The following is a 72,089-nucleotide window of genomic DNA, read 5'->3' as shown; positions in this document are numbered from 1 at the left end:
TTTTGGTGGCACCCCACGAAGACCAATAATCCTCCAGAGGGCATCCCGATTCACTGAATTGAATGCTTTACAGAGATCAACATAGGCTGTAAGCAGCCCCTGCCAAAACTCGTCTGCATTCGGTGAGGACCCGAAGGGCAAGAATACGGTCAATCGTTGACCTCTTTGGTGTGAAGCCTGACTGCTCTGGACGCTGGTGCTCAAGCAGATGGTGGTGAACCCTATCAAGAATTATCCAAGCAAAGACCTTGCCCGGCCCTAAGAGCAGCGTCACCCCTCGGTAGTTGTTGCAGTCTTGGCTATCGCCCTTCCCTTTCCAGAGGGGACAACAAAGCCCCTCTTCCAGTCAGTTGGGATGATGCCTGTGTTCCAGGCAGAGCACAGAACTACATGCAAAGACACGAATACAGCATTTCCACCAGCCTTGAGAAGTTCAGCATGGATGCCACAGATCCCAGGAGCTTTACCACATTTCAACCGGTTCACCGCTGCCTGTGATTCTGGTTCACTTAGTGCTATTCTGGTTCACAGATCCAGACCCAAGGAGACCAACATACAGTATGTCTCATAACCATCTCTATCAGTTCCAGTCGACGCATAGAAATCCTCCAAGACGAGAGGAGTATCTCGCCTGGGGTACTGATCAACCACAGACTCCAGCGTGGCATAGAAAGCATCCTTCACGGTGAGATCATTCACCTCATTCGGAGCATACAGGGAGACCAGGGATATGACACACAAGGAGTGAAGAATCCATAGTCTCAGAATATACTCATTGACCGGTGTTACCTCAATCATCATTGGAGTCATCTTATTAGACACAGCTACAACAACTCCTTGGGCATGGTAACCATTAGAGTGCCAAGAGCAATAGTAGGTGTCACCACCCACTATGACCTCGCCACTATACAGTCTCCAAACCTCAGAGAGGGCTGCAATACCGATGTTCAAATGCTTGAGCTCAGATGACAACAGAAACATGTGATCATCTTCTCTTCGGGATAGGACATTCCAGGCACCCACCTGAAGGGACCGCCTCAGGTTAATCCAAGGAGACGCCGTCTTGTGGACGACACCTCAGCACCACTCTGCCACACACCACCGCAAGCTGACCTTGGAAGTTTCCCCATGGTTTTTCTCCTATCAAGGAATTGGGGTCCCGAAGGCTTTGCCCCAATCCTGTCATCCGGTGAGCTGCCCTGCGGAGGGCAACTGCACAGGAGGTACTCACACGGAGTGGGTTTTCAGATTTCCTTACATCTGTGGTACGTTTTGTGGAATGAAGGGTTTTACGGTGGCCTGAGCGCAAATCCTGCCACCAAACTCCTAAAAAAAAAAAAAGTAATCCAACTGCAGACACAGCTGGGCACTACATATGGATGGTCGATTGGCAGGGAGCTCCTCTACCCTTTGACAGGTTTTATTTTTAATCCTGCTGGATGTCCATATGATACACCCTCCTCATCAGAAAACCTGGTGGGGGTAGATGGTTTAGTCGTCGACAACCCGACCATGAAACGGGTTCGTACAGGTTTACGTGGTACCTGGAGCAAGTCACAGATCTAATCTGGCCTGACCTGACAATAATAATGTCCATTGGAGTGAACTGATTGCTGAATTTTAGTATGATGTAAAATGAAATATATGATAACAATGAAATCTCATCAGGCTCAGTTATTGAAATTATAATTTTGTTCACGACTTCGAGTGAAATGTGATTCTTCCTTAAACTGCTCCATATAGGCCGTGGTCCCTGAGCAAGAAATGAGTCTTGAAATCGAATTTTGTGACTCATTCAGAGCCACGACCTGAAATCAGGCTTTTCTCATCTATTTCCACCTGCATAATGTGTACCTGCTTGTTGCCAAATCAATTTCTTGCACATTTGGGCCGTAAATGGCATCTTGGGGCAAAATCACGCATTTCATGAAATTGCTTCCTTGTCTGATGAAATTGTTAATAATGTTTGGAATACTGTCTCGAGAGCCACGATACTCGGCACTCATCAAGTCAAGATATGAATATTGTCAACAAAAAGGCACTCGTAACGGTGAAATGGGGATGTACGAGTTTCAACATTTTTTTTTGGAGAGCACTGCAAATTCCATGGTTTTTGGGTTTAAAAAAAAAAAAAAATGCACAAAATCGAGAAAAAAAAAACCACACCGGTCTGAAATTACTTTGACTTTGACAGGTTGCCAATGACAATGAGATATTTTTGTGAAAGTTTGGTAAGATTTGTAGTTCAGGCAAAATCCCTTTGAAAAAAAAATATATATATATATATATATATATATATATATATATATATATATATATATATATATATATATATATATATATCTGTGATATTCTTGCAGAATTTGTTTTTATCTCCATCAGTAAAGGTGGACGGAGCTTATATTTTTAACCCTGACTGTTTGTTTATTTGTTTGTACACCGCTCCTTCCTAATGCCATGTCGAGGTGATGCATGATGTCATCGCCAGGTGCTGAAGGAAGGTATTCAATTTTCACTCCGTTCTCCTGTTTTCTTGTTTGTTTGTTTGTCGGGGTGATATCTCACCCATCCTTTGAGCTAAAAAGATGAAATTTGGGGACAACAGTGAAGATTTGTTTTGGCAAAAAGGCTGTTTTTTAGCTTTTATTAATCAATTAATTGATTCATTACTTTATTATTATCGATTTATAAATTCCTTGTATATAATATTTCTCATCCTGGGAATATCTCAGGCATATTTTGAGTATACCTTGTGATGAAACTGTCCTACCTTGTGTGTGAAGGTCAGCTTGAATATGTTTGGCAGTTGATCGAGGTGCTTTCTCCATCATTCGAACAATCCTTCGCTGCAATCTTCGATCAAGTTTTCTCTTGCGGCCACGTCCAGGGAAGTTGGCTACAGTGCCATGGGCCTTAAACTTCCTGATAACATTGCGTACGGGGGACACAGGAACATCAAGGTCTCTGGAGATGGACTTGTAGCCTTGAGATTGTCCATGCTTGTCTACAATCTTGTGTCTGACTTCCTCAGACAATTCTGTGATTTTTCTCTCTTTTCTCCATGTTCATTGTGGTACACAGTGACACAAAACAGCAGAATGACTCCTTTTCTCTATTCAAACTGGTTGAATGAGTGATTTTTATATTTCAGGCACCTGCAACTCACCACGGGTGAGTTCAATTCCAAAGTAAAGGAGAATCACCTGCTTGAAATCCAATTATTTCGAACAACTTCTAAAAGGTGCCAACAATATTGTCCGGGCCGTTTCAAAATTTCTGTGTGGAACAAGCTGAGATTTAGTAAAATTTTCAGCTTATTTTTGTTTTATTCTCCTGCAAACCAAAGAAATACATTTGTGGATGCCAAAATATTATTTTTAATTTCAACAATTTTCTGGAAGAAATGGTGCATTATTAGAAAAAAAAATGAAAGGGTGTCAACACTTTTGGCCACGACAGTAGATTTGTACACATTCACCTCAACTCCACCACTTTCTCCCAATTCCGTCTCCCCGTGCTGCACGGAGACATTGCCGGGGCGCCAATGTTGCACCCTCGAGGATTTATTTATTTATTTATTTGCCATGGGCGATGTACTTTGAATGTACCGGTACTTGTTTTTGTTTGTTTTTTTTTGCATACCAAATCGAGATTTATGTGCGAGATAATACACAGAAACATATAACATGGCAGGGGACAAGAGGGGTGGGAGAGGGAAGCACAAAATAGTGGGGAACAAAGACAATAGTATATCTGTGGAAGGGAGAGGGATGGGGCAGGGTAGAAGGAGTAAACAAGATGGTACTACAGGGACTTTCAGGAAGGAAAACAGGGAATTTAAAGGAGGTTGGTTGGGGTGGATTAACGGGGCAAGTAAAGATCAAGATCTTGGATGGGGAAAGGTATGAGATGGTGGTGAACAGCTGTTTTGAAGACCTGGAGGGAACAGTGGGATTGAAGAGAGTGTGGCAGTTTATTCCAGTTCAGTTCAGATCAGGTCAGGTATGGGAGCATGCGCCCAAGCAGCGCGTCGCTGCGTCCACTTTCCATCGGTACTCCAGGGGCTTCCATCTGGCCATCCTCCAGACAGATGCCTGGCCCATCCCCATCTCCTTGAGATGCGGATCAAGCTGCTACAACCATGAGGCACGTGGTTAGCCCATTGACCTCCTCCACTCACGAGACTCCCTCGCTGAGAGAATCTGGGGATCTCTCACTGAGGATCAGTGAGGATCAGCATCAGGAAAACGAGCCACATGTTTATACAGCCACAGCTGACGCTCATGGTCTACGCAGGAAACAAATCTCATTTGAGTCACTTTCAGCAACCGCTTGTGAGACACAAAGTCCAACCAGCGATAGCCAAGGATTCTCCAAAGAGACCTGGTACCAAAGGAATAGAGTCTCCATCTCAGATCCCTGGTCAGAGTCCAAGTTTCACATCCATAGAGCAAGACTGTATGCACCAAGGACCTGAACACTCGGACTTTCGTCTTCCTGCACAGGTACCGACAGTGTCACACCCCATGATCCAGTGAATCCATGACTCCCCAGGCCCAATCCAGACATCTACTGACCTCTCGCTCACAGCCAGCAGAGACATGAATATCACTGCCAAGGTAAGTGAATCGCTCCGTGACCTCAACATCCTCACCACAAACAGGTACAGACAAGATAGCAGCATCCAAGATGTCATTGAAAGCCTGAATCTTCGTTTTGACCCAGGAAACCCGTAATCCCAGCGTCTCAGACTCCTCATTCAGCACCTCAAGGGCTCCCAAAAGGATATCTAGAGTCTCTGCAAAGATGACTGCATAATCTGCAAAATCAAGGTCAGAGATCTTGACATTCCCAAACGATGCACCGCAGCTTGATCTCTCCAACAACCTCCCCAGAATCCAGTCCATACAAGTGCTGAAAAGTATGGGGGCTAGTACACACCCCTGACAAACTCCAGTAACAACTGAAAATAAGTCGGAGATGGTAGCACCACATCTTATCGCACTCTCAGTGCCGGAGTACAGTTCAGACATCAGATTGATCAGTTTTGGTGGCACCCCACGAAGACCAATAATCCTCCAGATGGCATCCCAATTCACTGAATCAAATGCTTTGCAGAGATAAACATAGGCTGCAAGCAGCACCTGCTGAAACTCGTCTGCATTCGGTGCTGACCCGAAGAGCAAGGATAGGTCAATGGTTGACCTCTTTGTTCTGGAGATGTGAAAAAAAAGAAGAATTAAAGAATGAAGGTGAACAGTTATTCTTGATTTTGGCAGTTTCACCAGAAGGGGTTTTAGCAGACATTCAGCGCCATGAGGAAACAGGGGGAATAGATCACGGACAGAGCAGGAGGGTCAAGGCCAGAGAGATAGTGAGAGACCCAAAGATTCAGCTTCGTCACGGGAGATACCAATGATCCTAAAACGCCTCGGTTTCCACAGTGTGAAGTCAAGCTCAGTGTGAGGCAGGAGCACCACCCAAGAGGGGAGAGCGGTATTCCAGCCGACTGTGGATAAAAGCTTTCTTTGTAAGTGGTTAGAAGCTCCGGTGGGCCAAGGAAGGACTTTGCCCAATGTCGGGTGCCCAGTCAGCAACTGGCTTTGGAGGCCAGCTTGGAGATGTGGTTTTCCCAGGAAAGATCATGGCAGATCATGAGACCCAAAAGTTTGAATGAAAAGACTTTTAAGGGGATTGTTTAAAAAAAAAGTGGATGGGGGGTTTTCAGGATGGTCTTTTCAGAGAGACATGGTGGTATGAGATTTGTCAGGATTGAAAGGCATAAATTTTTGTCTCCGTCTGTCTGAGAATATGATATCTCAAAAACTTAGACGGATTTGGACAGAACTTGGTGGACAAGTTGGGTGTGTAACACGGACAGATTGATTCGATTTTCATGAAGATCCTCGTCTGGATTAGAGTATTTTAACATTTTTAGTGATTCTTCGCCATTGAGAGATTGGGCCAAAAAACAATCTATAGCATGATATCTCAAAAAGTTGTGGATGGATTATGACAAAACTTGGTGAATGAGTTGGTTCGGTGACAAAAACAAGTCGATTCGATTTTGCTTCAGGTCTTATCCAGATCCTGTCCATCAGTGGATATAAAATGGAAACTGTTCAACCTGGTGGAGCTATGCACTCTCCAGAGTGCTGTTCTAGTTACTTGGCAAAAAAAATAATTTTGACAAGTACGTTGATCGCCTCCATTTGTTTGTGTGTTTGTTTGGTTGTGTGTTTGTGTGTCCGCTCTCCTCCAGCCCAAACCGCTCAACTGGACGTTCTGAAATTTTCGGAGATTAATGCACTGACTCTGCGAGGTCCCGCATTGACGTTTCGTAAAATTTGGTCAACCGAAAAGGTCTACAAAGGCCAATTTGAGCCAAATTTTCTAAAATCCTCAAATTTCATCCGATTGACTTGAAACTTTAACAGGATTTGCATATCAGGTCAATCACTTCAACAACCTATTACTTTTGAGGTTAACGTAGGTCAAAATGTCAATATAGGCCGTAAGGTCAACCCAAATTAGGCCAAATTTTTTTAATTGTTTCGAAAATTGCCAATTTTCATCCAATTGACTTGAAATTTGAAGATAATTTGTATAGCAGGTTGCTCAATTCAACCAGCTATTCATTTTATGATCAACTTAGGCCAAAAGGTCAAATTTTCTAAAATCCTCAATTTTCATCCGATTGACTTGAAATTTGAAGAGCATTTTCATGTCAGATCGCTGAATTCAGCTACAAATTAATCTTAAGGTCAAAAGGTCAACAAAGGCCTAATTTCTAAAAATTAAGATAGGGCCAAAAACTAAATATATCACTATATCTCGAAAAGTTGTGGACGAGTAATGACAAAACAAGGTGGATGAGTTGGATAAGTTGACAAGAACAAGCAGATTGGATTTTGGTTTGGATCCAGCCCATCAGTGGTATACAAAATGTGAATTGTTCCACCTGGCAGAGGTACACACTTTACCAAGTGCCGTTATACTTTGTGCTGTTTTGTCAAGTTGCCACTCTACGAGTGATTTTTCATTCTTATTGTTACTTAGTTTGGGGAAGTACCTTCCAGTGAAGTTCGACAAATCTTTCTGCATTACAAAATAGTCATTCATTTTATTACCTCTCCCACTGAAGGTTCTGTTTACACACCGGTATGTTGGGTTGCCGAAATAGGTGACCCTTATTTTCAGTAATTCTGTCTGTTTGGATGTTTGTTCGTTTGTCATCAGCATAATTGGTCGTAAACGTGGGTGGATTTTGACCAAGCTCGGGTGGTAGGTACATCTTATGACCTAGTGCTTTGGAAATTGTGAGGTTGCTCGGGACGCTTTGGTTCCTTAGCAACAGCCGAAAAACCTTCAAAATAGGTACCGTTCATGCAAAATCAATTCCGAAAGCCATTATCCCACGTTGGCCTATGAAATTTGGCATGCATCATCTACAGGTGATGCTCTACCAAATATATTCTGGTTTTTGTGATATATGGAATAGTTTACCCGCAGCGCCCCCTACAAATGGGGTATGCCCGAAAATTGGTGAAAATTGAAGGCCCCCTAGCGACCAGGTGAGTGCATCGATCCGAATGAAACTCTGCAGGTTCATAGCAAGCAATGAGTACTACAACTTTGCCTCAGGACATATTGACCGATATTGCTTAGGTCAGGGGTCAAAGGGCAAAAATCTATAATATGCGAGAGCTGGAGGTGCCTTTGTGTCAAATGCTACTCCGAGGATTATGGTCAGATGGTCATGAAAATTCACACTAATCATCTGGAATACATTGTGCACAAACAATCGAGCCGGATTTTCGATTTAGATCTTTGTTCACCCACAGCACCCCCTCGAACTTTGGGAATTTCCGATATCAAACCGCATTTTCGGTACTTTTCATTCAAATTGATACCGAGTAGTTATCAGTAGATGGAACTCGATGAGATTTGGTATGCATAATCTTAAGGTGATTCTCTATCCGCTATATGACATCCATTTTTTTTCTATATCTTATAGTTTCCAAATGGTTACCCTCTCAACTTGGGTGTCCGAGGGCCATTGTGCATTCCCACTGAAAATTCAAAGTACACTAGCTCCAAGACGGTTGAACCAAATCGAATGAATCTTTACATGCTTATAGACCGTAATGAGTACTACAACTTTGCTTGTTTGCATAATGACCTATCTCGAGTAGGTCAGGGGTCAAAGGTCAATAAGTGCATTTTTCGGGCGAAATTACCATTCAAGGCACCCTTGCTCCTACATGGATTAACCGATGCGAATGAAAGTTCATAGGTACAGAGTACTCAATGGGTACTACAACTTTGCTTCAGGGCATATTGACCTATCTCGGCTAAGTCAGGGGTCAAAGGTCAAAGAGTGCATTTTTCGGTCAAAATGACCATTCAAAGCCCCCTTGCTCATACACGAGTTAACCGATTCGATTGCAATTTCGTAAGTACTTAGTACTAGATCAACTCAGATCAGGGGTCAAAGGTCATCGGATGCTCGGCGACCCATGGCCGCCTACCGGCTTGTCTGTCTGTCAGTCTGTCTGTCTGTCTGTTTGCAGGATATCTCAAAAAGTTGTGGATGGATCCGGATGAAATTTAGTGGGCAGGTTGGCTGTGTGACAAGGACGAATTGATTCGATTTTGGTGAAGATCCGGATCTGCATCCGACAACTACAATTTTTAAAGTGATTCTTCATCACCGAGAGATGGGGCCAAAAATGATATATCGCACGATATCTCAAAAAGTTGTGGACGAATTCAGAAGATACTTGGTGGACACGTTGGGTGTGTGGCCAAGACAAATCGATTTGATTTTAGTGAGGATCTGAATCCGGATCTAAATTACGATAATTATTTAATTTTAAAAGTGATTCTTCACCATTGAGAGATTGGGCCAAAACCGACATAGACTGTATAGCATGATCTTTCAAAAATGTATTGGGCCCATTACGCTCTCGTGAATCAGGCATTACGTGGCGGAGGTACGTGCTCTACCGAGTGCCCTTCTAGTATCTCATGTATCACTCAGAACTACCACAGGCCAATTATCTGATTTTGTAAACGCTTTGATTTTCATGATGAATGTCATCAATATGACATGAGATCCTCAACCTGACTACATATGGTATTCCAAAACCCGTAGAACACTTTCTTCTCAGCATTACGTTCATTTTGCAGGTAAAAAGAATGTGGAACATTTCCTTTGACAAAAGGAATACACTGACCCTCTTTGAATAATTTTAAATGTAGATTGAAGCATTTTCTGATTTCTGAATATGCAATATGATGCAACAGGTGGGTGGGAGGTATCAAAGGTTTCTCCCGTTAGCAGGTAAGTGAGACGTGAAAGAATGATTTGAATACGAGTTGAAAAAGAAATGAAAAAACAAAAACAAAAGGCGAATGCTCAACAAAGCGGTCTACATCGGGGCCATCTATTTATTACATGTGCCACATGGTGGAACTTTTACCATCTCACCGCACCCCCAACACTCAATCGATGCCCCTGAACACTTATCTTCTGCAAACTTCCTGGTATACTGCTCTCCACTCCTATACGGACTCAATCACCCATCCTTCCCATTTCTCTTTAAATTTTCTCACTCTGGATAAATATTACATAAATCGATTGCTCTGGAGATATGGAGCTATCTTAAATAAATAAATAATTAAAAGCTAAAATATCTGAGGTTGAAAGGTTACGAAACCGACAATGGATTGATTGGGAATAGGTGGACACATGATTGAGAATGGACAGACACCAAGGAATGGCCAAACATGAAAGGGCAGGAGAGTAAATGTATAGAAATGATAAATGTATGGACACGGTAAGGAAAAGACTGATAAAATGGGGAATAGACGGACACGATGGGGAGTAGATGGACATGATAGCCGAGGGAATAGCCGCACACAATAGGGAATAGCTGGACACGATGGGGAGTCGACAGACACGATCGGGAATAGCTGGACATGATAAGGAAGAGACAGACATGATGGGGAATAGCACAGGATGCAGAGAGTAAAACAGACTGCGAGTTGTTATGAGATCAACAAATGGAAATGAGTCAAAATTGTTGTGGACTCGAGGAAAAAGTGAAATCAGTCAGACACAGAGAGGTGATTCCATGTGCAGATAAAAAAGTGGCACAAAGAGTTTGTCAGCGAATGTAGCTTATGTATACTCTGGTCGTCATAAAAACAAGAGTGATGTCGACATATACCTTCATCCTCATATTCGCCGTGCCTGCACCTGCATGGAGCTTCACATTCCTCTCCCGCCGCACGTCCTGTGGGCAATGTGGCGTTTCATGTTCAGACAGCGCACACAATCTTACAGGATCCTGACAGCACCCTTCAGGAAACAATGACAAGGAAAACACAACTCAATAATCACTCATCTTAAGGAAAATTAAAGAAAGTCAGATATTAGAAGATGACAACACTGAGATACACCGTCAGAAGGAAATACCACGAGTATCACGAGCATGTAAAGTCTGAAGACGCGGCCTGCAACGCAAGGTCGTGGATGGTTTGTCCATTGCAGGAAAATCTGAACCCAAAGGCCCTTTCCTGCATCTTAGTTATGGCAAGTCGTGTAATTAAGCACAAGCTTCATGGAAGCAAGAAGCCGCATCCAAATTCACCAAGTCAGAATTGTGTCTCATCAAATGGATTATTTGATTTTAAAAATTAATTTTCCAAATGCGTCAATCATCTTCAGCAGTGTTTCTGCGGCATCGCCTGTTCACGTTGCATCATTTCTCCGAACGCTCTGCCTCCTCCGATAGCTTTGACACCGCACAGCGAGTTTCTGAAACTGCCTCGAGATGAAATGGAAACACGTTTTCCATCAAAGGCGGATGAGTGGTTCATTTGTCTCTAAACATTGCAATTGTCCACGCTAGGCAACCTAAGAGAGTAATCTCCACTCCATCTTGGCAAATGTGCCACAGCACGATTCTGGTCCTTCAAGCCACTCGGAATCAATTACTTGAGGCACGCTCTACCGAGTCCCCGGTGCTCATGAAAGGAGGAAATTTGCATTGTTCATTGGTCGGTCGCATTTCATCCACCAGGATCCATCGTGAGAGCTTTGCATTCTGACGATGTGGCAGTTTGTTTGTGTTTCGCTTTGGCCCAAGGGAGAATCAATGCTGCAGAAACTTTGATGCGATCAGACGTTGGCTTGAGGGAAACATGCAGTACGAGATGACATCGATTACGTTGTCATAGTTTCTGAGCATCGAGAGTTAGGCGATGCACATCTCGCATTCATCAAGCCGTGCCATGTTTCACACAGCAGCTGAACATACTCAGCAGAAACCATTGCCTGGTTCACTGTCCTTCCTGACTTTAAACAAATGGTGGTCTTTTACTGAAAAAAAAACCCCAAACATCAAACCAGAATGGCACTCGTAGAGCGCATCGTCTCGCCTCGCGCGATTATTCTGAACAAAAACACCATCATTAACTGAAAATATATTTGTGGGGTTTTCATGTTTTGTTGCATTTTCATGGTTTTTCCGACCTGCTTCTGCATTGACAGTTTTTCACCAGCATATTTGCAAAAAAAAATTTTCATGGGATTTTTAATTTTCCCTGTGAATCACGAACAGCCGGGAACCTATCCCTATTTTTCCATTGAAATAATGTCCCGACATTCGCAGCATTTTTTTAGGAACGTACCCCCCGCATATGTCAGGGTCCGACAGTATAGATTGTTGCGGTTCTGCGAAGCGAGCGCTCCCCCTAGGCAATGGCACACAGCATGTAGCGGTCCTGAGACAGTTATTTCATTAGTATACATTTTAGATAGTCCTTCCCTTATGTCAAGTGGGTTTATGGGACAAAATGCTTTGTAAGGGCTTTTCTGCTTCGGAGTGTTGACCCGTCCAGGATTGTGTCCAATAACCGAGGAGACTGCTTCGGTAGCACCAATGCTCTGTACGGAGTATGGTCCCAATGGATGGATGGAGCGCTTTTCGGCAGGTCTTTTACTCCCATTCTTTATTCTTTTATCTATTTTATTTTCCTCCACATAAGCGTGCAGACAACAGCAACAGGCAGCTTATTTGCATACGCGCACCCTTTCACATTCAAACTTCACGCCATTACCCAACCGACCGGTATGCTGCACCATATTACCATTAAAGACCATCACCGCCTTTTCGGATTAGTGGGGATGAGGAGGCGCGTTCATGGTCGGGGCACACGATCGAGTACCTCGTCCCATGTTATTCGAGATCCATTGCGTGCCAGGCGCAGAACAAATGAGACCATTTCTGGTGCAAAATCCTCGCTGTGTGGAGCCAACGCCAGGGAAATGATCCGTACACTCGTGAGGCTAGGGTGGCTTCATGGTTAGGGTGGCGGGCTTGCGATCCTAGGGTCCTGAGTTCAAATCCCACTCGGCTGTTGAATTAATAACAGGTGAGGTTGACTCTGCTTGTCATCCTTCCGAGGTCGGCAAAATGAGTGCCAGCATGCTGATATACTGTGTTGGAGTGGCGACCCGTCCAGGATTGTGCGAGGGTGCGGGGAAACACCCATCACTCCATGTGTTCCACTCTCAAGCGCCGCCTCCAGAAATTACAAAAGAGAGCTCCGCTCTCCGGCCTGCCTGCTCTTCTCTCGCATCTGGCCCACCCTTTCTTCTTGTTCCTGGGGTCACGGTGTGGTAGAATGGAATGGGACGGCTGGAGAGCCAGGCACCCGACAGAGCACAGTTGATTACCTCCTCCACCGAAGGTTAAGGAGGTTATGTTTCACCCCTTTCTGTTTGTTTGTTTGTTTGTTTGTGTGCAGCATATCTCACAAAGTTTTGTACGGATTCAGATGTAACTTGGTGGATATGTTGGGTGCGTGACAAGGAAGAATTGATTCGATTTTGGTGAAGATCCAAATCCGGATCTGGATACGAGATTTATTTAATTTTTTAAGTAATTCTAAGTTGTATAGCATGATATTTCAACAATGTATTGGGCCTGAGATGTTCTCGTGGATCAGGCATTACGTGGTGGAGGTATGCGCTCCACCGAGTGCCCTTCTCGTTCCATTAGTAATGACACAAACAGACCTCTTACACTCACGATTAGGATGATCCTCTCACACCTCCTTTTCTCCATTTCAATATCCTCTGACCTACATCTTTACACCTCATTCGCCAATCATCGCTCATCGCACGTTGGTCCGTTGAGCGTGCAAGGTACCAAAGAGGTCGCAAACATCTCGCATTTTCTTTGCTTTCTAATTTCCTTGGGTATGTATCTGATAGCGCCTGTCATTTTTTATAAAAGACAAGGAAACAAAAAAAAATTTTCAAAGAAAAATGTAAAAACATAGATGGATGAAATCTCGAAAAAAAAATAAAATAACCAAACAAGGTAGGAATGACACCACAATAAGGCACCGCAGTCCTCTTATGGATTTCCATCATGACATCTTTCAATATTTTACTTTTGTTGTGAGATTGTGATGGATGAAGAAGAACAATGAAGAGGAATGAGAACAACAATGAAGAATGCTCCCATACCTGACCTGACCTGACCCCCTCAATCCACGATGTGGATTACCACTGAACTGAAAATAAATAAAATGCTCATTGTCATTCACAACACACAGAGCCTGGTGTAGCTGCCAGACACCATCTTGGTTAGCACTCGATGCTGGGTGAAGGCGATTTCTGTTATGCGCTTGGCATGTAATTTAGAGTGAAAAATAATCGCGTTTTTGTAACTTTTGCGTGATGGGAATACTAAATGGAGGCGGGGGGGGGACAAGAGGGAGGAAGAGAGGGGGGGAGAATGAACAGGTGGAGGGGAAAAGAGAGAGGAGGGAGGGGGAGTGAAGAGGATTGTGGGAGCGAGGACGGGTGGGAAGAGGGAAGACAGTGTGAGGTAAGAGGAAGGAAGGCAGACGTACGGAGGAGCATTAATTGCAATTCATAGTGTCTCATCAAAATGATTCTGCATCGAATAACAATGAAGATGGAAACAAAATAATGTCTGAAATCCATTTTCAACCGGTCATACTATAAATACGGCCCGGAAACAAACACTGCCCAGACACGTCCGGAGACAAAACCCACCGGACGCATCTGGAACCAAGCCATCCAGACATAAACACCGCCCGGACACGTCCAGAGATAACCAGCCAAACGCATCTAGAGCCAAGCTGTCCAGAGACAAACACCGTCCAGACACCTCTACTATAATGGAGCTTAGTGTTTATCTCCTCCGAGACGAAACCTTAACGGTCCACTAAATTCAGCTGTCTTATACTTGGTATACATGACTCGGGAACGCTATACTTTTTAGCTCGCAATCACAAGCGAATGAGCAAAAATTAGGAGTTAAAAAGTGAAGCCGAGGCCACCGAGTATTAGCTATGCAGCCTGAGGTACATGGCCGAACATGATTAGTCCAGTGCTATCACATGCCGACCACAGAAAAGACCAGTGATGGCAGGTTTTTACTATAATGGAGCTCAGTGTTTGTTATCTCCTCCAAGACAAAGTGTCAACAGCCCACAAAATCCAGCTATACTGTTTGTATTTTTGTATACCTTGTCGAGGCTCGTATGAGAGCTAACACATAGCGCACAGCAAGGGGGCATGAGACAAGAGGGGCGGGAGAGGGAAGGACAAACCAGTGGTGAACAGACACATGAGGAGATCTGTGGAAGGGAGAGGGATGGGACAGGGAACATTGGGAAGAGAAGATGGACATTACAGGGACTTTCAGGAAGGAAAGCAGGGGAATTGAAGGAAGTGGGCTTGGGTGGATTATCGGGGGTAGAAAAGATCGAGGATTTGGATGGGGGAAGATAAGAGGTGGTGGTGAACAGCTGTTTTGAAAGCCTGGAGGGAAGAATGGGAAAGAACAGAGTGAGGGAGTTTATTCCAAAGGCGAGAAAAAAAGAGGAATGAAAGAGTGAAGGCGAGCAGTGATTCGTGATTTTGGTAGTTTTACCAGAAGGGGGTTGTTGGTGGACCTTGAGCGCCCTTTGGAAATGTGGTGGGGACAAATCGCAGAGAGAGCAGGGGGGGGCAAGGCTGGACAGGAGAGGGTAGAAGACAGAAAGACCACCGACCAACCTGCGGTGATAGAGTGAGAGGCCCAAAGACTCGGCTTCATCGCGGGAGATGCCGATGATCCTAAATGCCCTGGTTTTGACAGCGTGAAGCCGAGAAAGGTGGGAGGCAGGAGCACCAGCCCAGAGGGGAGAGCAGTACTCCATCAGGCTACGGACAAAAGCTTTGTAAGTGGTCAGGAGCTCAAGAGGGCCGAGGAAGGACTGTGCACGATGGAGGATTCCCAGTCGGCGACTGGCTTTGGAGGCGAGGTTGGAAATGTGACTTTCCCAGGAAAGGTCATGGCAGATAGTGAGACCCAGAAGCTTGAAAGAAAGGACTTCTTCCAGAGGATTGTTGAGAAAGTGGATGGGGGGGGGGGAGTTTCTAAACGGTCCTTTCAAAGACACATAGTGAGAGTGTGAGATTTGTCTGGATTGAAAGACATGTTCCAGGTGTTGGACCAGTTTGTGATTTTATCCAGATCTGTAGTGAGCGAAGAAGCTGCTGCTTGCCGGTCTGAGGGATGACAGATGGTACGGCAGAGGGTGGAGTCATCAGCAAAGAGATATAGAGGATTTTCCAGAGTCGGAGAGATCATTGATGAAAACCAGAAAAAGAACAGGGCCCAGAACGATATCTTGAGGAACTCCAGCCTGGACAGGAAGAGGGGATGAAAGAACTCCATTTAGGGCCACACATTGACTGTGACAGGAGAGGAAGTCTGCGAGCCATGAGTGGAGATGGCCTTGGATACCATGAGAAGAGAGTTTGGTGAGTAGGGCAGGCTGCCAGACTGTGTCAAAAGCACGTGATATGTCCAGGGATACGGCTCGGATTTCCTGTCTGGCATTGAGGACCTCCATCCATTGATGGGAGAGCAGCAGCAGCATACCCAAGGTAGAGTGACCTGGTCTGAAACCAAATTGATGATCGGAAATCAAGCCATTGGAGAAGAGGAAGGATTTCATGTCTGAAGCGATGATGGATTCCATAACCATGCTGATGATTGGGAGAAGGCTGATTGGTCTGTGGATGCAGGGATCTGTTTTTGCACCTTTTTTATGCAGGGCAGTGATGTTTGCAGATTTCCAAGCAGATGGCAGATGACCTTGAGCAAATGAGAGGGTGAATATAACAGAGAGAGGGTGAGCAAGAGCAGAAGAGCAGGCTTTGAAGACACGTGGGCTGATGCCGTCTGGACCGGTTGCAGAATCTGAGTCGAGGTTTGAAAGCAAGCTCTCCACCTTGTTAGGAGAAAAGGACAGAGTCCAGGGACAGTTCAGTGCGACTGGGTAAGGTGGATAGAGAAAGTGATGGGTTTAGGACACAAGATTTAACTGCAAACACCGAGTTTAGGCATTAAGCTTTTTCACGTGTGGTATCAGCAGTGCGGCCATTTGAGGTAAGGGAGGGGATGGAGAGGGAACATGCACCAGAAACAGATTTGATTAAACACCACCAGGATTTTGAGGAGGGAGAGAGGTTTGAGAGTTCAGACTTGAGATGAGAAAGATGTTGTTTTCTGGCTCTCCTGAGGGTAGATACACACTTGTTCCGAGCTTTGTGGAAGGAACTGAGATTGCCCTCAGTTGGGTTTGCTTTCCATGAGGCAAAGGCAAGTTGTTTCAGGGCAACTGCCTCGCCACAAGCTTCAGTAAACCAATGGCAGGAGGAAGGGTAGGACAACTGAAGACGAGAGGGGATAAATCTGTGCATGAGGGAGAGCAAGTTTCTTTGAAAGAATTCCCAGGATGAGTTGATGTTTGAGAAAGTAGAGACAGGAGACCAGTCTATAAGTTTGATGGCTGCTTAGAGACCCTGCCAGTCGGCTTGAGTGAAATGCCAGACTCGACGGCGGTGAGATGGTTCTCTGATAACAGCCAGAGAGATGTCCACTTTGACAAGGACGTGGTCAGAAGAACCGATTGGAGCAAAGGAAGAGCAGCAGATATTGTCAGGGAAATTTGTCAAACTCAGATCCAGAAGAGATGGAGTACCATTGGTTGAGATCCGGGTCGGGAAGTTGACCGATTGAGTCAGTCCCAATGAGTTGCAAAAAGCTTTTGCTGAGGTGCCATGACAGGTGAGAGAGGTACCCACACCTAGCCAACTGGCATGATGACAATTGAAGTCACCACATAAGAGGAAGAGAGAGTTTGGATAATGATAGAAGATGGTCCATGTTTTCGGATAGTGAGGTGTCGATGGTGTCATCACTGTTTGGTGGACGGTACAGTACACATACGTACATGAGGTGGGAGTGGAGGGGAAGCCATAGCCAGAGGTATTCCTGGGGGTGTGGGGGAGTGAGGGCAGTGCATGGAGAGTGAGGAATAGAGTCTTTGATGAAGAGAGCAACACCTCCACCAGGACGAGGCTCAGGTCTGTCATACCGGAGGAGGGAGTAACCAGGGAGAGATACTTGGGAGTCAGACACGTCTTGGGAGAGGAAAGTTTCTGTTCGACAGATTATGTCTGGTTTGTCAGTGGCAACTGGTATGGAAAGATCTGAAAGGTTTGAGCGAAGGCCCCGGATATTTGAGGTCCACACTTTTAATGAAGAGGTAAGGGAGGAGGCTTTGGGTGCAGGGGTGGGGGGGAGGGGAGGGTAGGACAAGGGATGAGGGGGGAGGTAGGGAGGGTTGTAGAAAGTGTGGGGGATTGAAGAATAGCTAGGGGAGTGAGCCGGATGAGGAGGAGAAAAGGCTCTATGGTGCTGGGAGAGAGGGGGGACAAGAGAGAGGAAGTAGGCAGTTGAGGATTTGAGGAGGTGGAGTGAAGAGATGGAGGTGAGAGGGCATTGAAGGAGGCAGCTTCGTGGATGAGAGGGGGGGCAACTTTGAGAAGGATGAGTGAGGGGGTGAATGTTAGGAGAAGGGTGAGTGGGGAGAGTTGAGGGAGAAAGGTGAGGGGCAGTTTTTGAAAAAGGTGAGAGAGAGGCTTGGAGGGAGAAGAGTGGGATGGTTGCCTTGAGAGTGAGAGTGAGGGGTGAGGGGGGTGAGTTGGCACTGAAGTTGGAAAAAAAGAATGGTTGATGGAAAGCGAACATTCATGGCAAACTGGGGTTTTTTTAAGTTTTAGGTCAGAGATGCGATTTAACACAATTCTTGATGGATGCAATAAAGGAGAATTCAGAGAATGGAGAGAAGAAACGCTGTAACAGTTGGATTTTTTAGGCAAGGAATGAAGGGGAGGTCGAAATGGGAGCAGTCTGTTAAAATAGCAGAAGTCGTGCATTATGAAACAGTAAAGAGTACCACATGTGTGAAAGAGGAAGATGAAGCATTATAAGATCGTTTTTGTTATTATTAATGTTTGAGAGAGTTTTCAACAGATTAGGTCATGGAAGTGTTGTCGGGAAAAAAAAAAAATCGAGGAAGAAGGAGGATGAGGAAGAATAAGAGGAAGAAGAAGAAGCAGAATCGGGAGAAGGTTAGCGTATTGTTGTTGTTTTTTGTTTTTAAAGATAAGAAATAGAGAGATTAGTTGGGAAAATGGGGGACGTTAGGAAAGTGGGGAGGATATAAATTGAAGGTAATGGGGAGGATAGAAATTGAAGGTAATGGGGAGAAAAAAAGAAAAAAAAGACGATCAACACCGAGGGGAACCGGTAGGCCTCAAACACCCAATAAGAACGTTGACAAAAAAAACTCAGAAAATAGCACGATTTTTGAAACAAAACCGAACTCGGAACACACAGTAACATGTAGGTGAGAAAATTAAACAGTTAAAACGGGACAAATAACGACCGGAAACTTAACTGAGAATGTCAGCAGAGAGACCTTAAGGAGACCTCTCGACGCTCCAGAACCGGAACCAGAAGTCAACTGTACTGTACTTAATATACTTGACTGGATCACTACACATTTTAGCTCACAAGCGAAAATGTACATACTCGCTCATTAATCGCCTGTTCCTGTTCCACATTTTCAGAAAAATGCTGTGACAACATATTCGGTGTCTCCGTGTAACTATTTTCAATTACAACCTCATAAAAGCCACTCAAGAATCAACGCCTCATTCGGAACGAAATGGCACGTGAAAAAGGAACAAAATCACGACTGCAGATCTCCAAACCGCAAAGGACAACAAAATCACGTGACCACCACCACCTCTGCCACTCGTCCATGGGATGGGTAATCTACCAGTCGGACATAACCACCGTCCGGATATGTCCAGAGACAGAGAGAGTGAGAGAGTGAGGAGGGTGCCGCACTGTATTGGGAGGGGGTAGAGCAAGGATGGGACAAAGAGAGAGGGGTGGGGTAGGGGAGTTAGCAGAGAGAATAATGTTATGCTTTATGAACAACACACACGCACGCACGCACTCGTGCTTGGCCGACATCGGCAATTTCTCGGGTATCGGCAGGTTGGATTCAAGGTGGTTACTGACGACAGTACATACTGTATACAACCCAGAATCCTTGAATAGCTTTCACTGAAAAACTGTGGGGTTTTTTTGGGGTTTTTTTTGAAAAAAACAAAAGGTTTTTTTTTCACTGAAAAACAAACAAACATGTGGCTCGTTTTCCTGACGCTGATCCTGCTCACCAGATTCTCTCAGCGAGGGAGTCTCGTGAGTGGAGGAGGCCAGTGGGCCGACCACGTGCCTCGTAGTTGCAGCAGGTTGACCATCATCTCAAGGAGATGGGGATGAGCCTGGCATCTGCCTGGGGGATGGCCAGACGGAGGCCCCTGGAGTACCGGCGGAAAGTGGACGCAGCGGGTCTGGCACATGCTCCCATACCTGACCTGACGTGAAAAACAACGTTGCATTCATTTAGACATTTTAGGGACATATGTTCACAAACATTAATCTTTAATAACAGCTGCATGCAACAGGTGGAAAAAAAAATTTGGCCCGCTCATTGAGGAAACACGTTAATATGGCAAACAGCTTGGAAATCAGGTGTTATTGCATGAACCAGTCGCTCAGGATGACGGAGCACGGACCAGTCGCTCAGGATGACGGAGCACGGACCAGTCGCTCAGGATGACGGAGCACGGACCAGTCGCTCAGGATGACGGAGCACGGACCAGTCGCTCAGGATGACGGAGCACGGACCAGTCCCTCAGGATGACGGAGCACGGACCAGTCCCTCAGGATGACGGAGCACGGACCAGTCCCTCAGGATGACGGAGCACGGACCAGTCCCTCAGGATGACGGAGCACGGACCAGTCCCTCAGGATGACGGAGCACGGACCAGTCCCTCAGGATGACGGAGCACGGACCAGTCCCTCAGGATGACGGAGCACGGACCAGTCCCTCAGGATGACGGAGCACGGACCAGTCGCTCAGGATGACGGAGCACGGACCAGTCGCTCAGGATGACGGAGCACGGACCAGTCGCTCAGGATGACGGAGCACGGACCAGTCGCTCAGGATGACGGAGCACGGACCAGTCGCTCAGGATGACGGAGCACGGACCAGTCGCTCAGGATGACGGAGCACGGACCAGTCGCTCAGGATGACGGAGCACGGACTAGTCGCTCAGGATGACGGAGCACGGACCAGTCGCTCAGGATGACGGAGCACGGACCAGTCGCTCAGGATGACGGAGCACGGACCAGTCGCTCAGGATGACGGAGCACGGACCAGTCGCTCAGGATGACGGAGCACGGACCAGTCGCTCAGGATGACGGAGCACGGACCAGTCGCTCAGGATGACGGAGCACGGACCAGTCGCTCAGGATGACGGAGCACGGACCAGTCGCTCAGGATGACGGAGCACGGACCAGTCGCTCAGGATGACGGAGCACGGACCAGTCGCTCAGGATGACGGAGCACGGACCAGTCGCTCAGGATGACGGAGCACGGACCAGTCGCTCAGGATGACGGAGCACGGACCAGTCGCTCAGGATGACGGAGCACGGACCAGTCGCTCAGGATGACGGAGCACGGACCAGTCGCTCAGGATGACGGAGCACGGACCAGTCGCTCAGGATGACGGAGCACGGACCAGTCGCTCAGGATGACGGAGCACGGACCAGTCCCTCAGGATGACGGAGCACGGACCAGTCCCTCAGGATGACGGAGCACGGACCAGTCCCTCAGGATGACGGAGCACGGACCAGTCCCTCAGGATGACGGAGCACGGACCAGTCCCTCAGGATGACGGAGCACGGACCAGTCCCTCAGGATGACGGAGCACGGACCAGTCCCTCAGGATGACGGAGCACTGACCAGTCCCTCAGGATGACGGAGCACTGACCAGTCCCTCAGGATGACGGAGCACGGACCAGTCCCTCAGGATGACGGAGCACGGACCAGTCCCTCAGGATGACGGAGCACGGACCAGTCCCTCAGGATGACGGAGCACGGACCAGTCCCTCAGGATGACGGAGCACGGACCAGTCCCTCAGGATGACGGAGCACGGACCAGTCGCTCAGGATGACGGAGCACGGACCAGTCGCTCAGGATGTCGGAGCACGGACCAGTCGCTCAGGATGACGGAGCACGGACCAGTCGCTCAGGGTGACGGAGCACGGACCAGTCGCTCAGGATGACGGAGCACGGACCAGTCGCTCAGGATGACGGAGCACAAACCAGTCGCTCAGGATGACGGAGCACAAACCACTCGCTCTGAATGATGTGACGTGGCAAAAGCGTCCGCAGTGAGTGAACGACTTGCTCAGAATGATGTAGCATAGCACCAGTATCGACTATAAGGTGCTCGGCAAGTGGCTAAAGCACTCAAGCAAGCACTCCAATTAAATGGTTGATAAGGAACTGCTGGTTAAGCTGTGGTTGCATACCATATAGGTTCCCTTTAACTTTAAAGCTGGTTTTTCACTGTGCCCGTGGCAGTTGAAGAAATAGAAATTGATTCGTTGAAATAATGACTTTATCCACAAAAGACTTGCTGTTTAACAAAGAACAACCCTCGAGACATTGCAAAGTTTAATCTTCCATTAAATAAACATTACAGATAATCTGCCAGCTGGCCTGCTCGTCTGTGCACGTCATGTGGTACGTCGGTCCGGGGGTCCACGCAAATATTTTAACTTTATTTTGAAATGTCCGTTTTTTTTTAACCAGATTTGCTTTGATTTCCTGAAGAGCACCTGCGAAACCTCCGAAAATATAGACGTAGATCTGGCAGATGCTACGGATACGCAGTCCCTCTGGGGGACAGGGTGCAAGGTCCAGCAGTGAATGCATGAAATCATACAGCTCAATGAAAGTGGTTAATTTTGTTGCACTCCTAATTTTTTTTGTTCACTCATTATCATTCTCCAAACAGGAGAAAAAGATAGTTTAATGCTTTTGAAATTTCACATTTTCTTGTGTGTATCTGGAAGGGGGGGGGGGGGACATAGCCTTGTTTGCTGAAAGTAAATAGGTATTTCGGCTTAATTACAAGACTCGTTATTTCTTTAAATTATCAGATTTCACAACAGATTTCGACACTTATTTAGTCCGGACGATACCTGATGCTCAAAATCAAAATGATATTTTGATGATATACTTTAATTAATCCATCAGTGATTGTGGAAAAATTGTATTGTATAATGATAATAATGCATGAAGTCGCTCGAACCTCCTCATTTGAAAAATTTAGGACATACAAAAGCGATGCAAGCCTGGTGTTGGCTTAGTGGTTAAGGTGGTGGCTTGGGATCCCAGGGTCCTGAGTTCAAGCCCCGTTGGCTGCTGAATTAACACCAGGGGGTTGACTCAGCCTGTCATCCTTCCGAGGTCGTCAAAATGAGTACCAGTGTACTGGTCCCGGTGTATGCCCCGGTTAGAATAGGTGTACCATATCCCTGTGTGTCGTAAGAGGCGACCAGGGTTGGCGTCAGGAAGGGCATCCGGCCATAAAACATTGCCTCAAGAAAAAGCCCAACCCCTGCACAGCAGGGAAAAATGGCTGTAAAACTGGTCATTATATATACAAAAGCGATGCATAGAGTGATTCGTAACTATGATGAACAGGCATTTGATAATACGAGTGACGAAAGTGGGAAAAAAAATTATCGTTAAGAAATCGGTGTGGCCTGTTCCTCAAATCAAAATGATATTTTGATATCCTCAAAAATATCCTCAAAAATATCATGATATCCTCAAAAAAAAAAATCCTAGTCAAGGCTTGGTTGAGCAGGCCAAAAAAAACATGGCGGCTTCAGACCCCAGCGAGTTTTCCGAGAATACACCTTAAGACCCCATAGAGATCGATGACCAAGGATCGCCTGATGAAGGATATAATTAAATAAGACCGTTAATTATCTTCAAAAGGGGTGATGTAATTAACCCAAACACCCAATTTTCAGTCGTGCGCTTCTTTGGAGTTTTCTTAGTATGCATGCAAAGTTTCAGGATGCTACATTTCATGGTTTTGGAGTTATGGATGGACGGACGGACGGACGGACGGACGGACGGACGGACGGACGGACGGACAGACACACAGACGGATGCACGCAAGCACACGTTTTCCCTTTATATACGTAACCTGGGTTAATTTTACTTTCAGGAGCGATTGAGGTAGTGGTCCATTGCTTATACAATGCCCAAATAAAGGGAAAGGTCAGAAGAACGTGTTGTACACTTGGAACAAAACACTGATCTCTACACAAACTGGAGAGCCGGAAGCTCATATTTTGAAGCCATTTGTCTGCCATCTTTGCTCTCCCTAAACAAATGAATGAGACTGTTGGTGACGAAGGTGAATGCCACTTCCCGATGAAATGTGATTCCTCTTCTCCTTTAATCACGACCATCATGGATTTACAAACATAAGGAGCAGTACTCAACCAGAAGGAGCAGATATAATCCGAAGTAACCTGCTCCTCTGCTCTTGCTCACCCCCTCTCTGTTCTATTCACCCTCTCATTTGCTCAAACTCATCTGCCATCTGTCTGAAAATCAGCAAACATCACCGCTCTGCATAAGAAAGGTGCAAAAACAGATCCCTGCAACTACAGACCAATCAGCCTTCTCCAAATCATCAGCAAGGTTATGGAATCCATCATCGCTTCAGACATTAAATCCTTCCTCTTCTCCAATGGCTTGATTTTCGATCATCAATTTGGTTTCAGACCAGGTCACTCTACCTTGGGTATGCTGCTGCTGCTCTCCCAACAACGGATGGAGGTACTCAATGCCACACATAAAATCAGAGCCATATCCATAGACCTATCGCGTGCCTTCGATACGGTCTGGCACCCTGCCCTGCTCAACAAACTCTCTTCCTTTGGTATCCAAAGCAATCTCCACTCATGGCTCGCAGACCTCCCTCTCCTGTCGCAGCCAGCATGTGGCCCTAAATGGAATTCTCCCATCCCCTCTTCCTGTCCAGGCTGGAGTTCCTCAAGGTGGCGTTCTGGGCCTTGTTCTTTTTCTGGTTTTCATCAACGATCTCTCCGACTCTCTGGAATATCCTCTTCATCTCTTTGCTGATGACTCCACCCTCTGCCATACCATCTGTCATCCCTCAGACCGGCAAGCAGCAGCTTCTTCGCTCTCTGCAAATCTGGGTGAAATCACAAACTGGTCCAACACATGGAACATCAAATGTCTTTCAATCCTGACAAATCTCACACTGTCACTATGTTTCTCCGAAAGGACCATCTGGAACATCCTCCCCCCTCCCCCCATCTACTTTCTCAACAATCCTCTGGAAGAAGTCCTTTCGTTCAAGCTTCTGGGTCTCACTGTCTGCCATGATCTTTCCTGGGAAAGCCACATTTTCAACCAGGTTTCCAAAGCCAGTCGCTGACTGGGGATCCTCCGTCATGCAAAGTCCTTCCTCGGCCCACCTGAGCTCCTGACAACTTACAAAGCTTTTGTATGCAGCCTGATGGAGTACTGCTCTCCTCTCTGGGGTGGTGCTGCTGCCTCTCACCTTTCTCGTTTTCAAACTGTGGAAACCAAGGCGGTTTGGATCATTGGTACCTCCCGCGGTGAGGCTGAGTCCTTGAGCCTCTCACTCTCTCACCGCGGGCAGGTCGGTGGTCTTTCTGTCTTCTACCATCTGTCTCGCCCCCCTTGCTCTGTCTGCGATATGTCCCCCCCCCCTCCATATATTTCCGCAGGGCGCTCAAGGTCCGCCAGCAACCGCCTTCTGGTAAACTCCCAAAATCATGAACCACTGCTCACTTTCACTTTTCTTTCATTCCTCTGTTTTTCCTGCCTTTAGAATAAACTCCCACACTTTCTTCAATCCCATTCTTCCCTCCAGGTCTTCAAAGCAGCTGTTCACCACGATCCTTTATCTCCCCCCATCCAAAACGACGATCCTTCCCTCTCTGGCCCCTCTTGTTGTGTGTTCGCTCTCATATGAGCCGAGACAATGGATACAAAAAAAAAAAAAGCACACGATGGCATTTCATAAATGCTATATCAATGCTTTTTCAACCTGGGAATGGACTGAAATCAAGTGGGAAAGGAGAAATATTAAATAAGAAGGTAGAATTTTCGTAAGAAATTTGTATTGATTACAAACGGGATTTTCTGTGTTGTGGGAGAAGGAAGATGGTGGATGAAGTGCTTCTGGTGGATTCAGGACCACCAAACCAATTGACATTTGGCACCCTATCCAGTTAGGATAGAGATCAGTGGAACATTATTACCCCGAGGGTGGGTACTCTGCTTTGGTATTAATAATCATAAAGATAATAACATGACTCCTTGCTGGCTCTCGTAGGGAGCTGGTGCTTTTATTCAGAATAATAATACTAATCCACCCTCAATGCAACCAATCCACCACCAGCCCCGTCACTCCACCGCCAGACCCGTCACTCCACCGCCAGACCAGTCACTCCACCGCCAGACCCGTCACTCCACCGCCAGACCCGTCACTCCACCGCCAGACCCGTCACTCCACCGCCAGACCCGCCACTCCACCGCCAGACCCGCCACTCCACCTCCAGACCCGCCACTCCACCTCCAGACCCGCCACTCCACCGGTTAATTTGAGGTTCACAGTGCTGGCGATACCATGTCACTCCACCACCAGCCCCAACACTCCATGTTTTCCGCAACATATTTTCCAATATTGCTCCCTCTGCTCTCTGTCATCCAACCCTCCCTTTCAACTTCAGAATGTATGCGTTGTTCCAGTGACCCCCTCCTGGTTAAACATATAAAATACAAGCCGACTACACACTTCAACTCTTTTATTCCTCACTTTTCCCATCTATGGAACCACATTCGAGAAGCTGCTGTGTCTCAATCTTCCCTCCAGGACTTCAAGCAAGCTGTGCACAGCCATCTGTTATCCCCAATGCTGTCCCATGATCGTTGTTACCCCCATTAACCTTTGAATCCCAACCATAGTACGTGCCTTTCCTCTTTTCCTGTTAGTTCATCCTTTTATATTTGTCACACTGCCAGTTTTACCTCGCCCTTTCCTGAACCTCACTCATGCAACTGAAATAGTAAAACACTCCACATCGAGCCCACTTCTTCCCCCACCATTCTCCTCCCCCCCCCCACCCCACCCCACCCCACATACACCATGCTCCCCAACTCAACACACATTTTCAATGCACCTCTCGAAGTTTGCATCCACATCTCATCGCCTAAGGGAAGCAAGACAGGTATTTTATGTTGTGCTCCCTCACTCTTCCCACAATGTCGATTCAAACTCCTGACCACTCAAGGTGATGCTCATGTGCAATGACATGGAAGGCAGTGGGGGAAGAACGCTCTGCACTTGCAGTCACATTTTGTGGAACTAATCGCATGCTCATATCACGATTCGATCAACAATAATTGTATGTGGAGAAAGAAGACATCATCAGAAACTTGATAAAAAACAGAAAACCATCTTTGTGCCATAGTAAAGAGGTTCGTGCATGCATGTTGGATTGGAATCAATGACTAGTTTGGCCCAAAGCTGTATTGCAATCTTGTGTTTTTTTGCAGGGGTGGCAGAGGGGGGGGGTACAGTTCCAACCATTGATGTTGTGCCCCCTCTGATTTAAGGAAGGAATTTGTTCTGGTATCCCAGATTGCCCAATAACCAGCATGATGTAACTTGACCAACAAACCAAACTCTATTTCAACACACTTTGTGCATCAATGATGCATGAACACCGAGGATAAATGACCCAAATTTTCAGAAAGGCCAACAGCCTCGAAAAAGACAACAAGCACACTGCCCCATAACCCAGTCGTCTCCACCTAAGGCGTGTTCCCATGGTCCAAAGGGGGCACCGAGAAACAATGGGCATTACGCACACATTATGGATCAGCGTTCCAATAACCCACACGACGAGGACGTTGAAATGAATTGGCTCTTCCATCCGACTCCAACGTAAAACAAAAATATCCTCTTTTTTGACTTGCAGGATGCGAATGAGGAGATTGGGAATAAGGTGAGAAATTTTACACACCCGCCGAATTCTTATCTTTTACAGTTGGGTGGTAAATTCACAAAAAAAAAAAAATAAACAAAGAAAATGCTTCCAACATAAACAGTGTTAAGAATTCCCATTGCTGTCGGATTCAATCCCTCGTGAGAAAAATGTGTCATGCAAGATAAAATAAATAAATAAATAAAAATCAAAGTAGTTGATAAAATGTTATTTCCGAAACGAAAACAAAAGTTTGCCTGGAGATGATAACAAAAAGCTCTGGCTCTTCGGGAGTGATATAGGAGAAAGGATTCCAGCGGCTGAGTCGGAAATGGGATTTTAAGCATGGAATTAGGTGAGAGCAATATCAGAACCTTCAGTCATTCGTTCAAATGATTTAAAATAAAAATAAATTAAAAAAACAGAATAAAAGATGGGTTTTTTTTAATTAAAAAAAAAAACACAAAACCATATGGCATGGACGGCTTGCTAAGCTTACAAGCAATCTGTCGGATTCTGCTCCAATCGAAGAACTTTGTATGGAATTTGTTTTCCAGCACAATGGTTTATCATTTTTTACCTCTGTCACCTGCGGTGAAGCAGGTGATGTTTTCACCCGTCTCTGTCTGTTATTTGCAAAATCGAAGATTTTTCAAGTTTATTGGTTAATAGTCGATTTTGTTATTCTGTCTCTGTCTGTTTGTCTGTCTGTTTGTTTGTCGTCTACAGGTCACAATTTTAAACCGCTCTTCCCGAAACATCACCACATGGTGGAGTTTGTTATCAGGAAGAAACCTATTGTTTTTGAGGTCAAAAGGTCAAAAGGTCTATGTCGGCCAAAAGTCAACAACTTCGGTGAGATTTCTAAAATCCTCTGATTTATATCTGATTGGCTTCATATTTGAAAAGGGTTTATATTTCAGGTCACTGAATTCAACCACCAATTATTTTGGAGGTCCACATAGGCCAAAAGGTTAACATAGGCCAGATTTCAATAAATTGTCAATTTTCATCCGATTCACTTGAAATTTGTGGAGGAGTTGCATATTTGGTCATTGAATTCAACCACCAATTATTTTTGAGGTCAAATTTGTTTTATGGATTTTGCAAGTGTCGTCTTCTTGTTAATTGCCAGAATCCTTCGGATTTCGGCAATTATGTCGGTCGGTTGTGTGTGTCATTCTGTGTGTCTGTCTGTCTGTTTGTTTGTTTGTTTGTGTTTGTTTGTTTACCCTGTAGCAGCCACACAGTTTCAGCGATCATGACCAAACTGGGTACAGACGTCGGCCATGGTCCAAATTAGACCCTTGTCATTTTTGGTGAATCTAGGTCAAAGGTCAAGGTCACCGAAATTCTTATTTTCGCAATAACGTCCGCTACAATGATCGTATCGACTTCAAACCAAATCCAAAATGTGCATCTTCCAATACTGCATCCAACCATATGTCTCATTGGGGTGTCACACCAACACCCTTCTTAGCGGTCGGGGGTCGAATGTCAGGGGGTCAGGTTAAAACTTTGAAATTGCGATAAAAATGCCATTTCAAGTCCAATTGACTTCCAAGTTATGATCATGACCAAACTAAGTGCGATAACTCATTAAACAGTAGCACTGTCGACTTATAAGAACCAAATTGATTTCCAGGTTTTTATTTTTTTTAGAGATCATGGAGCTATGACAAAGTTATTCCGGCAATTCCTTGCTCAACGAGCAATTTCATTTGTTTGTTTGTCTGTCTGTTTGTTTGCATGATATCTCAAAAAGTTGCGGACAGATTTGGATGAAACTTGATGGACAGGTTGGATGTATGGCCACGACAAATTGATTCGGTTTTGGTGAAGATCTGAATCTGGATCTGGACACGATAATTATTTAATTTTTAAAGTGATTCTTCCCCATTGAGAGATAGGGCCAAAAACGATAGAGTACTGTATAGCATGATATTTCAAAAATGTATTGGAACCGATATGTTCTCATGGATCAGGCATTACGTGGCGAAGGTATGCACTCCACCGAATGCCCTTCGAGTTCAAAAATGTGTTCATGACACTCTCTCTAATCTATCTATCACATGCATGTTTGAGCATGGTTTAAATTATTATGCATTCAGCCTGTTAGTTGCATCATAACTGGGATCAATGAGTTCACAAAGGTGCTGCTGAACCACTGACGTCGTGTTCTTGTATATGTTAGGGTGGGAATTATTAAATTTACTGAGGGAGTGACACACTGACACAGAATGGTCTGCTATTTTCTCAAGGTGTCGTGCGATCGTCAACGTCCAGCGGAGAATGCAGGTAGTTGGAAAACCCGGTGAACTCATTGATCCCACACCCTGACTGCGAAGCAGCAATCCTCCTGCATACAATTGGGTCGGGAATCAAACCCAGACAAGAGAACTTAAAGTCAACTTACCTCTCAATTATCCTGTTCTCTTGTGTGTACCACCAGTGAGTTGGCAGGATAGCTTAGAGCCGCTTGCCTTTGAGCTGTCAGTCTCTCTCTCCGTTCATTTATCTCTTCCATGAACCTTGACATCAACATCGAAACATCATGAATGGTTCATACCTTTCAAGAGTTTGACAATTGAAAGCAGAAGGAATCTATAAAAGGCCATTGGAACAAAAGGTGGTCAATACAAGAATCACTGATAAGAATGAAAAGCTGGAGGAAAACAACCTGATAACAAAAACAACACCAGCTGAGCAGTCAGACACAGATATGGAAAATGACCAAAAGCCCAGGAGAGATTCTGGTCACATGATATGGGAAATATTAAGTTTTGCCAAATTTGTAAAAAATTCCATTAATACTGTTTGAATGAATGTTAAAAAAAAAAATTCCAATTCCATATTGTTTCACCAAAACAAGGTGCACCGGATGTAATCGCGTGCCAATGAGCAGGCTTTTCACCCGAAATCAACAATAAAGGCAATCATCGTCTTCTGTTATGGAAAGTGCTTTTCCTTAAGGAATAAGCATTCCATCGCACACGACATAGAATGATTGCCTTTACACAATTCACGTGAGCCCAGCATTGACCTCAAGGCATTCCAACGCAGCATTTGGCACAAAAGATTCACTGGAGGTCCTTTGTGTGTCAACAAGTAAAAAGACAGTCATTTCTTTTCCTCCACGTCTGATTCGAATCAGGTTTGTCCAATTTCTGCCTTTTCCCCACCCGCACGTGTTATCGCCATAACACAAATCGAAACCCAAGAACAAGGGATGATATCCATGGGCAAATGGCTTTGGTAGATTTTCAAAATGTGGTTAAAATTCTCAAAAAAAAAAGGAAACTAAGTAGCTACAGAAAGAGAACGACTTCATTTGAGAAAAATTAATGTGAAATCAACAGCCAGGGATCTCAAAACAACAGTCAATTTCATACACGAGTACAATCAAAACAGTCGATTATGATCTGTGCAAGTCAGGCTTAAATGCAGGAGGCCTGTGTAAGTCCAGCCTGAAGTCATGCAGGGCTTGTGCAAGTCTGACTTATAATGTTCAACTGTCTCAGCATGTCACCTAGGAAAGTTGCCAATGGTACTCAAATCGGGATGGAAGGTAGTCTTCAGAGAAGGATGTGATATAAATGAGATCATGGAGATGCCATGTCAGGAGAGGACAATTTGAAGATCCTCACTCTGTTGCCAGTTGGCAGGATAGCTTCGAGGTATGCGTACCCACCTCTGAAGTGTGTATCCTGGGTTTGAATCTCAGCCCAGCTATAAACTGTCACCCTGGTGTTTCATATACAGAGCAAACCATTCGAGGGTGTTTATCACGAAGAGCAGGAAAGTTATTAACGGCCCCTGCACAAATTACAAATTCCTGCACAAACTCTCTTGCCTACCCTACACTTAGCAAGTGTGATTGTTGCACCAATACCCCCAACGTGAGTTGAGGGAGGACTTCGTCCTGCGATGCACTGAAAACAAGCTGAAGATGGTGATGATGCTTATGCCACCATGCCAGGACAGAGAGGGAATGTTGATCCACCCACCCAGTGGTGTGCTGTTGACAGCAGCCACGAGCTAATTCTTAAAATACGAAAGCTCCTTCATTACATTTTCAGGATAAGTAGTCCACATTGAGCAAAGGCCTTGTTCTCATAATTAAAGTTGGAGAAGTCGCTATTTGCAAGCTAAAATATCTTTACAAGCTTACTCTTCATGAAGGACACCTTGGGGGTATTTAACCTCCACCAACTAATTCTGGCAGACGGGACGCTCAATAAACATCCATCCAAGGGCCGCACACACACTTATGAATCACCCTGCCTGTGAACCACAAGGATCACAGTTGATAGCTGGGTCAGGATTCAAAACCAGGCTGGACAGCTTAGAGATGAGTGTGCATGCCTCTAGGCATGGAGGTCTAGGTCTAGGTCGAGTCTAGTCTAGTCTAGTCTAGTCTAGTCTAGTCTAGTCGTCTAGTCTAGGTCGAGGTCTGTCTGTCTGTCTGTCTGTCTGTGATACATTCGGTGCTTACCTATCCAATCTCAACAAAACGTGACAGGACTATTAATATAAAGGGTAATAGTGTTATGAATCTGGAAGCCATGAGCACTCAATACAACATATAGGTCCTATAGAACAGTTATATCGGTAAGTATGTGTTTTTTAGTTAGGGTCCCCATCCCTCATTTAGTGGGTGAATAAATGTGCATGCGCTGCGAGTTATTTTGATAGGATTTTTTTTACATTACTCACAACAACTACGGCTACAACATCTACAACTACAACAACAACGCCATCTTCGCTATCACAGCGACAACCCTCTGCTCCCGGCATTCTCCGCTCGCTGGTATGCGGGCGTTTGGAATTCGTTCGGGGATGGAATTCCATTCCCAAATATGGCCATGAACCGGTTTGCTTGGCTGCACGCCAAATAAGGGAATGCGTCGTATCCCACCCATTGAGAGAGGCCCACGATGAGTGGACTGAATTCCATTCCCAAATATGGTCATGAACCGGTTTGCTTGGCTGCGCGCAAAAGAAGGGAATGCGTCATGTCCCACCCAATGAGAACGGGCCGCGATGAGCGGACTGCGCCCGAGAGCGACAAAAGGGATGGAGAGAAAATAATCGAGAGGATCTGCTCGAGCGGAAAGGAAAGAATCTGCGCCCCGTCTTCACCAGCGCATGTTCTGGTTCCTGGCTGATCTCGTCGCTGGCGTGTTCTGGTTCCCGGCTGATCTCGTCTCTGGCGTGGTCTGGTTCCCGGCTGATCTCGTCTCTGGCGTGTTCTGGTTCCCGGCTGATCTCGTCTCTGGCGTGTTCTGGTTCCCGGCTGATCTCGTCTCTGGCGTGTTCTGGTTCCCGGCTGATCTCGTCTCTGGCGTGTTCTGGTTCCCGGCTGATCTCGTCTCTGGCGTGTTCTGGTTCCCGGCAGATCCCGTCGCTGGCGTGGCCTGCGTCGGCTGCCCTTGGTCCGTTCGTGCCGACTGGTGCTCCAGGAAGGTGTGGACGTCAAGCCGTGCACTCACGGCCAGGTTGCCAGCTACTTTGTCGTCCTCAGCTCGACTTCCCTCCGAGCTGAAGGGATAATAAAGACCATTTTGGGTCCGTTTATTTTGAGTATGTGTCTGTCTGTGGGCCCGTCTTTAAGTAGGAATTGTTTAAGTGCATGTGTGTAAATTTGCATTCTCGATTAGTCGTGATAACTCTGCCCTTAAGTGCTTCCCTCGTTTCCCCAATTACTGTGAATAAATACACCATTTGTTAAATGTATCAGCTCGATTCTGTGTTTTATTCCATTGGCTTAGCATTGCGCGTGTTGGTTAATTGCAAAGGCTGTTGCCGCTGTAAATGTACATTTGGACCGACGGGACTTCAGTAACCATCCACTCGGGTTGCGCACAGGTCGGGCACGTTAACGGCTCGACTCAACGAGGGCCGTCGAGGGTGTGAATACTCGGAAGATTTGTCTGCATGGATAATTAGGCATATTGACCACGTGGTATATATCCTACTTTATATATATTTAATTGAACTTCTTCTTCTTCTTCTTTCGGCTGCTCCTGTTCGGGGTCACCACAGTCTCCAGTCTGTACCTGTGTACCAAATATGAAACGTGAAAGTTAAAAACTTTGGGAGTTAGAGTGCGGACAGGAACGGATGAAAAACAGCATCCTGGTTGCCATGGCAACCACTTCAGATGACGAGCGTATGTCACGACACACCGTCTCCACAGTCTATACCTATGTACCAAATATGAAACGTGAAAGTTGAAAACTTTGGGAGTTAGAGTGCGGACAGGAACGGAATCACATAATATGCCCCGATATATATATATATATATATATATATATATATATATATATATATATATATATATATATATATATATATATATATATATATATATATATATATATATATATATATATATTGTTGTGGTTGACGAAATTCGCAAACCACCATTCAGGTCCCGTAGGTGAGATATCTCTGTAAGTATATGTGTAGTGAGGCCCAAACCCGTTGTTTAGAGGGAATAAATGTCATTCATTCGGGCTGCGACCCTTCAGGATAGCCGTTTTTCTTTTACTATCTTTATTTTGGACCAGCCGCCATTACTACCACCACAACCACCACCAACCACGTCTCAACAGCCATCACACAACAACCACCAACCGCAACGCCGCTTCACAACAACAGCCACGACCCTTGCCGTCACATCTCGCTCTCGCAACCATCGCATCACCGCCATTCCCGCGCCGCTTGTGGGCGCCGATCCTGGACTCGTGCAGGGCGCGCACCGAGCAGCGGGTGCAAAAACACCAGCCTTTCCGAAGAAATCGGATCAAAAACGATTCACGCCCACTTCTGTTCCGTCCTATCGGCGAGCGTGGGGCGATTTGGCCCCGCCTCCAGGTGCGTCGGAGTATAATCGCTATATGCAGATTCGTGGATCAAAAAGCATTCACGCCCACTTTTCCTCAGTCCAATGGGGAGCCAGCCAGAGGTGAAGGGTCGGAGGTGGAGGGTCGAAGGTGAAGGAGCGAAGCCCCGGGGGCTATAAAGGGCCGCGTTCGCTCGCCGAAGGAGTTGGGAAGAGTCAGTCAAGGAGAGTTGAGAAGAGAAGAGTCAGAGAAAGCAGTTGGATGGAGCTGAGAAGAGTGGAGAGTTGGAGAGGTGGCGGCGGCGAAGGCAGTCGAGAGGGCGCTCGTGTGAGAGTCGGGGAGCTGCGGAGAGGGGAGGCCGGTAACGCGACCGAGGTCGCGGTGGAGACGCTCGTCGCGGGACCCGAGCCAGCGAGATATCCTCATTCCCCCGAGCATCAACAACCCCCTCCTGTTTCCCCCCGCGCTAAGATAGTGTGAGAAGGGGGCCCCGTTCCCACCCCATACCAGGCAGTGCCAGCGAGGCCCGCGGAGTCGGGGCGCCACCGCCATTTTGCGGCTCATCACCAGACGGGTAGGCTCGACGCGGTCTCGGCCCCAGGCCCGTCTGCCCCCCCCCCTCATCGTTGAGGGTGGTCCCTTTTTCTTTTGCTTTGAGTAAATGTGTTGTTGGCGCCGTCTGTGAAGTAAAACTGTATAAGTGTTGCCGTGTGCTCGGTAGTCGGTAGTAGATCTGCAGTGTGTTTTTCTTTTGTTACATTTGCTTTTTGTGCAGAATTGTGTGTTTCTTCTATTTTTACATTTGCTTTTGGTGTATAATTGTATATGTGTGCTTTCCGTTTGCCGCGGAATAAATGTGCTTTATGTTGAACTGTTTCTCCCGTTTCGCTTCGTCTTTTCTCTAATTGAATCTCCATCTTACTTCACGTAAAGGGTTGGTCGTGGGCTAAAGACGCCCAATAATTAATCGAACCGTCGAGGTTGACTATAACACCGCTCGGTTATCCCGATAGTACGGAACGGGTCGCTTAAAGTGGCCCGTGTCCGAAGTCGACCTGCGGCGAGGTGCGATCGCCCGGTCTACCCTCCGGGTGGGTACTTAGGTAAGTCGAATTTGGCGAGCAACCCTATCCCACGCGGGGGGCCGATTGGCACGATCGTGGTGAGGCCGAAAGGCCCACCCGTGACTAGTTCCCGGCGTTAGTCCGAGAGGGTCACGACGGGATTGTCCGTCCGGTGGGCGACGTGCCGCGATTCGAGTTACGTGGCCGTTCGCACGCCGGCGGGCGCGAATCCGCAACACTGGTGTCAGGAGTGGGATACAAACTCACCCCCCTCCTCGCGACACTGGTGTCGGGGAACGGGACAACGGGCTCTTCTGTCTCCAGCTAAATTCACGGGAATCGGTCCAGGGGTGAGAGGAGCGACCCCCAATTCCCTCCAAATTACGAGCGATTCAAATTAACCTTTTACGAGAAATAAGATGGCGTCTCAAGGCGAGCGGGAGCCGGGGGTATTAGAAATGGATTTAGAATGTGTAGAATCCATGGTCTAGGATGAAATCCCCGTTGTGCAGGAACACGAACTCGCCCAACTGAACCCAGAGCCCGAAATAGGTGTGGCGGCGGCCGCGGTGTATGACACCTCTCCTCCCCCTCTCCACCAAAACCCTTCCCCGATCCCTGCCGAAACGGCTCACCCAAGCGCACCTGACATGGCCCAGCTATGCGCCATGCTGGCGGCAATGACAGCGAGGATGGATACAAACACAAATGAAATGAAAAACGAAATAAAAGGCATGAACAAGCAAATGAAGGAAGAAATGAAAGAGCTGCGGGGTGAGATGCGGAACATGGGCCGAAGCCTGCAGGCGGGCATGAAGGCAGTAACCGGGGAGCTCAAAATGGCGACGCCACGTATGGGAGCGAACGAGCTGGGAGGGAGTGCAACGGCTGTCGGGCCCGCGGTGGAGGCGGGTAAGGAAAAAATAATTCGGGGGACGTGTTGGGCGAGGGTAGTGACGGTAACCGAGAGGGAAAAACTAATTGGGGTGACGGAGACGTGCACGAGGGAGATAACAAGGGAAGAGATGGAAATAATAGTTGAGACAAGGGAGGTAAAGGGTGAAGAGGTGACTGAGTTGGCAGAGACATGGGAGATGGGAACGATAGAGGGAAGACTACACGATGAAGACGGGGTCAGTGACGCACACACACACACGGAGGTAGTGGAGGATAATGGGGGTGAGCTCGCGGACTGGGTAGGGACAAGGTGCGAGCAGCTGGATGGCCTCCTCCAGGAACGAGGGGAGGGAGTATGCCCCTTTGAGGCAAATCACAACCAGGTGAGTTCGGTCGTGCTTTGCGAGGTTGAGAGGAGGAGTGCTGCGAACGGGTGCACGGGGAGCTTGGGGGGTATAGAGGCCCCGGAGACCCTTGTGGGGACACGAATCCCCAGTGTGGTTGTCCCTGTGTGTGTGGTGCAAGGTGTGAGTGCGTCCCCGTGTGTGGATGAAACCGCCAGTATGGATGAGACACCGTGGGCGAGTGCCCCCGCGTGTGTGAGTGAGGCAAGGTGTGCGAGTGAGACACCGCGGGCGAGTGCCCCCGCGTGTGTGATTGGTGTCGTGGCAAGTGTGCCAAAGGGCGTGCTTCCCAGCATGCCGTGTGTGGATGAGGCACCGTGTGTGAGTGTCGCCGTGTGTGTGAGTGAAACGGCCAATATGAGTGAGGAACCGCGGGCGAGTGCCCCCGCATGTGTGAGTGGTATGGGTAGTGTGAGGGAAATGGCATGCGTGAGTGAGCGGCCGAGTGTGAGAGAGACAGCGTGTGCAAGGTCGCTGTGTGTAAGGGAGATGTCGGTCGGCATGTGTGAACATGCAGCCGCGTCTCCCGGGGTGAATGTGATGGAATGGACTGTGAGCGTCGTTACACGCAGGAATGCGTGTGTTGAATGGCGGCGACGACGGCGACAGAGGAAAGAAAGCCGAGTGGCGGCTGTAGTTGTTTCGGGAACCGTGCCGGGTTCGCCCAGCAGCGAGCCCGAGGTCCGTGCTGTGCAACGCACGAGGCCCCCACGTGCTCGCTTGCGAGAGTGAAGTCCCGGTCCGGAAACGCCAGCGGTGGATTTGCCGATCCCGCGGACGGACAAAGTTTAGGCAGGATTACGGATTTGGACCGGACGGGTTCTCCACGCGATCGTGTGTGTTAAGCTCCAACGGGCAAAGCACATGTGTTCGCGTGGGGAACCCCTCGAGACGTGGGGCTTGTGTTTTTTTTATGCGCACGGTGACGTCATGGCTGCACGCGGGGTTGGAATCCGGCAGGAGGGGTATCCCTGCCGGATGGTACCGTCCAAGGAGGGACGAGGTACACGTGCAGCTGCATGACGTCACGGGCAGGTGCAAAGTGCGTGAGCTGTGAGTTGCCGCGCTGGTGCTGCGCATGTGGAAAAAAAAAAAAAAGCAAGCCTCACTTTCGGGTGCACAGGATTCCTGGGCAAGGGGTGGAAGACCCCCTTACCTGGGCACAGGATGGAAACTAGTTAGGGGGAAGGGTTAGCTAAGCTAGACCGACTTCATGGGGCAGGGGTAAGTCCTCATGGAGTCCGTGGAATGGATGAGTTAGAGGGATTGTAGCGAGATTTAGGTTGGGAAATTGATTAATGGGATTATTTGAAGACAGTGACAGACAGTGAATGTGTATAGGGGATGTAGTTTAGCGACGTAGTGTTAAATGGAATGTGCTGTAGTTTAAGGGACGACGTGGGAGCACGAGTTAGTTAGGGGATGCAGATAGAAGGATGGCAGAGTTCAGCGGTGTGTGTGTGTGTTGAAGAGTTGTGAGGTGAGTACATGATGAGTGAGTGAGGCCAGCGGGTCTGTGTGAATGGAGCGAATGGGGAATGCATGGTGCGATGAGTGATTGGGGGGAGGAGTGACTCCCGCCCAAGGGACCCCGGGGTCAGTGTAGAGTGAGTTAGGGGGTTCGTAAAATTTAAAAATGGAGGTCGTTTTGCTGTTGGTGGGAGTGTAGGCTCGAAACCCGTTTGGAGGGGTGCAGGAGCCCTGTTGACGGGCTGGGAGCGTGGCTGCGAAAGGTGAGTATCGCTGAGTGGGTACCCCGGGCACCAGGCTAGTCGGCCGTGGTAGGCCAAGGGCCCATGGGGGGCCGGGATAGCGTAGTGGGCACGGGTGCGCCTGCTTGGTGCGGGGGCCTGGGGCGCCATTAGCCGCGTGGGCAGTGTTGTGGGCACGGGTGACCCTCGGAAAGGGGCCTGGGAAGCCAGCCTGCCACGTGTGCGTTTCAGGGGAGGTGCCATGGGGGGCACTCCCCGGTGTTTAGGGAGCTGGTAGGCTCGGAGGCAGTGTAGTGCCCGGGGGTGCAATCGTCGGAGAATCGGCAGAGGGTCGTGCCTGCCAAAGGGAGCCACGTGTCCCAGCCATGAGACCGTGTGAGGGCACGGAGAGAAAATTGGGGGGCGAGGCCCGAAATTGTGAGGACACCAACACAGGCGACGGGAATCTGGGTTGTTAGAACCAATAGTTTAAGCGAGAGGCGCTTGTTGAAAGCCCCGGGGTAGTTTAACAGTTAAATGGTTAGGGTAGATTAGGAGATGTACCCCTCCGCACCATCCATCCCCTCGCTGTCGTTGTGGGCCGCTGGACCCACTTTGGTTATAGATCGCTGAACTCTGGGGAGGCCATCCTGAGGCTTCATTGGGCCTCGACACAGGACGCTAGCTCTCCCTTATTCCCCTCCGGGAAGGGAACGTAGGGGTTGGGAGTAGGCGAGGTGACAGGATAGGTTAGCCGAACAAAGACGATAAAGGGGGTTAGGGGACGATTTATAGTGGGGAAGTAAAAAAAAAAAAAAATAAGTTGGGGCTAAATTGGGGTTTGACAAATTAAGGGAGTGGGTATAGACAATGACAGGCAAAGGCGATAGGTTGGGAGGGAGACCGTAGGGTAGGTCCGAGCCCGCCTTCCGAGTGGCCAGCACCACCGCACTCCCTCCACCAACCTCCACTGAACGGCAAAGGCTGGCCAGCTTCATCTGCTGGCTGCGTTGCTGCAAGGCAAAGGCCGGCCCACTTCATCGGCAGCTGTTGTTTTGCTGCAAGGCCTGTGCCGGCTGGATCGTCTGCAGCTGCTGTGCTGCAAGGCCTGTTGTGGTGAATTAACGTGAATCAAGGGACATGACGCGGGATCACATGTTGTGCGTCTCGCGTATAAGGGGATGTCTCTCTGCGGCACGAGTGATTGTCCCCGGGGCATTGCTATTGACATCGGCTGTCCACTTGATGCTCGTTAACTGAAGGTGCTCATTGACTGGTGAGAATGGAGATTATATCGAACTCCGTGCTTACGCGGATTAGTCTGCAATGGTTAACTGCACATGTATACGTTTCTGCTTATGTACTCCTAGCTGAACCTGTATTTCCTGGTGTGTCCACAGAAGCGGCTCCAATCAAATGGAATAAAGCCTAAACTCTGAAGGTTCATCTCTCGCTCTCATTTCAATTTATTCCATTTGATTTTCTCGGCTCTCTCAACCAAAGATGGACAAGATCTACAAACCAGAGAGGTTCGACGCAGACCCAAACACGACTGACGCAGAAATGAAATGGTCACATTGGTTCTGCTCCTTCTCACACTATCTGACCATCATCGCGGAGGGAGCTGACAAATTTGCCGCTCTCGTGAATCATGTCTCGCCCAGCGTGTACAGGCTCTTCTCGGGGTGCGACACTTACGAAGCAGCGATTGACGTACTGCAGGCGCTCTACGTGAAGCCCAAGAACGAGGTATACATACGACATCTTCTCAACACACGCAAGCAAGCAGCCGGGGAGACAATCGATCAGTTCCTGCAAGCTCTGAATCAGCTGGGAAAAGACGGCAGCTTCCGGGCCGTAAGCGCCGAGGAACACCGAAAGGAAGCGACACGGGAGGCATTCATCCAAGGACTCAGATCAGCCCACATACGGCAACGCTTACTAGAGAAAGCGCAACCCACTCTTGACAAGGTAGTCGATCAGGCTCGAGCGATGGATACGGCTCAGCAGCAATCTGAGTCATTTGGGACACCAATGCTGCTCATGAACGCTGCTACGATGGGAACCCAAGGAACCCCACTGGCACAGACACAGCCAGACATGAGGGATGGAGAAACACCCGAGGAGCCGGATACCCAGACCTCGTCAAACTCCTCAGCAACTGCTCCGGTCGGTAAATGCTTCTTTTGTGGGTACAAAAGGCATCCTCGTCAAAAATGTCCAGCCAGAGATGCCACATGCATGAATTGCGACAAGAAAGGGCATTATGCCAGGGTATGTAAATCTACTCTAAGGAGGAATAAACCCACTTCTGCGGCTCTCTACTCGCAAAATAAATTGACTGCAGCCTCTCCGGGGAATCTATCCAAGGCTATCATCAACGTGCGAATTAACGGGCATATGGCTGAGGCTCTGGTTGATACCGGTAGCTCTGAAAGTTTCGTCAACAGCTCGCTAGTGAAGGGCAGGAAATGGGTAATCCACCCGACTGACAATACGGTATGCATGGCCGCCACCTCACTACAATCCCGCGTACGAGGGTACTGCAATGTTGAATTGGACGTAAAAGGGTACACGCATCGGGATGTAAAGGTGCTGGTGCTTCGTGATTTGTGCGCAGACGTAATTCTGGGTCATAATGTCCTCAAGCAGCACACGAGCGTCGAAATACCCTTTGGAGGAAGCAAGCCTCGTCTAATTTTAAATGCGCTGACCACCGCGGAGGTGACGTCCCCCAGCTGTTCGCTAACTTGTCGCCGGTCTGCAAACCGATAGCGATCAAATCGCGGCGATATACCACTGCTGACATGAATTTCATCACTTCAGAAACCAAGCGATTACTGGAGGAGGGAATTATAGAACCGAGCGATTCGCCATGGCGCGCACAGGTGTTAGTGACCAGCAGTCAGAACCATAAGAGACGGATGGTTGTCGATTATTCCCAAACGGTCAATCGCTTCACCCAACTCGACGCCTACCCCCTGCCGCGCATAGATGAGATGGTCGAACGCGTGGCCAATTATAAGGTATTCAGTACCATCGACTTGCGAAGCGCCTATCATCAAATTCCCATCCGAGAGGAAGACAAACCGTACACTGCATTCCAGGCAGGGCGGCGCCTCTACCAGTTCAGAAGGATACCATTCGGTGTCACGAATGGAGTAGCTTGCTTCCAACGGGTTATGGACGACATCATCTCAGATGAAAACCTCGAAGACACTTTTGTTTACGTGGATAATGTCACAGTGTGCGGTAGGGATCAGAGGGAACATGATAGGAATCTGGACAGATTCTTGAGCATTGCTGGAAAATATAATCTGACTCTCAACTACGAGAAATGCGTATTCTCGGCAAGGTCAATTGACCTTCTCGGCTACACGATAGCCAACGGCACAATTAAGCCTGATCCTGAGCGATTGCGCCCGCTCCGTGAGCTTCCACCACCTCAGGACTTGCAGACAATGCGCCGGGTGATCGGGATGTTCGCTTACTATGCAAGATGGATTTCGCAATACTCCGAGAAAATATATCCCCTAGTGCATTGCAAAAACTTTCCACCAGATGCCGCTGTCGTGAAAGCTTTCCACGATCTCAAGGATGATATCAGTAAGTCCGTGGTTTTATCGATCGACAGCTCGGTGCCCTTCGTGGTGGAAACCGACGCTTCAAATCACGCCATAGCTGCAACACTTAATCAGTCTGGGCGGCCGGTCGCTTTCTTCTCGAGAACTCTCTCTAGAAGCGAGCAGAGACACTCGGCAATAGAGAAGGAGGCGTACGCCATCGTCGAAGCGCTGCGTAAATGGAGACATTATTTACTGGGAAACCACTTCACGCTCGTTACGGACCAACGATCCGTGGCTTTCATGTTTGATGGGAAAAATAACGGGAAAATTAAGAATGAAAAAATTATGAGATGGCGGATAGACCTAGCCTGCTACAGGTACGACATTGTTTACCGGCCCGGGAAGGAAAACCCTGCTGCAGATACCTTCTCCCGGGTCTACAGTTCGGCAACAATCAGTCAGGCTTTGCAAGACCTCCATGTGTCTCTGTGCCACCCAGGGGTAACCAGGATGGCACATTTCGTACGCAGACAAAATCTTCCCTATTCTGTTGAAGATATTAAACAAATGAATGCTTCATGCCCTGTTTGTGCTGAACTAAAACCCAGATTCTTTGGCGCGGCATCTGGCAGACTGATCAAGGCTACTTCCCCCTTCGAGAGACTAAACATCGACTTCAAAGGGCCCCTGCCCACCGAGACAGACAACAGATACATATTCACCGTTGTTGATGAATATTCAAGGTTCCCTTTCGCGTTTCCGTGCTCGGATATGACCTCGGGCACTGTCGTAAAATGTCTGTCTGACGTCTTCGCTATGTTTGGGAGACCTTCGTACATACATTCAGACAGAGGGCCGTGTTTCATGTCGGCCGGGCTAAAACAATTCCTATTAGAGCACGGCATAGCAACTAGTCGAACGACGGGTTACAACCCACAGGGGAACGGGCAGGTGGAAAGGTATAATGGAGTTATTTGGAAAGCCATAACTCTGGCGCTGAAATCGAGAGGACTGGGCCCCGAGCGATGGGAGGTTGCTCTTCCTGACGCAATGAATTCCATACGCTCTTTGCTCTGCACGTCCACAAATGCCACTCCTCACGAACGTATGTTTACTCACCAACGACGTTATGTTGACAGTCAAACGGTGCCCAACTGGCTGACCCACCCCGGTACAGTGTTCATGAAACGCCCGGTACGACAAAGCAAGTATGAACCGCTGGTGGAGGGGGTCGAACTCATTGACACTAATCCAAAGTATGCTCATGTCAGGCTCCCGGATGGCAGGGAGACCACTGTGTCGGTTCGCCATCTGGCTCCCGCCGGTACTCCTCCCGCCGGTACACCACCTCCTGGCTCTCCTCCTTCTGACATTTCCCCAGGAACGGCGCCAGACGACGGGGCTGCCGTGTTCCCCCGGAGGGCGATCGAGGAGTCATCCCCGGCACAAGTCGAGGCTCACCAAGAGGATCGGGAGTCTCCCTCAAGTGAAACTGCCGTTTACTCCCGGAGAGGTCGACGAATAAGGCCCCCTCGACGACTCAATCTGTAAAGGGGATTATCGGCATTCTCGCTGCTCATGCTCCTATATGCCCATTATATCATATATCGATGCTCATTTCCATGCTCCTACAACTCAAAATAATCACTGCTTGGCATGTATGCTCCTGTAGATCTATTAGTCCGCGTTGCTTGAAATGTATACTCCTATAGAGCTAAAGCAATCATGGTGTGTAAGATGGGCCCCTAGTTACATTTTAAAGGTGAGGAGAATGTGGTGAATTAACGTGAATCAAGGGACATGACGCGGGATCACATGTTGTGCGTCTCGCGTATAAGGGGATGTCTCTCTGCGGCACGAGTGATTGTCCCCGGGGCATTGCTATTGACATCGGCTGTCCACTTGATGCTCGTTAACTGAAGGTGCTCATTGACTGGTGAGAATGGAGATTATATCGAACTCCGTGCTTACGCGGATTAGTCTGCAATGGTTAACTGCACATGTATACGTTTCTGCTTATGTACTCCTAGCTGAACCTGTATTTCCTGGTGTGTCCACAGAAGCGGCTCCAATCAAATGGAATAAAGCCTAAACTCTGAAGGTTCATCTCTCGCTCTCATTTCACCTGTGCCGGTCGGATTGTCTGCAGCTGCTGTGCTTCAAGGCCTGTGCCGGCCAGTTCATCTGCCGGCTGTGTTTGCCTGCAGCAGCCTTCTTCTGCGGGCTGTGTTTGCCTGCTGCCTTTGCCATGCCATGCCCACTGCCCCTGTTCACCAGCCCCCGTTCAATTTTGCGTTGCCCCCCCCCCCCTGTTCATTGCCATGTGCGCCAGGATCAAGGCAACAGTTTGCAAGCTGCGAGAACTGCCCTGTTGGCAGCTACAACACGGGCCTGCAGTGGCGGCCCGTGCACCGTGTTTGCGTCCATCCATTCATCCATCCATTCGTTGTGTTCATTTCGTGTGCCACTTGAGCTGGCACGGAGACTGCGTTTGTGCAGCCCATGCACCGTTGTGGTTCACTGCGTTCAGTTCAAAAGGGAAGGCCTTGGACTGCGTGTGAGCAGCCGGCCACGTTCCCTGTCACCTGCATTGTTTGAGCCAGAGACTGCATGCGAGCAGCCTGGCTCCCTGCTAACTGCTTTCTTTTTGCAGAGTTCATTGATCCTGGGCCATGGTTTAGTGTAAAATTTGTAAGTTAAGGTTAAGATGTACTGTACATATGAGTGCGCCCCCGGCATGTCTGTCCTAGCGCCGGCAATTTTATTTAAGTCGTCCGTGTGAGTGAGTTTGTTTCGGTAGTTACTCAGCCCTCAGGTTATTTATTTTGGGGACACGAATACCATGAATGTCGCACTCAGGGATCCGTAGGTAAAATGTACTAGGGGAAAACTACACATGATGGCACACGAAAATTTGACGACTCGGGACGAGTCTGTAAAAAGGGGAGGGGGTAGTGTTGTGGTTGACGAAATTCGCAAACCACTATTCAGGTCCCTTAGGTGAGATATCTCTGTAAGTATATGTGTAGTTAGGCCCAAACCCGTTGTTTAGAGGGAATAAATGTCATTCATTCGGGCTGCGACCCTTCAGGATAGCCGTTTTTCTTTTACTATCTTTATTTTGGACCAGCCGCCATTACTACCACCACAACCACCACCAACCACGTCTCAACAGCCATCACACAACAACCACCAACCGCAACGCCGCTTCACAACAACAGCCACGACCCTTGCCGTCACATCTCGCTCTCGCAACCATCGCATCACCGCCATTCCCGCGCCGCTTGTGGGCGCCGATCCTGGACTTGTGCAGGGCGCGCACCGAGCAGCGGGTGCAAAAACACCAGCCTTTCCGAAGAAATCGGATCAAAAACGATTCACGCCCACTTCTGTTCCGTCCTATCGGCGAGCGTGGGGCGATTTGGCCCCGCCTCCAGGTGCGTCGGAGTATAATCGCTATATGCAGATTCGTGGATCAAAAAGCATTCACGCCCACTTTTCCTCTGTCCAATGGGGAGCCAGCCAGAGGTGAAGGGTCGGAGGTGGAGGGTCGAAGGTGAAGGAGCGAAGCCCCGGGGGCTATAAAGGGCCGCGTTCGCTCGCCGAAGGAGTTGGGAAGAGTCAGTCAAGGAGAGTTGAGAAGAGAAGAGTCAGAGAAAGCAGTTGGACGGAGCTGAGAAGAGTGAAGAGTTGGAGAGGTGGCGGCGGCGAAGGCAGTCGAGAGGGCGCTCGTGTGAGAGTCGGGGAGCTGCGGAGAGGGGAGGCCGGTAACGCGACCGAGGTCGCGGTGGAGACGCTCGTCGCGGGACCCAAGCCAGCGAGATATCCTCATTCCCCCGAGCATCAACAACCCCCTCCTGTTTCCCCCCGCGCTGAGATAGTGTGAGAAGGGGGCCCCGTTCCCACTGATGTGGATTTCTACCCTCGAACCGCGTCGTGATCGAAAGGATTCTTTGATTGTTGAGGGATCTTGACCTCCTCGAGGATTCAACGTCTAGCCCGACTCAGTGTTGCATGTATCGGGATAAAATAAACCACAGAAGTCCAGTAATAATCAATGTCCACAAGGAGTTCTTTCTTCTGTACCATTTATTTGCTCTCGCTCAGATCATCTCCCCTTCCCCATCTATCCATTCCATTTTATAAGCAGAGAGGCCTTTGATCGCAAGAACAGAATGCACAGCTTATCAGCCCGGTCACCTTGTACTTTCAGAAACCCAAGCAATGTCCAAAGTGTCAAAGAAAGACAAGATTATAAGTAGGTGGTAGGCCTTAACAACTAAATAGTAGAACAGTAGAGGAAAAACACAAACACTTTGACCTACTCAGACTGAGGCAAAGGTTTCTTGTCTAGAGAGTAATAATTTCCCCAACACTCCCCCCTTGTTGCCTAAAAAGGCAACACTAGTTAAGTTTAACGATATATATTTTCTCTTCACTTGGAAATGCATTCTCTCTTGCGTTTGAGTGTGCCCATTTTCTTGGGTAGTCACATCCCCCCTTTTCCCCATCGTAGAGCTCAGTCCCTTAGCCTTTCCTGTCCCGCAAGCCAGGTGGCTTCATGTGGTTGTACAGCTTCGGACCTGGTTGAGGTTCCGGTAGGCCCCTAGGCCGATAGAAGATAAGGCTACCCGTTGGGCTGCACAGCTGATTTTCGACAACCTATTTCGGGAACAAAGCAGATGAGCAAGAGTGGATTGACAATTCCCGTGAATATTGAACACATTCATTTGCGCTACTTATGGATTTCCAAGTTCAGGTTCTATCTCAAAAGAGTCGTAGGACTCAGTCTCAAAACCAGGGTATGAGGGTGGTGCTTGGGCCACCATCACCTTTTTAGCAGTATTCCTCTTTAGACAAGAAACAATCAATGCCGGCATTGTAATTGTTGCACATCTAACAAGCACCACTACAATGATGATCCACAATAACCCAACGGAAATCCAATGCAATAGGGTAGTTCCCCAGCCTCCAAAAATCCCTTCAAACCAGGAATAAAGCCCATCTTTCGTGAAATAATTGTGATACTTGGCTCCTTCTTGTTTAATCTTGTCAGCTATGTTCGTGATTTTCTCCGAGTTATCAGGGATATAAGTGCAACACTCAGAGTTAATTACAGCACACGTTCCTCCTTGAGCCGCGAGAATGAGGTCGAGCGCAACTCGGTTTTGCATTGAAACTGCACGTAGGGCGACGACCTCCGAGTTGATATCAATCATGCCTGGAGCAGTTTTATTTGCCAATAATTCAAGCGAAGCAGCTAACTCTGCCAATCCCACAGACGTTTGTCCAACACCGTAGTGAGGGATTAAAATCATGAAGAACAGTTCAGTTGACGTGAAACCCCGTTTATCCCGTTTCAAATGCTCAAAAGGTGACTTAGATAACAGGCGCATATGTGGCAAAATATATGACAAGAAACAAGATCCACTCCAATTAACTGGAAGCCATGGGTATGCTCGATTTCCACACACGAAATAGGTATTATTTAAAGCGACTTGTGGTCCCATCGTGTGATTTTCATAAACATAATTACTGCATTCAGAATTCCCTAATCTTTTTTCTCCCCATGCCTCTTGTACCAAGCATAGTTCGGGTTTTTCTGTTGCCCGTTCAACCATAAAATGTGGAGGCATCTTACTTAAATTAAAATTTGGCCAAAACCAGTTACTGAAATTTCGTTGTCGGAGGCAATTTCCATTTCCATTGGTAACTATGTGGTCGTCAAGGTTATTAACTTGTTTATCCCAGTTTCTTTCCTTTGCCCAGTACCCACACCATTCACTCAGATTGAATGGTATAGCCAGAAGCGGTATCCTAGTAACTGCTGAATGAGGTATCTTAGTACAAACCCAGCAATTGGTTTTATTAAAAGCTTTCGCGTGTTTACGAGAAAGAGCCAGATAAGTGTTTATTCCATGTGGTGAACCCACTTTGCTCGTTAAGCTTCTTCGGTCTCTGAATGCCCTAGGCTTAGTTTGGTGGGTAGTCTGACAGGCCCATCTCCAAAGAACATGCAAATAACGTTGATCACAGACAGTACTTATCGGTTTAACAGACTAAGTACACATTGCACCACCTGCATTTAGTAGTACAAATAATCCTGCAATGGAAAGAATCATTAAAGTTATCAGGAAGCAATGTTCTCCTCGGGTTCTTTTCTGCCGTGTGCCAGTTTGCAGTGTGTGGCATGGATCCATGTTGCTCTTCCTTTACACTTCACAGCTGTATGGGTAGTTAGCAGTATTTGAAACGGCCCACACAAACGTGCCTGAAGAGAGTTCTTCCGTTTGTAAATTTTCACATAAACAAAGTCTCCGGGTTTGAAGTTGTGATGATCAGATGTGGCTGGTTCTGGCAGAGCTTGTTTCACCTGTGCATAAAAAAGTTCTTACAGCATGATTCAGAGAGATACAGAACGTAAGCAACGTGTCGTCCATTTGCTGCACGTTCATGTCTTTTATAGTCAAAGGAGGTGAGTTCGGTAATCTCATTGGTCTTCCCATCAGAATCTCATGCGGAGATAAGCCAGTGTTTCGATTTGCGGTAGATCTCATAGTCATGAGAGCAATTGGCAGAGCATCTGGCCATTTTAATCCAGTTTGTTCACAAATCTTGGCCAGTTTATTCTTCAGGAATCCATTTTGCCTCTCTACTGCCCCCGCAGATTGCGGACGATGCGGGCAGTCGAAATGTTGCTTTATTTGCAATACGCGACATAATTCTTTCACCACTTCGGCTGTGAAATGAGTACCTTGGTCACTGGAGATCCTACAAGGTATTCCAAACCTACAGATGAAATCCTTCATCAACATTTTAACCACAGTAATGGCATCTGCTTTCCGACAAGGGTAAGCCTCAACCCATTTGGTGAACAAATCGACGATGACTAACGCAAATTCAAAACCGCAGCATTTTGGTAACTGGACAAAATCCATCTGGATATGAACAAAAGGTCCGAATGGAATTGGATGACCCCCTGGGGCCATCTCCACCGCCCTTGCTGGGTTATGTTTTTGGCAAATATGACATGTCTTACAATACTGTTCTGCAATTGGACTAAACCCCGGGGCAAACCACTGTCTCCCAATTGAAGCACTCATGCCGCCTTTGCTAGTATGCCCGGCCCCATGTGCCAATCGGGCGAGCCAAGGTAATAGAGCTCTTGGTGCCACCACACGACCATCAGATGATCTCCATAATTTGGATTCATTTTCGAATTCACATCCAGCCAGTATCCACAAATCTCGTTCTTTAGCACTGACAGCTGTCTGCAAAGTGTTTATATCGTCAATGGTCAGTGTTGCCTCTTGTCTCAATACACATTGTGATATTAAAAGAGCTCTGGTGTGGGCAGCAGATTTTGCAGCTGCATCTGCCCTGGCATTTCCCCGTGAGACGTCATCAGATCTCCCCGTGTGGGCGTCACATCTTACCACTGCAATTTGGTGAGGCAGAAGTATTGCTTCCAGCAGATTCGCAATCCATGTTCCATTCCTCACTTGCGTACCTGATGATGTTATAAAACCCCTTTCGCGCCAGAGTGCTCCGAATTCGTGTACAGCACCAAAGGCATAGCCGGAGTCAGTGTAGATTGTCACTATTTGGCCTTTGGCTAAATGGCATGCACGAGTGAGGGCGAACAGTTCTGCCTGCTGCGCGGAACAGCTCTCAGCCAATCTCCCGCTTTCGATTACTTCGTGATCAGAGCAAACGGCGTAGCCTGTTAATAAACATCCATCAGGTGCACGCGATGATGAGCCGTCGACATATAGAACCAATTCAGAATTTTGGATTGGTGTGTCTCTCAAGTCAGGACGGGGTTGACACGTGTGGGCGATTATCTCTTCACAATTGTGAGGATCACCATCTTGTACTCCTGGCAACAAACTAGCAGGATTCAGCGGTGCGCATCTCCTAATCGTAATGTTCGTGGGTGCTGTGAGTGAGAGTTCGTATGTTGTTGCTCTTGAAGCCGACAAATGTTGTGTTTTCGTTTTTAACAATACAGCTGTCACTGCATGCGGTACCAGGAGAATCAAAGTGTTTCCCACGACGAGCGCTTCGGTCGCCTGCACTGTGAGCGAAGCGGCTGCTACTGCCTTGAGACAAGGGGGGAATCCTTGCGCTACCGGATCCAATTTAGTACTATAATATGCAACAGGCCGTAATTTATTTCCGTGCTTCTGTGTCAGCACAGATTGTGCGAATCCCTGTCTCTCACATGCGTACAAATGGAAAGGTTTTTCATAGTTTGGTAAACCCAGAGCGGGAGCCGAAGAAAGAGCCTGTTTTAACGTTACAAAAGCCTTGTCTGCATTTTGTGTCCATGCAAGTGGGCTGGGTGCGTTTGCCGAACCAATGTCCACCAGGGGGCGCACTAAGGCCGCATAATCTGGTATCCACTGTCTGCAATAGCCGGTCATTCCGAGGAAAGACCTCATCTGTTTAGCAGTAGTTGGCTTGGGCAGGTTTAATATTGCCGCTATACGTTCAGGGGAGATGCGTCTTGTATCTCCCTTCAGAATATGCCCCAAATATTTCACTTCTTCTTGGCAAAATTGCAATTTAGCTCTCGATGCTTTGTGTCCTTTCCTGGCTAAGGCCCTCAACAATGTCAATGTATCTCGTTCGCATGCGTCTTTTGACGCTGAACAGATCAGCAGGTCGTCAACATATTGAATCAGTGTGGATCCACAAGGGAAAACTACATCATCCAAGTCGTCTTTGAGGGCCCTCGAGAATAATGTTGGACTTTCACAATACCCCTGGGGCAATACAGTCCAAGTGTATTGCTTTCCCTGGTAGGTGAATGCAAACAGAAACTGTACTTCTTGGGCTATTGGTATACTAAAAAAGCTGAACAAAGATCCACAACACTAAAATAGGTAGTGTTACTTGGGATGCTTGATAGAATGGTAGTTGGATTTGCAATTACAGGAAAAGCTGGAATTACCGCATCATTCACTGCCCTCAAATCCTGTACGAATCTCCACGTTGGCTTCCCAGGTTTTCTCACAGGTAGGATCGGTGTATTACATTAACTAACAGTGGGAATAATTATCCCTTGTTTCAATAGCGCTTCCACGACAGGAGCAATTCCTACCTCTGCTTCTGGAGACAAAGGGTATTGCGGTTTTCGAGGCAGTTTCTTTTTTGGATCTATAGTGATCTTGATTGGATTCATACTTTTAATTTGGCCGACATCGTTGGCATGTGTTGCCCACAGACAAGTCGGGACTTGTTCGAGTATTTCAGGTAATTTTCCTGACCCATTTAATTCTGAGAGATCGACCACCTCAAACACAGCTTTTGCTGATCCTTGACATTCTGTCCAACAGAATCCCTGTTCCCCGATCTTCCAAAGTCCGTTTACTTGGCTCGATTCCATCAAAGTCGCTTGTGATGCTTTTTTCAAAGAGGCTACCATGTGACCAATGTCCGTTTCTTGGTAACCTTCTGCAATCGCTAAAGTAACATGTGGTGTAACACTGGACGGTTGGTTCCACAATTTTAATTGTTCCTGCGTCAGATGCACCTCCAGGCCAATTCCTTGCTTCCCAATCCAAATTGTTCCCAACACTAAGTCAAAGGTCTGGTGTAATTTCGAGAGTGTTTCACTCGCATAGACGTTATCTTTTCCCTTGATGTTGCAATCTGCAATGCAATGTAGTCGAGTCTGTAAGTACCGTCTGTCCATGCCGTGTTTACTCACCCAATCGAGCACCTCGGGTACGTTTCTCTCCAAATGTGATAAATATTCCTGCAAATGGTTAAATGCTTCACAATTAATCACAGTCCATTGATATACAAGATTTTCTGTATTTTCCTGTAATAAATTAATCATAGTTATGTGTGATTCGTGAGGTATTTCTAAATATACACCATCAGGGGTACACTTAATTGAACAATTCAGCTTGCATAACAGATCTCTCCCCAACAGATTAATTGGTGTATCAGTTGCCATCAAAAATGCATGGTTTGCAGACAATGGTCCAATCTCCACCCGGAGCTGCTCTGTCAGTGGAATCGTACTAGCAACTCCTGACATTCCCACTACTTTTACTCGTTCTCGCGATAACGGGGCGTCTGGGAAATCACTCCTTCTGAGCGCAGATTTGGTCGCTCCTGTGTCGACTAAGAAAGGAATCTCTTGGCCTTCAATTTTCAAAGTCAATTCGGTTCGTCACATGGTTTCAAAGTCAGGAAGGGTAACTCAGACGAAGTCGCTTCTTTTCTTTGTCATAAAACGAATGGGTTTTGGGTTTGAAATGAACCTTGAGATGGAGGAGGAAGAAATGAGGGTGGAGGAGGAGGGAACGAGGCTGGAGGAGGAGGAGGAGGGAATTCGGTTTGAGGTGCAGTGGGTTGAAATGAACCAGCTTGCTCAAACTGTGTTCCCCATCTTTCCTGTTGTCTATAATATGGATTTTCATTCACTGGAGGCGTGGAGTGTCTGCGAGTTTCATCTCTGTATTGTGCCGCTGGTCTCTGTTCTACCGGTTCATACGAACTAAAAGTTCGACTGTTTCTACGATGTCGGCATTCGTTAGCCCAGTGTCCTTGTTTTCCGCATGTATAACAGAAATCTCTGCGCTGGTCTCTGTATTTTGGTCTCTGACGGTAATTGGTTTGCCCTCGGTTTTGTGCATTATATCTCACATTCCTTTCCCCGGGGCATTCACCTTGACCTTGAACCTGGGATAGCATTAATGTTGATTCGTTTTCCTCGTCAGAACGATGTTTCAACAATGAATTACAATGCGTTACATATTCCATCAAGTCTTTCACTTCCTTTAATTCCCAACCAATACATACTCGCTTTATCTCATTTTGTAATTTGGCCGTCAAACCATTAAGGTAGACATGAGCAAATGGTACTCCCTCTTCTTTCAGTCCAGAGTGACATTGGTATACACCCCGAAAACGCTCTAAGAACTCCAATGGGTCCTCGCCAGCGCGTTGCCTGCACACCTGTATTTTTGCCCAGTCGGTCTTAAGTGTTACCACCTCTGTGACAGCGTCAATGAGGGTGTCAATATGTTCTTTGAGCTCCTCCCTGTCTCCAGGAGCTTCATCTGGCCATGCAGCGACCTGTTTCAATTGTCGGAGTAACCCCTCTGGTACCACTAATTTTAATAATATTTCCATGTCCATATATGTTGGCTGATGGCATGCCACCACCACGCGTAGTTCCGCCTGGAATTTTTTTGGGTTCTCTCGTATCTTCGGCATCTCATTTACGATGGCTTTTAATTCAGAGCCCCACGGACGATATATTGCTTGTACCTCCCTTGCACCTGGGTAATCTCGCAATGGAAACGCGCTAATGAGTGCCTCATCATCTCCGTCCTTCGCGGTCTCCGGCATTATTTTTTTTGATCGAGTTTGTATTTTACCCTTGTCAGCAAGAGGAACTTTATTTTTGCTTTGTGTTCTTGTTTCTTTCTTAATTACTCGCCTGGCTCCCCGTTGAGCCCCTCCTTGCCCTGTGGCATCATCTCCCTCTGTCTCTCCCGCTTCTTCGTCCTCGAGCGGTTGTGCTATCGGAACTGTGCACTCTGGCCATGTATCTGAGTCTTCTTCTTCATCCTCAAATCTGACAGCCACTGCTCGCTGTCTCTTGGTTTTATTTTCAAGTCTCACCGGCATTTGCTTCGTTAATTGGTCTAGCTGACCCTTCAGGTTTAACAACCGTGCCTTTTCGTCTCTGTCATGACATTCCTTCATCCAATTTATATAAACGCTCCAGTTCACCTGCTTCTGGACCTTTTTGTCACTATTTTTCACTTCCAGTACTTTTCTTAAATTGTCTAAACACTCGTGATCGAACGTTCCATTCTCAGGGAAGGGTAATCGACTATTTTTGGTCCAATTGCACCATTTCCCCATGTCTCTCACAGCTTCAGGCCCATACTTATCAAACATAATTCTTGCACATGTACCTCTCCGTGATTTTTGAATACAATTTGCCTCGGTATACCCATTTTCCTTCCTTTTACAATTTCTATTTCCCATCTCTAAAATCACACAAATCACAACCGCTAAATTCACTCTAAAATCACAGAATAAAATAAATCGCACCCTCGGAGAACCCCCCCTGCTTACCTTCGCTCAAGCACTTGTCGTTCCTCCAGGCACTGCCTCCGGCAGATTAAGCACCTCCGGTCACGAGCGCCGCACAACGCCGATTCGAATCCGTGTCACTGGCACCAACTGATGTGGATTTCTACCCTCGAACCGCGTCGTGATCGAAAGGATTCTTTGATTGTTGAGGGATCTTGACCTCCTCGAGGATTCAACGTCTAGCCGACTCAGTGTTGCATGTATCGGGATAAAATAAACCACAGAAGTCCAGTAATAATCAATGTCCACAAGGAGTTCTTTCTTCTGTACCATTTATTTGCTCTCGCTCAGATCATCTCCCCCTCCCCATATATCCATTCCATTTTATAAGCAGAGAGGCCTTTGATCGCAAGAACAGAATGCACAGCTTATCAGCCCGGTCACCTTGTACTTTCAGAAACCCAAGCAATGTCCAAAGTGTCAAGGAAAGACAAGATTATAAGTAGGTGGTAGGCCTTAACAACTAAATAGTAGAACAGTAGAGGAAAAACACAAACACTTTGACCTACTCAGACTGAGGCAAAGGTTTCTTGTCTAGAGAGTAATAATTTCCCCGTTCCCACCCCATACCAGGCAGTGCCAGCGAGGCCCGCGGAGTCGGGGCGCCACCGCCATTTTGCGGCTCATCACCAGACGGGTAGGCTCGACGCGGTCTCGGCCCCAGGCCCGTCTGCCCCCCACCCTTCATCGTTGAGGGTGGTCCCTTTTTCTTTTGCTTTGAGTATATGTGTTGTCGGCGCCGTCTGTGAAGTAAAACTGTACAAGTGTTGCCGTGTGCTCGGTAGTCGGTAGTAGATCTGCAGTGTGTTTTTCTTTTGTTACATTTGCTTTTTGTGCAGAATTGTGTGTTTCTTCTATTTTTACATTTGCTTTTGGTGTATAATGGTGTAAATGGTTTAATTGACTTCAAACTAAGACTAAAATATTCCTTATAATCAACATTCAGGTTCAGGATGTAACAAATTTTAATTTGATCCCCAAAATAACTTTATGCCTTAAATGGGCGGGATTTGTTGTGCCTGGCACCACTTGTTTTTTATAATTTGGTCTCCCTAACCCCCTTGTCTTTGTGCGGCGAACCTATCCTGTCCATCTTCTCCCAACCCCTAAGTTCTTTCATGAGGGGAATAAGGGAGAGGCTAGCGTCCTGCCTCGAGGCCCAACAAAGCCTCAGAATGGCCTCCTACAGATCTCAGCAATCTTTCCAAGGTGGGTCCAGCGCCTACAGAGAGCGAAGGGATGTATGGTGCGAAGGGGTACATTTCCTAACTATCCTAGCATTTATTAACCTTAAACTACCCGGGGGCTTTTCAAAGCGCCTGCCACTTTAAACTATTGGTTCTAAAAACCACGATTCCCGTCGCCTGTTTTGGTGTCCATTATATATTTGGGCCGAGCCCACAAATTTTCACTCGTGCCCTCACACAATTTCATGGCTGGGCAGCCAGGCTCACTTAGCAGGGATTCCCCCTCTGCTGAACTCTAACCATGGCACCCCCAGACCCTGAGGCTGTCTCCGAGCCTACCTGCTCCCTATGAACGTGGGGGGTTGCCCTTCCTGGCATTTCCCCCCTCCGATGCCCACATGGCATTTTGGCACTTCGGGCCCCTTTCCGAGGATCGCCCGTGGCCACTACACTATCCCAGTCCCTTGGACCCTTGGCCTATTCTGGCCGACTTGTCCGGTGCCCGGGGTGCCCTCTAATCGATACTCACCTTTCAACAGCCACGCTCCCAGCCGGTCCATGGACTCCTGCACCCTTCCAAATGGGTTTTGAGCCTTCTTTCCACACCAACAACAAAACGACCTCCTTTTGGTAAATTTGACCAACCCCCTAACTAACATTAAACTGACCCTGGGGTCACTTGGGTGGGATTTACTCCTCCCCCCACTCAATCTTTCGCACCATGCATTCCACATTCACTCCATTCACACACTCGGGCCCGCTGACCCAAATTCACTAAATTGTATTCCTTTCGTTTCTTTCTCTTGTTTTTTTTTCAATTCGCACTCTAACTACCTCGTGCTCCCTCGTCGTCCCTTATTTTAATGCACGTTCCATTTAATCTACGTAGCTAAGCTACGTCCCCACTACACATTCCATGTCTGTGGATGTCTCCCAAAATCCATTTCTAAATCTAAACTAAATTCCCTCCAAGTAGTCCACGGGCCCCATGGAGGACAGCCCATGCCCCCATGAGGCCGGTCCAACTAAGCTAAACCCATCCCGCTAACTATTGCTCCTATGCCCAAACACCGGGCTGTGTACTTGGAGTGAGGTTTTTCTTTTTTTCTTGCACCGCCAAGGCGGTGGTTTACGGTACACCCGTTCGTCCCTTCCGTCGGACGATACTTGAGGCCTTGTCGTCGCCCTGCTGATTGCAACGAGCGCTCGCTTTCGGGGAATTCCCCATGCGGGACAACGTGCACTGTTAACCCGAAGCTCACGCCGCGAGGTCCGGGCCGATGACGTCACTCGCGCACCGAACCTGCGCAGTTTCCTGTGCAGGCCAGCACGAGCGTCTCGTCCCGGAAACCCACTCCGCGCATTCCGCGAACAGAACACGTGGCATGCAGCACGTGGAGCCCTGCACACGCGGTCGCATTATGACCCCTCCGTTCCAAATTCAAACACTCGCCTATATTTTTGCCGTCCACGTGGCCGGCTCGTATCCAACGTGGAACGTTTCCAGGCCGGATGGCGAAGACACGCGCATGCAGGCCGTGCGCGAAACGCGCCATGGACCTCGTACAAGCCGTCACGTGAACCCCGTGCGGAAGCCAAGTTAACCCTTTGTGGCCTATTTAGCTCGCCACTCGTGTCTCCCGTCTGGATTGGTCCATGTACCATCCCCATGCACGCACTCACGCATGCTATTTCACTCGTACCATACTCGCCTTTCGACACACTCGTACCACTCACACTCTTAACCACACACACCGGCACATTCATATTGGGGATTCGTGCTACCACAAGAAATCCCAGGGTTTCCATACCCCCCAAGCTCCGCGTGTACCCGTTCACAGCACTCATCCGCTCAACCCCGTCGGATCTGCTTCGAGAGAGCATATTTTCTCCCTCGGTTCCTTAAGGAAGCTATCCTGCTGGTGTGTGTGTGCGTGTGCGTGTGCGTGTGCGTGTGCGTGTGCTCGTCTTTTACTTCATTTAATTAGTTCCCTTCTACTTGTTCCATCTCACATGTCTCTGTTATTTCTTTTAATTCCTGCGTTTGTCTCAGTTTTCATTTCCGTCGTCTCTTCGTGTTTATTCGTTTCAGTCTCCCCAATTATCGTGATGCTGCTCGTCCCCTCGACCTTACCAGTCTCCATCGCGGGCCAGCCACATTGCACACTTAGTGTTGGTTCGGTCGCTCCGCCACGTGGTGCCGCCATTATACCTTTTATGCCTGTCTGCATTGCCTCTTGCCCCGACTGGATACTTAACCCCATGGTCTGCATATCGCCCCTCAGTGCCTGCGCATACGCATCCATTTTGTTTTGCATTTGTTGCGCATTAGTTTTTATTTCATTTAATTCTTCATTCTTTTCATTTCTTCCATCATTCACATAAACATTTCCCCCAACCAGTTCATGTCACATGGACTCGGCGGAGCCGATCCGCCATGATGGTGTGTGGAACCGGCCAGGATCGGGGAGGAAATTTGACGGAGGGGGGGGGGTTGTCATACGCCACCCCTGCACCCCTTTCGGACTCTGAGCTTGGTTGTGGGGACACGTCTTCTCGCATGGGGGTGGTGTCCTGGACCATGGGTTTGTCTAACGCTACATCTACCTCTAAACCAAACTATTTCAGCCTGTCTTGGTTAGACATGTTGCGTGTTGGAAATAAATTTAACATCGCTCGCAATTTGGAGGGAACGGGGAGGGGGGCGTGGGGGGGGGGGTTCGCTCCGTACACCCTTGATCCGACCCATAAATTTCTCTCCGGAGCCGGAGGGGTTCGAAACCCACTCCTGACACCAATTTGTTGCAGAGCCGGGCGTCGGCTGCGAGCACAACCGCAAGGTGGAGCAGTAGGGTCGACTCTACCGAACACCCGGAATCGCGATCGTACCTTTCGGAAAACTCCGAGGGTACGGGTCCCTTAGCGGACCGTGAATAGTCAATAATTCCACCACGTGGGACAGGGTTATCTGCCAAACTTCAAAATACCCAGAGACCCACGTGGCGAGCTACAGAGTATTCACACCCTCGACGGGACTCGAACGGGACGAGTCGTTTCCGTGCTTGACCCGTGCGAGTGGTCAGGGCGCTGTCACACTTGACGTTTTAGCCAGTGTATGGCAACGTATCAAAATTGATCTAAAAGGCTGGCGTACGCTGAACTATTGATGTTTTTTTCAGTTTTAGACGTATTCATAATGAGTTGGACGTATGCATAACGTATTAGTAACTTACACAGAATGTTTCGATAACTTATACCAACGAATGCTTTGAGTGTTGTCGGCGTTCATAACCTATGCCCAACAATAGTCCAACTTATGCATAGCACGCGGCAGCGTATCACCGATGATCACATGGCATAGCCTATCAATAGGCTGCCGCTCAACGATTTAAATCATAACCGCACTAGAAAAAGAAGTGTCAACATCACCGTCATGCTGAAAAAAAAATAATAATAATAATTTTTGAAATCATGGAGTCTGGAACACTGAAGTCCTCCTGTGAAGCCCATTTTTAAATACCAATTCCCCTAAACGCTGCCAATACGCCATTATACGGTAGCTGTAAGTTAGAAACACGTTCAGCAAGTTCTGTGGTCGGCCGGAAGACGTCAAATACGTCAATATGCGTTGGAGATACGTTACACATAGGTTCAAAGCACGTAACTCATAGGTTAGAAATAAGTTTCAGGTACGCTAATCATTACATCGACGTGTTTCAACTTACGAGTAACTTACAAGTAACGTGTGTCGACGTGGGTCAACGATCGCACAACGTGCCTACAACTAATGGCCAGCGTATGCGGAACGTGTCATACGCTTGCATACGTAGACAAATTTTGAGCATGCTTAAAATTTGTCGACGAGCTCGGCATATGCCAGCGTGCTTCAGCGTGCTCTTAGCGTATACCAAACTTACCCATAACGTATTCGACGTGTGTCAGCGTATTCGCCAAATTTTTCATACATCGGCATACGCTGGCTAAAACGTCAAGGTGTGACAGGGCCTTTACCGAGGTCCCGTCGGTCCAAAAGCCCACTTTGCCGCTTCCCCAAATTTCCAAGCACGCACCGTGTTAAACCAATGAGGAAAACACAGAAACGAGCTGATACATTTAACAGGGGATTTATTTACAACAGGGAAAGGGGAAACAGAGCAGAACTAGAGGGGGAGCACTCGGAAGAGTGCAAAACCTCCGCCGCCAATACTGCTGTCACTTAAGTGAACCTGATATCCCATTCATTGTAGGTCAAAACGGATCAGACTCTACTGAACCACGATTGAATAAACTAAACGAGATCGATGCTCATGTAGAAATGCCAAAAAAAAAATTCAAAATTTTTTTTTTAAATGGCCACCATAGCGGCCATATTGGACTTTGGACCAAGTCCAAAATCTAATGGCATGATCCTTGGACCAGACCTCATCCCCCCCACCAAGTTTCGTCGAAATCCGTCCAGGAGTTTTTCCGTAATACTGTTCACAAACAAACAAACAGACAGGGGTGAAAGCAGTCACCTCCGTCCATCTTCGATGGCGGAGGTTAATTAAACCGACTATAAAGAAATGCAATCATGTACAGCACAAGCACTTAACAGTTCCTACTTACAGACAGGCCCACACACAGACACACACACACACCCAAAAAGAAAATGGACCCGATGGCTCTTCAGTCGGTAGAGACGGCGCGGGGTACCTGCCCCGCCTCGTGCGGTCACACAGACTCGAATCACCACGGTGGGACTCAAACCCACGACCGTCTGGCAGGGCCCTCGTCGGCAAGCACTCACTGGCTTTGGATGCCAGGTTGGGAAATGCCCGGACTGAGAATGTCCTCTCCCACCAGGAACTTCTCACACACGATCCTCGTTGCTTGGCAAAACGCCACGATCGCTCGAACTGGCCAACGTTCCTGCCACGAGCACACCGTCTCTCTCCGGCGCTCGTCAAGACAACCACTTCTTCCTTTTCAGGAGGGAGGGATTTCTTTTCTCCCCCTCGCCTCCTGATTGGACGGTCCGTTCTCGGATGACTCGTGGCGGCCTCCCGATTGGCCGGGGCCGAATACTCCATCTGGCTAAGGCGGAGCCAGCCTGAGATGAGGAGCTTCCTGATTGGACAAGGGGTGGAGTCGGAGCTGAGGCGATGAGCGAAGATTTGTTGGAATTGTCGGCTTCGAGATATAAAAAAAAAAGACCTGACTAAAAGAAACCCGCAGCGCACACATGGCATTCCCGTTCGACATGGGGGATGGTTTCCTTACTCGAAACACACACACACACACACTCACACTCACACTCACACACACACACACACACACACACACACACACACACACACACACACACACACACACACACACACACACACACACACACACACACACACACACACACACACACACACACACACACACACACACACACACACACACACACACACACACACACACACACACACACACACACTTACCGATATAACTTTTCTAATGGGACTACTGAATGTTGAGTGCATTAAACTTCCAAATCCGTAACAATGTGACAGAGCTTATAGAGACTTCATTTGCCCCACTCCCCAAAGGGGGGTTTTTCTTCCTTGGACGAACTCCGTGTCAAGATGTATAAATAGCTTATCGTGGCATTATGTGGGGAACACCTCCCGGATGTAAAAATGATAACCACAAACTGTTCAGTCAATTCTGTCCAACATACATATGATTACCTTTCTAAAACAGTTGCTCCACTGCCGTTTAACACGAAACAAATAAATTCGGAAGAAATCCGACGTTATTGAGGCATTCTATGCTGATCGTGTCCCCCACAGACTAACAGGCATGAGCGGTCTCAACTAGATAGGCCTCTTGGTAGGCCGCGAGCAAGGCTGCAATGATCTTTCGTGAATAAAGATGCTTAATGAGACGGTAGACCAAGAAGGAACCCGAAGATGGTATCCAAGGCCATCTCCACTCATGGCTCGCAGACTTCCTCTGATGTCGCAGCCAACGTGTGGCCCTAAATGGAGTTCTTTCATCCCCACTTCCTGTCCAGACTGGAGTTCCTCAAGGCAGCGTTCTGGGCCCTGTTCTTTTTCTGGTTTTCATCAACGATCTCTCCGACTCTGGAAAATCCTCTATATCTCTTTGCTGATGACTCCACCCTCTGCCGTACCAACTGTCAACCCTCAGATCGGAAAGCAGCAGCTTCTTCGCTCTGCAGATCTGAGTAAAATCACAAACTGGTCCAACACATGGAACATCAAATGTCTTTCAATTCGGACAAATCTCACACTCTCACTATGTCTCTCTGAAAGGACTGTCTGGAACCCCCTCCCATCTACTTTCTCACCAATCCTCTGGAAGAAGTCCTTTCATTCAAACTTTTGGGTCTCACTATCCGCCATGATCTTCACTGGGAAAGCCACATTTCCAAGCTGGCCTCCAAAGCCAGTCTCGACTGGACATCCTCCATCGTGCAAAGTCCTTCCTCGGCCCGCCTGAGCTCCTGACCACATACAAAGCTTTTTTCCGCAGCCTGATGGAGTACTGCTCTCCCCTCTGGGCTGGTGCTCCTACCTCCCACCTTTCTCGGCTACACGCTGTGGAAACCAAGGCATTTAGGATCGTTGGTGTCTCCCGCAATAAGGGTGAGTATTTGGGTCTCTCACTCTCTCACCGCAAGCAGGTCCGTGGTCTTTCTGTCTTCAACCATCTCCTCTCCGGCGTCTCACCCCCTGCCCTGTCTGAAATAATTCCCCCCCCCCATATTTCCGCAGAGCACTCAAGATCCGGCAGCAACCCCCTTCTGCTTGAACTACCAAAATCATGAATCACTGCTCACCTTCACTCTTTCATTCCTCTTTTTCCCCACTCTTGGAACAAACTCCCACACACTCTTCAATGCCACTCTTCCCTCCAGGTCTTCAAGATAGCTGTTCACCACCATCTCTTCCCTTCCCCCCCATCAAAAACCATGATTTTTTCTACCCCCGTTAATCCACCCCAAACCCACCTCCTTCAAATTCCCTGCTTTCCTTCCTGAAAGTCCCTGTAGTGTCCATCTTGTTTACCCAGTGTACCCTACCCCATCCCTCTCCCTTCCACAGATCTCCTTGCGTGTCTATTCCCCACTGTTTGGTGCTTCCCTCTCCCATACCTCTTGTCTCATGCTCCCCTTGTTATACATTCTGTCTCTTAGCTCTTCTACGAACCTTGACATTGTATATTAAAAAAAGGAGGGATGATGGAAGGGGTGATGGTGGAAGGAGGGATGGTGGAAGCACTTCTTTTTTTGTTTGTTTTGTTTTTTACTTGTTCTATGGCTCGTAGTGGACACACACACACACCCACGCACACAGTCAGATGAATAATTATTCAGTATTATAATACAGCCCCTAAGATTGGGGACAACACTTCCCAGAGCATGCCAGAAAAGTGTACATTCAGGCAACAAAGTCATCATTCGGGCAAATCTGCAGACGTCCCCCCTCGCCCCCCCCCCCCAAAAAGTTGGCTCGGACATCCATGCCAATACAGGTAACCAAGTTAGTGTTATATCCATCAATCATGGTTGCTCAGTCATGCACCAATTCAGTCAAGCACCAATGTCATAAGTTTTCACAAGACTGAGCATCCACATAGAAAAAAAAAAAAGTGCACCTAGCTGTCTGCTGGTTTCTCCAACAACACCTGTTCAAATTTAAAGCACTTCCATTCATGTTCTTGTCCTGATGTCACATGTTATCTGTTCATATCCGCTCATTATAATTCAACACTGCGGATTCCTTTAGGAATTTTATCACGCCATACTCTTCCCCAATATCAGCATCCATCATTCTCTTTGCACCACCTGAGAACAGGTAATAAACTGGTGTGGTGTTTTCCCAGTCAATGTCAGAAGCAACAATAATTTGTTGTGCAGTTCCACCTATCAACAAGTTAAAATAACAGTTGCTTTGGATTTTTGGCCTGGTTTACAGACACTGGAAATGTAGTTTTAGTCAAATCCTGAAATCTTTTAACTAGCTCAAGGTGAAGGTGAGTTTGACAACAAATCTGGATGGCACTTCACCACAACTGCTACCACAGCTGGTGCGGACACCAAGCATCCATCCATCGGGACCATACTCTGTGCGGAGCGTTGATGCTGCCGAAGCAGTCTCCTTGGCTATTGGACACAATCCTGGACGGGTAACCACTCCGACACAGGATACCAGCAACCTGGAACTCATTTTGCCGATCTCAGAAGGATGACAGGCAGAATCAACCCCACCTGTTATTAATTCAACAGCTGAGTGGGATTTGAACTCAGGATCCTAGGATTCCAAGCCCACCACCCTAACCATTACACCAACACCAGACACCAAGCATGCCAGACATTATATCCGTGAATGATTGTGATAAAGCAATTTGGTTGCAAAGTGAACCAGAGCATAGAATTGGCTTTGCACACTAAACGAGGTCTAAACCACATCAGTAATTACGCCACACGAACGAAGCGAAAAGTGGGGTAAGCAATTGGTTCAGTCTGTTTGTCTGTCTGTCTGTCTGTCTGTCTGTCTGTCTGTCCACAGACATCAGTTTATTATCTCGGAATAACTTAATTTAAATTGAATGTTATATTTTGAACATGAATCGGAAAACAAGCCTGAACTTCAACAGTATTCGGACAATTAATTTGTCCCAATTGAGCATGCGCAGAGAAGAGCGAGATACTTTTCTTTTATCTGTCTGCCTGGATGGAAGTCAAACAAAATTGAAAATTATTCCAAGCAGGAAACTTACTGTGTTTTTTAGCGATGTCATAAAGGACACAAACAACAGGCACAAATAATTAATTTACGTGTTAAATAAGGTGGTGTCAAAGACGCTGCGTCAACGGTGGGAAACTTCAACAAAAGTAAATTTCTACAACCTTTAAAATCTTTATTTATTTCAATTGAATTATAAACTTGAACAATGTAGAACACAAATCGCCTTACTTGGCACTTCAAAAAACCTTTCGTTTCGACTTGGACAAAACATTGCGGAATTTTACATGATCTCAACCAATCAAATTTACTGCTCGGCGACCCCACCCATGTCCTTTTTTTTTTCAAGACTGCATGGGGTAATGTGTTTGATGAACTCTCGAGTTAATATTATGTTGTTAGGTGCTCCAGTTGACAACAATCAAGTTGTTTCTTCCTCACTCTCTTCGATCCCTTTCTTTTCCTCCAGGCCTTCAAAACAGCTGTTCACCACCACCTCTTGTCTTTCCCCATCCAAATCCTCAATCTTTTCTACCCTCGTGAATCCACCCCAAACCCACCTCCTTCATATTCCCTGCTTTCCTTCCTGAAAGTCCCTGTAATGTCCATCTTGTATTCCCCACATTCCCTGCCCCCATCCCTCTCCCTTCCACAGATCTCCTAATGTCTCTGTTCCCCACTGTTTTGTCCTTCCCTCTCCCACTCCTCTTGTCTCATGCCCCCCTTGCTGTGCATTGTGGGTTAGCTCTCATACGAGCCTCGATAAGGTTTGCAAAAATAAAATAATAATCTGGTCTCCAAAGCCACAGACTGGGCATCCTCCATCATTCCAAATCATTATTAGAACCAAAATTAGAAAAATTAGAACTACTCTCAGCCCAAAAAACCTTTGGCCACAGCTCAATGTAGTACTGCTCTCTGTTGTTTGACCATTGACCATAGTTTATCTCTGTTGTTTGACCATAGTACTGCTGACCATTTATATCGTTATTTTGTATTGTTGACCAAGCACCATTTCTGGATGGATACCAGTACACACACACACATACACACACACACACACACACACACACACACACACACACACACACACACACACACACACACACACACACACACACACACACACACACACATTAAAGTTGAATTTGAACTTTTACAACATATTGATTCCAGTCTGTTTCAAAAGTACATGTTCAGGCCAGTCTTACGATATTGACATCACTGGTTCATACCTTCCGGGGGATTGGGGTGGAGGGATAGGGTGGTCCTGAATTAATGTTTTAAATAAGTTCTGCACTCAAGTAAATTTCATCATGCCCTTGGTTTTCCGTTTTTATAGGAATTAACTATTCCATTCAATTACACGTTTTCATAAACTCTGATAACACACAGTTTCATGGATGAGAAAGCCTTGGAAAACTTTGTCTATAAACACGACGGTCAGGGAATGAAAATAGCATCGGAGCTTGGCCACTGTGGTATAACATTTGACGTGGCCACTCTCTTTGTAAACTTGGGTACACCATTGACTTACAGCATGATTGTGACGTCATCTTTTCAATGCCTATCCTCCAGAATGCATGTGTTTTTCCAGGAACCCTCTGCTGGTTTGATTCCTAAAATCCAGGATTTCTGCACACCTCAACTCTTTTGTTTCCATGTGTGGAACCACCTTCCAGGGCTCAAGGTTGGCGGTGCACCACCATATCATGTCATGTCATTCACCCCCATTAACCCAAACTCACCAACCCTCTTACTTGCAAGTTACCTTACCTCTTACTTTTTGAGATATCGTTCTTTATCATTTTGGGCCCGATCTCTCAATGTTGAAGAATCAATATAAAAATTCTAGTAGTCGGATCCGGATCCGGATCTTTACCAAAATATAACCAGTTCTTCGTCATCACACAACCAACTCATCCACCAAATTTTGTCCAAATCCGTCTACAACTTTTTGAGATATTGTGCTATAGATTGTTTTGGACCCAATCTCTCAATGTTGAAGAATCACTTGAAAATTCCAGTCTCCAGGACCGGATCTTCATCAAAATCTAACCAGTTCTTCCTCATCACAAAACGAACTCATCCACCAAATTTCGTCCAAATCCGTCCACAACTTTTTGAAATTACGTGCTCTCGATCGTTTTGGGCCCGACCTCTCAATGTTGAAGAATCACTTTAAAATTCCAGTATCCAGGTCCGGATCTTCACCAAAATCGAACCAATTCTTCCTCATCACACAACCAACTCATCCACCAAAGTTCGTCAAAATCCGTCTTCAACTTTTTGAGATATTGTGCTCTAGATTGTTTTAAGCCCAATTTCTCAATGTTGAAGAATCACTTGAAAATTCCAGTATCCAGATCCGGATCTTCACCAAAATCTATCCAGTTCTTCCTCGTCGCACAACCAACTCATCCACCAAATTCCGTCCAAATCCGTCCACAACCTTTTGAGATATTGTGCTCACAGACAGACAGGGATGAAGACATAATGTCCGTGCACCTTCGGTGGTGGAGGTGAAAATAAAACCAAATTAGTTTAGAAAACGTTCTGTCCTTAAAGGCAAACCAATCTGCATTTCTTGAGAACACGAGGTGAAAACCAAATGGTGAAACCATTGTGTTTCCATTGTTAGACGCTATGTTTTGGGAGCTGCACTTTGCATTATTTAAGGCACCCGTGAAAAGCGAAGCTCAGTTGTGTGCCTTTGCCACTTCTGACTCTGAGCAGCTGTTTGTTGCGTTTATCTTGACAGTCTTGATAGCCATGATTAACCGAATGGTTCCAGTCTTATTTATGAGCAGAGATGTAATCCTGCAAGCAAGCTTCCCTCTGACTGTGACATGGCCTGGAGTTTGGCATGAAATCCTGGATTATGGAGCGTAATGAGCCAGTGATGTTACTGCTGCTGTTGGAGCAAAATTCCGTCCCAGAGATCCGAGCTATGTGGTTGGGACAGGTCGAGCGTCATTTTTTCAGTCTCAATGCAAGGACAGCCGGCTGGTGGAGATTTTGTAATGATGAGTTGGAATTGGTGTGCGGACATCATGCGGGTCATGTTTCATCCATGACGGTGAATAATGTGAACGAATAGCCATCCAAAACCAGGCAGCATTCCGAGGATCTCGGCATTGGTATGTTACTGGTAATGGGCCAATTACCTACAAAATCGTCTGGTGCTGTAATTACCGCAGATCACTGCATAGTTACACCGCACCTGCAATTTCGAAGTAAATCAGCAGAAAGGCCAGGATACAACTCTGTTTCGAGGACAGCAAAATAGAAAGCAATAAGAGTTCCAGGATGAAGCTATACTCACCTTTTTTTTCCTGTTGGAAAATGTTATTATCACTCAGCTGGAGGCATCGTGATGACAACGCTTTAACAAGTCTCAGCAATGCAGGAATCTGATAGTCTTTTGTTACACTCCAATGGTCAGAGGTTACATATGATGAGCGCAGAGTCATCCATGCTGACTGCACATCTCGACTCTTTTGTTCTCATTTCTCCGGTTCATGGAACTGCCTTCCCCACACCGTTCAATCACACTCTTCCCTCCAGGACTTAAACAGGAAAACAGGTGGCGCACCCACATCTCCATGACTGTGCTGTCTGTTCTGCCATCATTAACCCAACCTTACTCAACCCTCTGATTTGCATGTCTCTGTCTCTATCTCTGTCTCTGTCTCTGTCTCTGTCTCTGTCTCTGTCTCTCTGCTTGTTAAATCCAACTGTCAGTTTGTTTCCCTTTGTATTCTCCATCACCACGTTCTTCTATGAGACTTGTCGTCGTGTGTTGTTCAATTATTATCGATGTGCTAATCACAGCAGATCATGTATCTACAATATCTGGAGTTAAATCGATACACCTGAGCTTTCAAATCGTAATACATTATTACATCTTGAGCCATTTTCCCCACAATTTGCATTTACACGAGTAGTGAGGCTTGTACCAATGGAAATATGTAGAAGGAACTCCATCAGTTTTGTCATCATTTTCTGTGGAGGAAACCTGGTGTTGCCATTCTGGGGTCCTTGGTTGGCTGTGAAATGTTTACACACATGGAAACTGAATTTACTGCTTAATTCACATTTTAAAAATAAATAAATAAAGATGCAAAGGAATAAATTTCTTTCCCTTTTTTCATCCGAGGAACCGGCTGGCCAGGCCAGACATTCAACGAAGAAGGTTTGAGTAGGAATTTGAGATTTGGCCAAGGTGCTGGTGATAGTTCACCGACTCCTTCGCCAATGACACCGTGGTATCTTTAACATCCACCAATGACCAGAGCTGGCAGACTGGTCCTCCGGCTGAACATCATTCTTCGTTCATGTGCAGCACAACGCTGCGGGGGAGCATCCTTGGCTGAAGGTGTGGCTGCGCCGCTGATGCCCTCTGCTGGTGAGGGCAGGAATTTGTAATTTGTTTATGGTGCCGGTGATGGCTCGTCCCCTCCAAAGGAAGGACATTGTGGGATTTTTAACGTCCACCATCCGAGGGACGGCACACACATTGACGAATCACCCAGCCTGTGAAGCACCCTCATCACCTGCCCATAGGTGCCCCTTTTTTGCGATATCCTACTCACAGACGGACAGACAGACCGGAGTGAAAAAAGACCTCCGTCCACCTTCCGTGCCGGAAGTAAAATCACATGCAGGACAAACATTAGCAGACATTGGTGTACTTTAATGTGAATTACAACGACATGAATAGACAACGGACAAACACATGGATGAGGGATGTGAGCCTGGGTTCAAAGCACCAACAGCCTCATATGAGAATTCCAAACAGGGCGTTCATCTGGGAATGCTGAACAGGCCAACAAAAAATTTCGATGGAGTTTCATGCCCTGGGTTAAGCCGTATGCAGAGACAACCCTGGATCCACACACCTGGTGCAAAAATTATTGTGGAAAACAAAATGCCGACAAATCATCCGTCAGGGTCCACACTGCCCAGTCCTCAATTACTCAAGACTGTCTGCTTGACAACAACCTCCACTGCCTCCATAAACAAGACTTCTGAGGCTTCGGTGAGGGGGTGCTTTGCAGTGGAAAAGCTTGATTCAGCCATCCTCTGCACAAAACGAATTTCAGAGCAGAAATAACCCAAGAATGCTTGTGCAGAGCTCATTGTGTCCTCTCCAAGGTGGGAGAGAACCTCGAGCGGCGGCGCCATCCTGTGAGGAACACGGTGGCCAAGGTCCTTCATTATGAACAACTGCACAGCAACACAAACTTGCTGTTTGCCCCTTTACCTGCACACCGGTTGGGCCCCGAGAGGCGATCGAGTCCGATTCATCAAACCTCAACATATGCATCAAATCGCCTTCAAACCTGCTGCTGTAGAATTCAATGACTTCACAATACCCTCTGACCATTGTTGCACTATTTATCATGCCAATCCGAAGTATTATTTCATGCAACTTCCTTGGTCTATGCTTTCCAAACACCTCCAGACCTTTGTCTCCTTTTTTGTTGTTGTTTTCTCCCACCAGTGCAATAATATCTCCCATCCCTGTCCTTTCTCTCTATCCCTTCAACACAGTCAGTCACTCACTCCCATCTCATTTCATTCCTTCCATGTATAGTCATTATCTCCAATCGCCCACCAACCCCAAACCCTCTTAATTTACTCACGCTGCATCCGTAAGCCAGACTTGTGAGTGTTGCGATTGTCCCATCTGTTGGATTGTCTGCAGAATAATTGGACAAGGAGGACGGGTGGAGTCGCCAAATTCGGCACACAAAAATATGAAATAAAAATTTAGTACAGGACCACATTTACCCATGTCATAGCCACAGACCGGCGTGTCATAGCTGAGTGTTGCTCTAATCACATCTGTGTGTATATAATATGAAGTTCTGTGCCACACTTGGCAATTCTCGCTGCTCGTATTGTGGAGTTATTCTGCAGACAAACAGACAAACACACAGACGTGTTGATTGTGATAATCACGTGAGCAGAGAAAATGAAGCACATCGAAAGAGGAAAAGCAGGCACACGCTCGACAGACTTCAGTTGAGAGGGAGAAGCGGCTTTCATGCGTCAGGCGATTCTATCCGGAACAATAGGCGTAACCATGGAGATGAAACAGCTGACGCCAATCAGCGATAGACAATTAAAGTCAGAAGCAAGAGTAAAGGGAACTACTCCAGAGCAAAAAAATGTGTTTTTTTTTTTTTAAAGGTACCAACAAAGCCACACAAATGTGAATATTCACCCAAACCAAGGCAGGGCATCTCCATCCAAGTGGGGGAGTTGATACATTTAGCCCCTATGCCCTGCCCATAGGTATCGTGCAACAAGCAGTTTTCGATCTTGGAGTCGGAAGCTATTCGTAATAAAGATCAAACGTCAATTTAACCGAAACAACAAATTTCAACGCAGCATTAGAAACTACAATTGTAAATCGTAATCTGAGAATGAACTGAATGGAGGAAATTTGCGCTCTCTACTTCCTGGGAACATGCATGCACAGAGTTATTTCACTTCTAAAATTCTTCTTTATCGTACAAATCGAATTGCCAAGCAACCTGAACCATGACTTCTTACAAGAGATAACGGCACGGCATGAAGTCAGCACCTCCCTGGAGTCTATCCGAGTTACCTCCACACCGAAGGTGAAGGACATGATGTTTTCTCCCATTTCTGTCCGTTTGTTAATTTGCCGGAATCCTTTGGATTTCGGCAATTATGTTGGTAGGTTGTGTGTGTCATTCTGTGTGTCTGTCTGTCTGTCTGTTAGTTTGTTTGTTTACTCTGTAGCAGTCACACCGTTTCGGCGATCATGACCAAACTGGGTACAGACGTCGGCCATGGTCCACCTTAGACACTTGTCGTTTTTGGTGAATCTAGGTCAAAGGTCAAGGTCAAGGTCAAGGTCAAGGTCACCGAAAAACCGAAATTCTTATTTTCGCAATAACGTCTGGTAAAATGGTCGTATCGACTTCAAACCAAATCCAAAATGTGCATCTTCCAATTCTGCATCCAACCGTATGTCTCATTGGGGTGTCACACCAACACCCTTCTTAGCGGTCAGGGGTCGAATGTCAGGGGGGTCGGGGTCAAAACTTTCAAATTGCGATAAAAACGCCATTTCAAGTCCAATTGACTTCTAAGTTATGATCATGACCAAACTAAGTGCCATAACTCATTAAACAGTAGCACTATCGACTTACAAGAACCAAAATTGATTTCCAGGTTTTTGTTTTTTCAGAGATCATGGAGATATGACAAAGTTATTGTGGAAATTCCTTGCTCAACGAGCAATTTCATTTGTTTGTTTGTTTACAGGATATCTCAAAAAGTTGTGCACTGATCTGGATGATATTTTGTGGACATATTGGCTGTGTGACAAGGACGAACTGATTAGATTTTGGTGAAGATCCGGATCCGCCAACTATAATTTTTAAAGTGATTCTTCACCATTGAGAGATACCGCTCAAAAACGAGGCGGTGGAGAGAGATTTGGGTCTATGTTGGGTTGTGGTGGAGAGAGATTTGGGTCTATGTCGGGTTGTGGTGGAGAGAGATTTGGGTCTATGTCGGGCTGTGGTGGAGAGAGATTTGGGTCTATGTCGGGTTGTGGTGGAGAGAGATTTGGGTCTATGCCGGGTTGTGGTGGAAAGAGATTTGTGTCTATGTCGGGATGTGGTGGAGTGAGATTTGGGTCTATGTCGGGCTGTGGTGGAGAGAGATTTGGGTCTATGACGGGCTGTGGTGGAGTGAGATTTGGGTCTATATCGGGATGTGGTGGAGTGAGATTTGGGTCTATGTCGGGCTGTGGTGGAAAGAGATTTGGGTCTATGTCGGGATGTGGTGGAGAGAGATTTGGGTCTATGCCAGGTTGTGGTGGAAAGAGATTTGTGCCTATGTCGGGATGTGGTGGAGTGAGATTTGGGTCTATGTCGGGCTGTGGTGGAGAGAGATTTGGGTCTATGACGGGCTGTGGTGGAGTGAGATTTGGGTCTATATCGGGATGTGGTGGAGTGAGATTTGGGTCTATGTCGGGCTGTGGTGGAGAGAGATTTGGGTCGATGTCAGGATGTGGTGAAGAGAGATTTGGCTCTATGTTGGGCTGTTGTGGAGAGAGATTTGGGTCTATGTCGGGATGTGCTGGAGTGAGATTTGGGTCTATGTTGGGTTGTGGTGGAGAGAGATTTG

The 72,089-nt window shown here is 47.2% G+C and overlaps 1 protein-coding gene and 1 long non-coding RNA gene across 2 annotated transcripts; one reads left to right on the top strand and one right to left on the bottom strand.

Moving 5' to 3' along the window:
• Nucleotides 1-21,615: 21,615 nt before the first annotated feature.
• LOC147025860 (uncharacterized) lies at nucleotides 21,616-60,129 on the bottom strand. The gene is made up of 3 exons (XR_015058029.1): nucleotides 59,811-60,129; nucleotides 29,804-29,918; nucleotides 21,616-21,673 (listed from the first exon to the last, which is right to left on the bottom strand). It is a non-coding gene; the product is annotated as an uncharacterized LOC147025860 (long non-coding RNA).
• Nucleotides 39,417-41,066, top strand: LOC147025861 (uncharacterized). Its single transcript, XM_085880318.1, has 2 exons — nucleotides 39,417-39,567; nucleotides 39,692-41,066. Exon 2 carries the CDS (start codon nucleotides 39,795-39,797, stop codon nucleotides 41,064-41,066), a length of 1,272 nt encoding a protein of 423 aa, XP_085736444.1. The 5' UTR covers nucleotides 39,417-39,567; nucleotides 39,692-39,794.
• Nucleotides 60,130-72,089: the final 11,960 nt, after the last annotated feature.

The sequence above is a fragment of the Eptatretus burgeri genome, chromosome 5 (genome assembly GCF_056783735.1).
Source record: "Eptatretus burgeri isolate ZD-2024b chromosome 5, Ebu_testis_v1, whole genome shotgun sequence".
Taxonomy (NCBI): Eukaryota; Metazoa; Chordata; class Myxini; order Myxiniformes; family Myxinidae; genus Eptatretus; species Eptatretus burgeri.
Note: the sequence above shows the minus strand (reverse complement) of the source record. Positions and strands in the feature narration are given on the sequence as shown.

Excerpts from the sequence above, each read along its gene's own strand:
- LOC147025861 (XM_085880318.1), top strand. The coding sequence starts at position 39,795 with ATGGACAAGATCTACAAACCAGAGAGGTTCGACGCAGACCCAAACACG.